The 51,368-nt window shown below is 36.7% G+C and overlaps 3 protein-coding genes across 4 annotated transcripts; all 3 read left to right on the forward strand.

Moving 5' to 3' along the window:
• Positions 1-2,028: 2,028 nt before the first annotated feature.
• Positions 2,029-28,908, forward strand: LOC127413342 (synaptic vesicle glycoprotein 2B-like). 2 transcript variants are annotated; one of them, XM_051650433.1, is made up of 13 exons: positions 2,029-2,175; positions 8,795-9,449; positions 11,443-11,623; positions 17,778-17,929; positions 18,572-18,705; positions 19,030-19,119; positions 20,879-20,992; positions 23,079-23,167; positions 23,327-23,491; positions 24,431-24,564; positions 24,659-24,862; positions 24,976-25,135; positions 27,495-28,908. In XM_051650433.1, exons 2-13 carry the CDS (start codon positions 8,999-9,001, stop codon positions 27,676-27,678), a joined length of 2,058 nt encoding a protein of 685 aa, XP_051506393.1. In that variant the 5' UTR covers positions 2,029-2,175; positions 8,795-8,998; the 3' UTR covers positions 27,679-28,908. The 2 variants fall into 2 exon arrangements, with proteins under 2 accessions (XP_051506393.1, XP_051506400.1); XM_051650440.1 differs by having other exon boundaries at positions 27,620-28,908.
• A 4,215-nt stretch (positions 28,909-33,123) lies between these two features.
• mespba (mesoderm posterior ba) lies at positions 33,124-34,338 on the forward strand. The gene is made up of 2 exons (XM_051653406.1): positions 33,124-33,837; positions 34,285-34,338. Exons 1-2 carry the CDS (start codon positions 33,124-33,126, stop codon positions 34,336-34,338), a joined length of 768 nt encoding a protein of 255 aa, XP_051509366.1.
• Positions 34,339-47,481: 13,143 nt separating this feature from the next.
• On the forward strand, positions 47,482-48,439 carry mespaa (mesoderm posterior aa). The gene is made up of 2 exons (XM_051650617.1): positions 47,482-48,102; positions 48,389-48,439. Exons 1-2 carry the CDS (start codon positions 47,482-47,484, stop codon positions 48,437-48,439), a joined length of 672 nt encoding a protein of 223 aa, XP_051506577.1.
• Positions 48,440-51,368: the final 2,929 nt, after the last annotated feature.

Here is a 51,368-nt window from a genome sequence, read left to right on the forward strand (position 1 = left end):
CACACACACACACAGTACCCTTGTACATGATGAAAGACGGCACTTAAAAGATTATTTAGGTGGATTAACAGTTTCTGTTTTCCAAGATTTGGAAGCAAAAACGACTACTACAATAAAACTGAATTTTATCATTTAATGCAGAATTTTATGCGCAGTCACATATGTGAATATATCTACTTCTCTGCAACAATAATAACCTTTAAAGATTGTTCCGGGTTCAAAAAGTTAAGTTCAATTGACAGCATTTGTAGCATAATATTGATTACCACAAACAATTATTTCGACTCATCCCTTGTTTATTTAAAATAAGAAGCAAAAATCACGGTTACAGTAAGGCACTTACAATGTACGTAAATGGGGCCAGTCCATAAATGTTAAAATACACAAAAGTAAAGCTACAAGACGTAAACATTATAAGGGTTAAAATTATTATATTGTGTTCAAATAGCTTACTGACCATATCTGTTTAAAGTTATACCCAATATTACAACGTTGTTGCCATGCAACACTGGCAAACCCTGTAAGCAATTTTATTTTACTAAAATCATGTTAACATGTGTAATTTAATTTAGTCTTGTGGTTTTACTTATGAAACTGTGTATTTTATTTATTATGAACTGGCTCCATTCAATTACATTGAAAATGCATTACTGTAACCATGATTTTTGCTCCTTTTTTAAATGAGGCATGAGTCAAAAATATTTCCTGTAGTAATCAACATTATGCTAGATGCTGTCGATTGACCTTAACTTGTATTAAACCTGGAATATACCTTTAAATAAAAAAATAAATAAACAAAATTTTATAATTAAATGTAGAATTCTGTTTATGTGAAGTAACTATTTTACTACAAAAAATCAGAATTTTGTCAGATGATCTAGTTTGATTGTTCTGTCAACATTCATCAACGCAGGTACTACTACAGGTTGCGTGCACAAAAAAAAAAAAAAAAAAAAAAAAAAAACCAGATTGATCTGAAGTTGCAATTTAGCACTGAGTTGAGACCAGTTTTGCTATCCTAATAAAATGGCTAAACCTAGGATTTGTAGAGGTGATACTGGTCTTAGATCAGGCTACAGCTTCTGCCTGTTTAGCAAGTTCAGATGAATTGGTGGGAGGGGAAAGTTAAGTGGTGGGGCAAAGAGAGAAAACACAGGGAATAAATGTTATTCTAAATATAGCCAGTGGTTCTGCTGGGGTGGAGCTAATCCTCTTTGCAGTAGAATTACTGGCCCTGGGATAAGGCAGCTTTACTCTGGGCAAGACATCTACCCTCTATAAAATTGTCTCATAGCAGACCATGCAAACTAGTTCTGAGCAGGTAGGAAATGGGTATTTAGGATTAGTAAAGTCTTTATGAGTCATTGATATTAGTTTGAGGAGGAAATTATGTTGGGATCCTTCAGTGTTCCATGAGAAAACATGCTTAATCCAAAGAGTTTTATGAAGACATTTAACTGAAATAGGCAATACAAATCTGTAATAATGTATTTTTGGTACTTCAGAAGGAAAGTACGTGGTGTGATAACATTGTGCACATATTTGACAGAAAAAATAGTACTGGAATTAAAAAGACAAATCTACAATACTGTTTTTCAGGTTTGGGCACATTTAGCCAAAAATAAATATATACAGTAAATGATACTGAAAGCAATGTGTGCAACTGGAGGAAAAAAAAAAAAAAAAAAATAATATATATATATATATATATATATATATATATATATATATATATATATATATATATTTATTTCTTTATTTATAATTTTTTTTTTTTTTGAGGAATTTTATGAATTTTTGAAGAATTTTAAATTAATTGTAGCACAACTATAATTTGTGTTATTGTGAAAATGATCACATCAAAACCTATTGAAGAGGCACCCATCATCCCCACCCCCACCCCAGACACACACTATAACATCCGGTTTGGTCCACTGTGTGTTCTTTAAACTATACGTGGACAATACCATTTGCTCTGGCAGCATCAAGCAAAGGGAGATTCAATCTGGATGATCGTGAGGTCAGCTCATAATCCCCTGCTCTGCCCAACAGCCTCCTATTAAGGTGACATGTAGGGCTTGCCTTCTGAAACTCTCTGCCAGGATATATATCTCCTTTTCTTTCTTTTTTACATTTATACTGAACACTGTCGTACACAGAGGAATATTAATTCTGGTAAGTTAATGCAATTTTAGTTTAAATGTATTTCAGAACTTCTTTCAAAGCCATCACTTTTAAAATTTGCCTGATAGAGGATTGCATTTGATGAATGCTCCACAATTATATTTATATCCCTCTAATCCAATTTTGAAATTTTCTAGAAATCATAAATCATGATAATTCAGTGTTTAATGTCCATTAATGATATTAGATTTACACTTTGAAAGTGATGTTGCATACTAGGCTCTTGCATCAGTAAATGTAGAAGATCTATAAAACTGATGGAAAAGCTAAATGTCTCCATACCCCCAGCCATGACATGTTCCATTTCAGAATGTGCAACAGATTGTTTATTGACTTTTTTTTATCTATCTGGTCCTGTCTGTCCTCAAGTAAGATTAAAGAATAAAATGACAACAGTTCTGGAATGAAAATTGCTACTGGTAAATGTAATTGTTATAATTACATTATAATATGCAATGTTTCCCTCATATTTTGCTCCACTTCCAAAAATCAAACAAAAAAATGCAATCTAATGTATCAAGTAAATAATAAATAAATAATTAAATAAATAGTTTATACAAAACCAATGCTGAAGAATGTCAACAAACAATTCAATATTGCCAAAATTATCAAATGATTATAGGCTTTCTCTTTGATACAGTAGGTCATTGGTACTGAGAAATTAGGAAAGTGTAAAAGATGTAATATGTGTAACAGATGAAAGTGTAAGTGTTTTTGAAAGGGGGATAAGGTCATAAAACCTCTGACATTTCCCACAGACAGCAGGTTTCTTGATAGTTTTACAGGTGACATGCTTAAACTAACGTGCCCTTCAAAGTTGCCCTCCACTAGGTATAGTCTCCTCACAGGCAGTGACATCACTAAAGACTCGCCCACACCATGTGCACTTTAAGCCATATATGGACATATCAACTGACAAGCAGGACATCACATTTTACGTTAATGTGAAACATCTCTATTAGCAATTAAAAATTACTTTAGCTAGGTGTAAGGCTAGTTGACACATAACATGTTCATGAATGTTTTTTTTTTGTTTGTTTTTTTTTAACATAGGTTTATAATATTTAATATTTTAGGGGCTGTACATTCCTGTGGTATGACATTATATTGGTAACACTTTATAATAAGTTTTCATATTTGTTAACATTAGTAAATGCATTAGGTATTATGGACTAACAATGAACAGCATTTATTACAGAATTTACTACTCTTGGTTAATGTTAATTTATGAAAAAAAAAAAAAATTTGTTTATTGTTAGTTCATGATAATTCATAAAGCATTATCTAATGTTAACGTATACGACCTTATTATAAAGTGTTACCATGAAATTAAGTACATGATTCTAAAAGAATGAGACATTTTAGAAATTAGGAGAAAAAAATGCATTGCAATGCATTTAAAACACTGTTATAAATGTATAAATATCATTATCCAGCCCAATAATAGTCCCTACAGACCTAACGGCATGCATTTGGCAGTTTATCTTTTGGCCTCTGTAGTACAAGTCTGAAATTACATAACAACCATCTGGGACTGTCAGATCACAGTGACCAGGTTGAGACAGAACAGTACACTCAGTGAATGTAGACGCTCAGTAATCTCTTTTTAAATGTAATGTTTAAGCAAGACAGAATTATTTGTTCAGGGATAAATGGTACATTTTAATGTGTTGAAATATGAGCAAGTGATCTTATATAGCAGTTTCTTTGCAAACAAATACAAGTTATGGATCGTTTTTCTTACTCTTATGTATAATATTCTTATCCTTCACTCTCATAAAAAAAGTTACCATTTTAGGTACAACGGCCGTCACTAGGACGGTATCCTCAAATGGATCTTTTTTATGTACCTCTAGTTAATACACTCTAAAAAGTGAACATATGTAGTTTGAAGTATTTCTACCTGATTTAAATTATAAAAACTAATTTTGTTGGTGTAACCTAATGTAGTCAGGTTTATGTAACCTATAACAAGGAATAGTTGCATTAACTTTATTGAGTTACTTTGAACCAACATAAAATTTCCAATACAGCTCAACAGAGCTTGGTATAGATGCGTTCGATGCTTGCGCACTACGGCTGTATTGTCATACTCCACCAGACCTGTAGAGGGAAGTACAGAGTAGTGTCATGTATAGGAGATCTGCTCTGAAGTACATACAAAGAAAAAATTTTGTGATGGAAGGCGTACTGGGATAACAACTTCGCGTTTTAACCATAGGAGAGAGCCAAACGCAAATAGCATGTCACAACAGCAGTGATGGCAGAAACTAAGCTTTCCGAAACTTCGAGTCAATTGAACCAATTGCTTCGTAAAATGATTAGTTGTTTCGAAGCACTCGATACACTGCATGCTGAGGAAATCTGCTGGTCACAGTCATGTAATCGCAATGAGAAGACTCAAGTCAAAAGCAGATACAATGACACAATGCATTGGTAATTATTTACTGCCTTGTGTTTGACATATATTTTACTTATATATATATGTATGTATTTTTGTATTTGTCTACAATATCCTGGAATAAACAGATCTGAATATTTGGAGAATATGTAGACCTTCATGTATAAATTGGCCTTTTTATAATTACTGTTTTATAATTATTTTAAATACTAAACTATTTATTTTATTTTATATTATAAAAACAACACTTTGTTGTATAAAGACATTTTACAAATATTTATGCTTTGACAGATTGTGCAATAAACATTTGAAAACGAAACGTTATGGCAATAAGTTACACTCAGACAGCATGGGACTCGAACTGTATCGAGTGCCTTAGACTAATTGACAAGCGTATTAACCACTACTCTGCAGCAATTTTAGAAGTGCCAAGTTTGGTTGTACTAATAAACAATAATAAAGTGAAGGCACATTATCATGTACAATAGTCAAAATTCCAGATTCACCTTTTGTAAACCAAATAAATCTCTTTAAATATCACGAAATATCTATGTCTCTCTCAAAATAATTTTTCATAAACACAACATTTAGATTTTTTTTTTTTTCCTTTGGGAACAAAACTCAAGGTGATCGACAGGGAAATTAAAATGACTAAAATTCAAATCAGCAACTATTCTGATTTTACGGATCTAATTTATTTCTGCACTGACTCAAGATCAGTTACAGCCTGCGTTTAGCACTAATTCAGGGTTTCACAGTGGGATCAGTGCCCCCTAGTGTAACCGAAATGCTTCAAAACTGTTTCAAAACAGTATGACATAACGAAGCCTCATTTGCTGAAATCATGTGACTTGGCCAGTTTGATACACACTCCAAAGCATTGGGTCGAAAAAAATTATTCAATTGTAAAGATTTCGAAGCTTCATGAAGCGTGTTTCGAAAGTGCCCATCACTACATGACAGTCAGGGCACTTACACACTAGGAAAAGGTCAGACAGAGCATTGGACGTATGGGACTGTGAAAGGTCCATTTGGAAGTCTTGCACAACAGAGAGATGGCTATTTAAAAAATATATATATTTTTGATAATGTACCAGTACACACTGAAACTTTTCTCCAGGCTCTCTCTACACAATTACTATCTTTTAAGCCTGACAGAGAAAGGAAAAAGAGGACAGGGAATGAATACACTATATGCTTGAGCTTGTCCGCCATGTTTTTCGATTTCACAGCGCAGCTCCCGCCTCTCCGAGATTCTCATTGGTCAACAGATGCTTACACCATAGTGTGTTGCAGCAAAAGTTGAAATGTTCTCAACTTTTGGTCACATGATGGAGCTTCACTATCAGAAACCCTTGCATTTTCTCTGTCCTATCAGGATCCTACCACTTCTGTTGACTTTGTTTATAGTTTTTGTGGCTGGATCCTGACACTCATATGTGTCTCCCTTGTTGTATGAGTGCATATGGCTTTGTTGGTTTTTCATTGCCATGTGCACTCGTGTCAATTCAGTCTTGAGTGAAACCTCGCCCCCTTGTTTGTCTTGTTATCAGTTACACCTGCCTTCCTTTGTTACCCTCCTTATTTGCGTCCCTCTTTATTTCCCCTGTTATGCTCTGTCCTGTGCTGGTTCATTCCTCTTGTCTTGTCGTGTTTCCTGGTTGGTCTGGTTTGTGTTAGTTGGTACTAGTTTGTTTTCTTTTCTCAGTTTTCCCTCTTAAGGGTAATTTCATTTATCTGCCGTGTTTGGCTAAGACTGGGCCTTTTGTGTTAAAGTAGATGCCCTGTTTTTGTGTTTTATTTTCTCCCTAATAAAGGATTTTTGGTTTATTTTTGGACATCAGCATCTGGGTTCATTCACATGTGACATGTCTGTCCTTCTGATGCACCATCCCCTTTGAAATCAATGCATTTGCAGTTTTCTCTGATGCAGTGTTTACTCTAGTGTGTAGGCACCCTTAGTCCCGTTTACATATACCATACAAATAAATGGGGAGAGCTATTTTTCAATCTTCCTTTTGCAGCCTACAGAAGAAAAGTGTTCAGTGGGCGCATGAACTTGCTTTAAAGTGTAAATGTGATTTGACCTGAATAAAGCAATGAACTTACATTAAAGAGAACATGTGATTAGACCTGATGAAAGAAACAAACTTGTTGTAACTATTGAAAGTACAGGTTGGTTAAATTCAGTTATATTCAGTATCTTACACACTTTCTTTCATTTCAACAAAACCAGTTAATTAAGATGGTACCACATGAAGTACATTTTCTAAGTTGAACTGACAATAATAACAATAATAATAATAATAATAATAATAATCAAAAACTTAATTTGGGTACATAATTGTACTATTTACTGTATATGTTCTGTGAAAAAAAGCACATTTTTGTCTCTTTAAGGGTACAAATATGTACCCATAACAAGGGTACCATCCTAGTGAAATCTTTTTACCCTAAATCGTACCTTATTTTCTGAGTGTTTGATTATTTAATTATTAGACATGTTTATCGCCCTCTAAATTTAATCTGGTCTTCTGGGAGTCAGTGTTATTTGGGCAGAATGAAATTGATCCAGTTTAAAGATGGATTAAATAACAGCTCTCATTTGTATATAAAAAAATTAAAATAAAAAAAAATAAAAAAAGAAGATATTATTGCCATTGCATCTACTTTTATATTTTTCATAGTGTCAGGGTCTTTATCCATTGCTTCACAGACACGTCTCCTGTCAGTCATTTTTGCATCAATTCAAATGTGTTCACATTTCCCTGTGACACTAATGATCATATAACAAATCATTTTAAAAGAGGCGCTTAAGTTATTTATGCATTTTCACTCTCACATGGCTGCGAGTGCTGTCCTTTCCCTCTGTCTCTTTCTTTCACACGCACACAGAGACCGAGGGAGAGATATACCACGTGAAGATGGTTTAAGCGTAGTTTCTTGCTTGATTTTTATGTGTCAAAATTACGGACAGCGTTTTAAATAATGACGGATTAATCTAGCGCTCACACGCAAGATTCTGAGAAAAATAACGAGTCAAATTAAAATGTGAAGAACTAACGTGTTGCGTGTGTAATATCAGAGATATGGGTTCTGGTCCTGTGGTAACAAGTAATTGAACTCACACCGAGAAAAGGGTTTTAAATCCTGTGGAAAACAAAGTAAGCGTGTTCATTTAAACAATGATGAGCGTGATTCGGGAGTTACATTTTGACATTAAATTTACATTTTTACACCACTGACATTTAGTTGTGGTTTTGGTAAGGCTGTAGGGTAAATACAATATGCATTCCTGTTGACTATTACACCATTTACTACTAAAATAAAATGCCTCGCTTTCGGCAATACCCTGTGGACATTTCATTTGGAAGCTGGTCAACAGCATCTCCAGCTTTTGCAACTGGAGGCATTGGTTCAAATTTCGGTGAGCACAGACCGATTTTAGCAGAAGAACTTTCTATCTCCTTTCACCGAATTCACAGTGGATGTTTCTCAATGCTAAGATTGCATTCTCGTTCTTGCGTTCTTGTGAAAATCAGTCTTGCCTAACTACCTTGAAAGAGTGAACTCAAAAGACACGAGGACGTAAAACACATCTATGCAAGATATGTAGATTCAACACGCTCTTAACTTTTTTTTTTTTTCTTTGGAGGCAAGTGATGATGTCAAACAAGTCCACAAGAACGTGAGAAACAGCCAGTGAGATTAGTCTCTATAACCAGCTGGTCCCAAGGTGATTTTTAGTGGATGTATGAAGTCAGTTCCACTCAAGTTCACACGGGTGTCCAGAGTAACCACAAGTGTAGTTCATCACATTAACTTAAGACATGTTCTACTAATGTCTGACAATCAGAAAGTGCCCAAATACTTTTTGTCTTCAGTTTGAGCAGTCTATGGTTTTATCATTTAAACCCTCACAAACTTCTTTTGCGAATAATTTTGCTTGAAAAGTGTGCTTGTGCTATTTGTTAGATATTACAATATACATTTATTGACAATGTCTATTGGCAGTGACATTCATACATTTTAACAGGGCCTTAGGTCTCCAGATACTTTTGAATTATGTTTTATTGTTTTAAACTTAACAATAAATTATGTGAAAGACTGCTTGAAAAGTGTTTATGTCCCTATGTGATCCTGTTGCAGTAATGGCAACGATCTGCTTCACTGTAATTTAATGCTATTGCTAATGTTCTTGTTATTCAGGTGCAGCATGTGGCCTTGTGTAGAATCAACCAAAGTGAAATAAATCATTGTCAACATAAATATTGGAGCCTTAACTTAAAGGAGGTGCACATAAATTATTGTTAGACCTTGCATCTGGGAGTTTGACCAAAGACTGAGAAATTCCTGGAGATTATGCTAATTTAGCTAATTTTGTCTGGAAGAATCTAACTGATTCAAGCCAACATGGATGACCCTTACCAAAACAATTTAAACCAGCAGGGAGAAACCTACCCTACATATACAGAAGAGACTTACCCCTTTCAGACGGACTACCCTCCTCAGGAGGAAGATGCTGCCAGTGATGCCACTGAGGGGCATGATGAAGAGGATCAGATGTACGAGGGGGAGTACCAGGGCATCCCCCATCCGGACGAGATCAAGGAAGCGCGGAGAGCAGCACGAAGGGAGGCCAGGATGAAGGCCAGGATGGCTGCTGAGGCTGAAGAGGAGACGTTACCAGAACAGTACGAGACCATCATGGAAGACTGTGGTCACGGGCGTTTCCAGTGGACCCTTTTCATTGTGCTGGGACTGGCCCTCATGGCTGATGGGGTGGAATGCTTCGTAGTGGGTTTCGCACTGCCCAGTGCTGAGAAGGACATGTGCCTGTCCAATGCTGACAAGGGCATGCTTGGTAAGTGATCAGAAAACATAAATGTTATTAGTATTATGTAAGAATGTATTATACTCATATTTAAAGTCAAAATAAAACGGCATTTGCAACAAGAAAAGTATGATCAGATAAAATACATTTTATTAGAATTTTAGAATATTTTATTTATAAAAAAGTTCTTAGTTAAAGTCTCAGAACTATGTTTAATGTTGTTCAAAGCTTTTAGAGCTACATTTTTTTTTTTTTTTTTTTTTTTGCAACAAAACGGGGAGATTTGTGAGGTTTGTGAAGTTACTAGTGAAGGAGTTGCCTACATCTGAACTTTCTTTAACTGGGACAAGCAATAGAAAATATAAATGAGATTCCTCCAGATTTAGCCCCCCATGCCTTGAACTGTGCACCCTCTTTCCAAAAATACACTCTCCACATATCACGTGTCAAAACATGCCAAATGAGTGAGAGGCAGATCTATTCTGATTGGCTACACCAGGACCAGCTCCAACATAATCACACAGGAAATTGACATGTTGCTTCCGAAAGTTCATGTACCGGGGAATCAACCCCATACTGTGGAATTACTGACAATCACCATACCCCATTAGACACTTTCACATCAATTCAATTTTGATAATCTTTCTCTTTAGTGCTACTGATATAGCGTGTTGCGCAAGCAACCTTTGAGACATGAGTTCTGGTCATTGGGAACCAGGAAGTAATAGCTTTCACACAGACAATGGTGAACATGTTTCACATGTTTAATATTAGCCCTAAAATTTAATTTTTACTCCACTGAAAGTTAGGTTTAGGGTTGGGGTTTGGGTGTTGAGCTAATAAAATTGATACAAACTTAAAATACAACTCGCTTTTGGCATTTCATCAGGAAACTGGAGCTCACACGTGCCCATACGTTCAATAACACTTCCAGCTTCGGCCACTGGGGGGCAGTGCTTAAATTTCAGGAAACAGACTGATTTCAGTAGCAGAACTTTCAGCCTACTGTCACCGAATTCACAGTGGGATCAGTCTACATCCTCAGATTGTTTATTGCTTTTTACAGTACATTGAGTTATCAAAGAGACAAGTGAAATTTCCTAGGACACCTATTACAGTGATATCTGTCAGGTAGTTGGGACATTTATTGTTGTATTTTTTATGAAATTTACTTAGACCAAATCAACATATAGGCCTAACTATTGTCAGAAATTGTGTAGGTGGTAAAACTTGTGATTACACACCTCTGACCCTGCAGGTTATAAAACGACAACATGGGGTATTTAAGAAACAGTTTGTAAAGTATTCCCTAGGTTGCATGTCATAATAAGGAAGAAGCAGGAAAAGTTTGAATCAAGTCACCTGCTGTCTTGTAAAGGAGTGATGTGTAATCCATGGGAGATTCACAATCCCTGCCACGTGCCTGGTAATCAATTATCCCATTCTCCAGTTAGTGTGTGTGTGTGTGTGTGTGTGTGTGTGGGCAGGTGGGTTTGGGTGGTTTATGAGGAAATGTTTGTAGGTTACAAACTGGTAATTACAAGGGTATTATGCTATAAATGTGGTTTATGCAGACATTTCTAGTGTCTCCATAATTCAAATAGCTTAAAAAACATACTAAACAATGTTATTTTTTAAATTGAAAAAATGCAGAAAGTTTTTTGTGAGGGTTAGGTTTAGGGTTAGGGTTATATATATATATATATATATATATATATATATATATATATATATATATATATATATATATATATATATATGAAAATATTATGCATATAAAAATGTCATCAAAAGACATAACTATTTGAACTTGAACTATGCTGTTAAGCATTTTATAATGTTTATTCATGACTAGTGAAAGTAATTATATTGAGTTACTGGATGATTTTATATCAAGGATGACAAAAAATACTATACATTTTGGAGTTTTTTGTAGCAAAAATATTGCAAAAATATTAGTTAGTTTCAATATGATTTATGGTTTATTACCAGTAGCTAACTGCATTTTTATCTCTGTGTTCAGGTTTAATAGTCTATGTGGGCATGATGATTGGTGCTGTTGTATGGGGTGGTCTGGCGGATAAACTGGGTCGACGGCAGTGTTTACTGTATGCTCTGGCCATCAACTGCATCTTCTCCTTCTTATCCTGTTTCGCTCAGAGCTACGGCTTCTTTATTTTCTTCAGACTCTGTTCAGGAATCGGGTAAGACCCTTATAGCAGAAGGAATGGTAGCAAGTTGCAGAGTGGAAAAAGAAAGTTGTAACCATGATGAACTTGTAACAATAGACACACAAAGACTCACCTGGACATCCATTGTGGTCCAAATATCTGAGACCACATAAAAAAAAAAACATTGAAACCTGCACTGGTGGCCAAAATTTGGAATAATGTACAGATTTTGCTCTTATGGAAAGAAATTGGTACTTTTAATCATCAAAGTGGCATTCAATTGATCACAATGTATAGTCAGGACATTAATAACATGAAAAATTACTATTGCAGTTTGAAAAAAAAAATGTTCAGAGCTTCTTAAACTACTTCAAAGAGTTTTCATCAAAAAATCCTCCACATGCTGCAATGACAGCTTTGCAGATCCTTGGCATTCTAGCTGTCAGTTTGTACAGATACTCAGGTGACATTTCACCCCACGCTTCCTGTAGCACATGCCATAGACATGGCCATCTTGTCGGGCACTTCTCACGCACCTTACAGTCTTAGCTGATCCCACAAATTCTCAATGGGGTTAAGATCCATAACACTCTTTTCCAATTATCTGTTGTCCCATTCTAATCTTTTCTTTTTGCTTTTCTGTTTCAAAAGTGGCTTTTTCTTTGCCATTCTTCCCATAAGGCCTGCACCCCTGAGTCTTCTCTTTACTGTTGTACATGAAACGTCTTGATTACTGATGTAACCTCTGTTCCCTGATGGAGGGAATGAGACGTTGTGTCAATGTAGTGACACCAAGGGTTCGATCTTGAGAGCTCCAATCACCTTTGCTTAAAATAGAAAAGGCGAGTGGAATTTGCATGCCACTCTCCGCCCCGGACATACGGGTATAAAAGGAGATGGTGTGCATCACTCATTCAGATTTATGCTGAGGAGCCAATAGAGAGTTCCGGCCATGTCAGTGGCTGGTTCAGCGCCGTGGCAGGAGGGACACAACTCCTGTTCCCTGTTCCCTGTTCCCTCCATCAGGGAACAGAGGTTACATCAGTAACCAAGACATTCCCTGTCTGTCACTCACTCGACGTTGTGTCGATGTAGTGACACTAGGGGTTCCTATAGGAAACGCTGCAGGCGCTGAACCGTGTCATGAGGCACGGAAGTGTGGACACGGGCAAGCTGCTGCGTGCCTCGCAGTGAGCGTTCAACCATGTTATGACCTTCCAGCGAGTTAGGTAAGGCGTCTCCCTAGTCCCATTAAGGGGGGAGAGGGCACTTACCCAAGTAGGCTACTGGTGGTGCCTTTCTAAATTTGCTGTTAAGCAATCTCCCGCTGAGCACTTTCAAGAATAGCGCTGGGAAGTGCTCTTCCCTCTCCAGGAAGGAGAGCACTACGGAGACCACATCCTGCCAGAGGGAGATTAACATGTGGAGCATACCTCACATGGACTTACCAACGGGGAAGTACACATATGGAATGATACCACAGGAGGACCCTATCTACAGAGAGGGTACACAGCACAGTGGCCGAGACAGAGAAATCTCTGACAAGGGGAGACACAAGTTTCACCTAAGGGGGAAACCAAACAGTGGAAACTCATCACATGGGATTACCAAAGGGGAATCACCATGTATGGAGCACTGAGCCCAAGCACACGGGCTCACCTGAAAAGGGGAATACCACGAGTACTGGTCCTGGTGGCGTTACCCCTCTGCCGAGTTCATCACCGGACAGTGCTGAAGAATTAAAGAGGTGTCTGGAGTTCACCGGTACGGGGAACTGTTGTGGACAAAAGGCGCGCATTATCACCTTTGAAAAAGGGGAAAGGCGCAATGCAAGCAATACACCCAACCAGCCAGCCGGTCTACCTGCTGTTACCACGTAACACTCGGGTCGAAACCGGGTCTATGCGTAGGTTATTGGCGTAGCCCAACCCGCAGCTCTGCATATGTCTGCTAGAGAGGCCCCCCTTGCCAGTGCCCAGGAGGATGCAACACCTCTAGTGGAGTGCGCCCGGACTCCCAAGGGGCACGGCAAGTCCTGTGACTGGTATGTGAGAGAAATGGCATCCACAATCTGATGGGCCAACCTCTGCTTGGAGACAGCTTTCCCCTTCTGCTGTCCTCCAAAACAGACAAAGAGCTGCTCCGAGCATCTAAAGCTCTGCGTGTGGTCCAGATAGATGTGCAGGGCGCAAACTGGACACAGCAATGACAAGGCCGGGTCTTTCTCCTCTGAAGGGAGCGCTTACAGGTTCACCACCTGGTCCCGAATAGGAGTGGTAGGAACTTTGGGCACGTAACCGGGCTACGGTCTCAAGATCATGTGAGAGTGTGCCGGCCCGAACTCCAGGAATTCTCTGGTAACAGACAGCGCCCGCAGGTCCCCCACCTTCCTGATGGAAGTGAGCGCCACCAGGAGGGCCATCTTCAGAGACATAGTGCTGAGCTCGGCCTGCTCCAGGGGCTCAAACGGGGCTCCCTGTAGGGCAGGAAGGACCACAGAGAAATCCCAAGAGGGGATCAGGCACGGTCTAGGAGGATTCAATCTCCTCGCGCCTTTGAGGAACCTGTTGATCAGGTCACGCAGTCGTGAGGGACTGCCGTCCAGTGTATCGTGGTGAGCTGCTATGGCAGCCACGTACACTTTCAGGGTAGAGGGAGACAGCCGTCTCTCCAGCCCTTCCTGAAGAAAAGACAGCACAGACCCGACAGCACATATCTGTGGGTCTTCCCCACGGGGAGAACACCAGTTAGCGAAAAGATGCCACTTCAAGGCATACAGCCGCCTCATAGAGGGGGCTCTGGCCTGAGTGATTGTGCTTACCACCGCTGATGGAAGACCCGCTAGGTCTTCCGCATCCCGTCCAGGAGCCAGCTGTGGATATTCCAGAGGTCCGGCTGAGGGTACTGGAACGTGCCTTGCCTTTGAGTGAGAAGGTCCTGCCTCAGGGGAATGCACCAGGGAGGTGCTACTGTCAGGAGCATCAGATCCAAGAACCAAGTCCGGTTGGGCCAATACGGTGCAACAAACAGGACTTGCTGCTCGTCCTTCCTGACTTTGCACAGAGTCTGTGCAATGAGGCACACAGGAGGAGACGTGTACTTGCCCAGCCCCCGAGGCCAGCTGTGCGCCAAGGCACCCATGCCGAGGGGAGCCTCGGACAGGGAGTACTAAAGGGGGGAGTGAGAGAACTTTTGGGAGGCAAACGTATCTACCTGTGCCTCCCCGAATTTCTCCCAAATCAGCTGAACTACGTGGGGGTGGAGTCCCCACTCCCCACGGGGTGTTACCTGCCGTGAGAGCACATCCGCTGCACAGTTGAGGATGCCCGGAAGGTGAATGGCTCACAGTGACTTCAACGTCTGCTGACTCCAGAGGAGGTGGCGACGGGCGAGTTGCGACATGCGACGCGAGCGTACGCCGCCTTGTCGGTTTATGTACGCTATGCCCGCTGTGTTGTGGGTCTGGACCAACACATGCTTGCCCTGAATCAACGGCTGAAGCCTCCGCAGAGCCAGCAATACCTGCCAGCAACTCTAAGCAGTTGGTGCTCTGCCAAAGGAGTCAGGGCCCCATCCAGAGCCCGACATTGCCTGCCCATTGCACATGGTGCCCCAGCCCAAGTTTGAGGTGTCTGTCGTGACCACGACACACCATAAGACCTGCTCTAGGGGAACACCTGCCTGTAGAAACGGCAGGTCCGACCAAGGGCTGAAAGTCTGATGGCACTGTGGCGTGATGGTCACACGCCAGATGCTGTGGCACCATGCCCACCTTGGGACTCGAGTCTGTAGCCAGTGCTGAAGCGGTCTCATATGCATCAACCCAAGGGGGAGAACTGCCATCGAGGATGTATATGTCCCAGGAGCCTCTGAAATTGTTTCACTGGCACCACTACCTTCTGCCTGAAGGTCTTCAGGAAGGTCAGCACTGACTGAGTGGCTGTGAGTCGTGCTCCGAGCCCAGAAACCAATCATCCAGCCACGAATGCTCAGGGCAGGGTGGAGGGTTCCACTTCAGTCCGATATCCGAGCAAGCACGGCTGCCATCTCAGGGTCCAATTTTCATTGGCCTTTTCTATTTTAAGCAAAGGTGATTTTCTAGTACTAAATTAGCAATTTAGCATGATTTCTCAAGGATAAGGTGTTGGAGAGATGGCTGCTGGAAATGGGGCCTGTCAAGATTTGATAAAAATTACTTTTTTCAAATAGTGATGGCACTGTTTTTTACATCAGTATTGTCCTGACTATACTTCGTGATCAGCTGAATACCACTTTGGTGAATTATAGTACCAATTTCCTTCCGAAACAGCAAAATCTGTATATTATTCCAAACATTTGGCCGCCAGTGTACATAAGCAGTAAGTTTTAGTGTTGTGAAAAGTTTCAAATAAACACTGACTGTGGTCTGGTTTAATTAGTTATGTGACAGGATTGTGACCACCTCTCTCTCAGGTTTTCCATGTGCTTTTGTTTTCCTCCTTCCCTTTTGTTTCCCACAGGTGCTGCTCAGCAGCGCAATCAATGTAGTCATGGCAGCGCTGATTCACACTGCTTGTGATTATTGGCAGCACCTGTGTTCAGTCTTCCCTTCCTCTTTATATTCTCTCATTTGTCTTGTCTTCCCCATCAGATAATTTTGTTTTGTTCTTGTTTCCAGTCCGGTCATGTAATTCTCCTGCCGGTTAGTTCTTACTTCTTTTTGTCTTGTTAATTTGTTTTTCCCTTGTGAGTTTTGTTCTCTGTTTTGTTCAGTTTTCTTAGTTGGTTAATTTTTTTCTATTTATGCCTTGCTTTGGTTTTGTTCTCCCTCCTGAGAGTTTTGTTTGTATTTTGTTGGTTTAGTTTCATTTTAAATAAAACACCTTTCATTGCCATCCTGCGTCTTGGGTCCTACCTCAAATATTCTGTGACACTGACATGACATAAAATGATGATTTTTTTTTTTTTTTTTAATATTCTGCACTATTTATAGGTCACTAATCAAATAAGAATATTTGAGATATTGCCCTTGATTGTACACTTCATTGTACAAAAGTTCAGATTTCCTTGCTTCCAATGAAGCACACAAGACTCTGTTTTGAACATTCTCAAATCATGCTGGTTATCATGGATCATCAAGCTTTACACAAACTTGTGAAGTCCATGTCAGTGTATTCTGTCCTTAAAACTAAAAGGGGTCATAACAAATAGGAACTAGGAAATTCTAAAATTCATGTAAATTTGGTGATATTTTAATTCAAGCTGTTATGCTGATGTAATTAAATTAAAACTTGTGCATTCATTTAAAAAAAACAACAAAAAAAAACAAATGTTTTCTAGTAAACATTTCAGAATTTTGGTCCCAAAAGTACACTCATGAATGACAGAATCATTGTAGAGAAACACTGTAATTCTCATCATAGCTACTGGCCAAATGCATGTTGATGCATTATTGGAGAGCAGTGTTACTGTAAGATGTACCTGTACATTCATTATGCTATTCCAGTGTCCGATAACCCAAGAGAATTTAAATAAATCGTAACTCAATTTAAGATTATCTGTACAGTGTGTTGTCTCTGGACTCAGAGTGTTATTTATGGAAATTTACCATGGTTTTATATAGCAACATTAACTAGTAACAATGTAGTAACTATGGACATTTTTTCAGAAATACAACAAAATGCTTTATTTTGGGAAATGATGGTAAATGAAGAACAGTTAATTAAGAAAAACACAAGCAGGATATTATTCATAACAAAACCCCCAATTCTATAGTTACATTTATAGAAACAACCTTTACATTTATCAAAACATGGTAATGAGGACCCATCAATCCTTTTAATTGTGATTACTGTAGTTTTTCAAAAAAATGTCTGAAGACATCTCTTCCACGATCACTTAACTAATATATAACCATAAATAAAGGCACTTTAATAATAATAATAACAATAATAATAATAATAATAATAATAATAATAGGTAATTTGGCACTGCTGATGTTGTTGGCTCCTTTATGATAAATGTATGTGTTTTCCTCATTTGTAGGTTGCTTTGAAGTTATTTTCTGTGAAATTAATTAATATAAATCAATACCACTTTTCAAATATGGTTTCTGTGTAGGCACTGAGGTACATTTTTATATAAAGTTTCTGTCTATTACTGTAGTACTGTAATTGATATCAGCACACAGTCTCATTATCTCCTGCAGGATTGGTGGGTCGATCCCCGTCGTGTACACGTATTACTCTGAGTTCCTACACATGGACAAGAGAGGAGAACATCTCAGCTGGTTGTGTTTGTTCTGGATGCTCGGGGGACTTTACGCCTCCTTCACTGCCTGGGGAATAATCCCACATTATGGTAATAATAATACTACCATAATAATTCTTTAAAATGATATGAATAATTAACAATAACTGCAAGCACAGTGTAAGAGCTGACTGAAAAAATGAGGGGGGAATTGTTTAACAAAGTAAAAATGACATATAGGAGCTTTTAGAAGATGCCATGTTAATGTGATGCCAATATAATTCTATAACAATATTACAAGTTTATTTAAGTAGTGTCAGACTTTTTTTTTTTATTAAGGGTCCATATTTGCTCCCTGGAAATAACTTTTAAGGGCATTTTTTACCTTCATTAGGACATTTTTCTTAACCATATTAAAAGCACATCAAGCAGCAAACTTGATAGGCCTCAAATATAATTTAATGAGGTATATAAAAGTTTAGATAACAGATTAAAAAAGGAGAAATTTACTTCAGCAGCATCTTTTAAATTATTATAATTATTTTATTTTTATTTGTTTTATTTATTTATTTTTTTGCTTCCACATTTTAAATATTTGTGGGAATTATTGCCAATTTCCAAGACATTATTGCCCCAGGCCCTGGCTAAAAATATGTTGAAATGTTTGGACATAATAGATCATTTCATGATCCGTGTTGTCAAGTTTCCTGTGGTTTTCAAGTTTCTGAGGGTTTTGTTGGCTTTGTGTTCCAGGCTGGGGCTTCAGTATGGAAACAGAGTTCCAGTTCCACAGTTGGAGGGTGTTTGTGCTGGTTTGTTTCCTTCCCTCAGTGGCTGCTCTTGCTGGGCTAGTGTTCATGCCGGAAAGCCCCCGATTCCTCCTGGAGGTAATAGATGTGTATGTGTAGTATCATGCAGTAGGTGCTGGGTTTTATCATTAAATGACTTCCTATGTTTTATGGTGTAGTTAAAAAAGTGCAACATTTCATTGCTCTAGCTTTCTGGACCTTTAATATACCAATTAATATGGTCCACAGAATGTAATTTACTGCTAAATAAATCAAATTGCACAGCAAATGTTGCTCAAAAGTCTGAATATTTCTAATCCAATATACTAGCCTCACTAACACCTCTTCCAGCAGCAACCTTAGTTTTCCACTGGAGGTCTCCCACCTCTACACAAGGCTCATATTCGCTTTTGTAATTTTCAGACCGCGAGACATGACGAAGCCTGGATGATACTAAGGCAGGTCCATGACACCAACTGGAGGGCAAAGGGAGAGCCAGAGAGAGTGTTTCAAGTATGTTAACTTTAAAATTACACAACCCCAATTCTGAAAAAGTTGGGACAGTATGAAAAATGCTAATAAAAACAAAAAGGAGTGATTTGTAAACTATGTTCACCCTTTTCTATATTGAAAGTACCAAAACTACACATAATATGTTTTACCTTGTGAATTTCATAGTTTTATTTTTTATTTTTTTTAAATGTACAGTAATTTCAAATCAGATGATTACAACACACTCCAAAAGATTTGGGACAGTCGCGTGTTTACCCCTGTGAAACATCACCATTTCTTATAATAACACTTATTAAGCATTTGGGCACTGAGGACACATGTTTGTTAAGTTTAGAAAGTGGAATTTCCCCCCATTCATCCATTATGCATATCTTCAGCTGCACAATTGTAAGGGGTCTTTGTTGCCATCTATTGCGCTTCATAATGCGCCATACATTCTCAGCTGGAGACAGGTCAGGACTGCAGGCAGGCCAGTCTAGCACCCACACTCTCTGCTTACACAGCCATGCACTTGTAATCCGGGCAGTATGAGGTTTGAAGTTGTCCTGCTGGAAAATGCAGGGACGTCCCTGGAAAAGACAGTGCTGGATGGCAGTATATGTTGCTCAAAATTTTTTAAGTATCTGTCTGCATTAATGGTGCCCTCACAGATGTGCGAGTTACCCATGCCATGGTCACTGACACACCACCTGACTCTGATTACAGCTTGGATGGTCCTTTTCCTTTTTGGCCCAGAGAACACAACAGCTGTGTTTTTCAAAAACTATTTGAAATGTGGACTCGTTGGACCAAAAAACACAGTTCCACTGTTCTACTTTCCATCTAAGATGTGACCTAGCCCAGAGAAGTCAGCAGCGCTTCTGGACAGTGTTGATGTATGGCTTCTGCAATGCTTAGCAAAGTCTTAACTTGCACCTGTGGATGCAGTGGCGAGTGGTGTTGACTGACAAAGGTTACTTAAGTAATCCCAAGCCCATGTTCATGATATTCATTACAGATGAATGATGCTTTTTAAGATAGTGACATCTGAGGGATCAGAGATCTCACGCATTCAGAAGTGGTTTTTGTCTAGCACTTTATGCACCAAGATTTAACCAGATTCCTTGAATCTTTTAACTATATTTTGCATTGAAGAGGGTGAAATACCCAAAATCCTTCCAATTTGTCTTTGGGGAACATTGTTCTCAAAGTGCTGGATTATTTGCTGAAGTATCTGTTGGCAAATTGACAAGTCTTGAATGATCCTTGCTCTTGAAGGCTAGGCTGTTTTTGGAGGCTCACTATATATTATGACACGATTGCCTCACCTGTTTAACATCACCTGTTTAACAACTGCTGTTTTACATACTTATTTCAACTCATTAAATTGTTATTAGTCTTAAATTGCCTGTCTCAACTTTTTTGCAGCGTGTTGCAATCATCTGATTTGAAATGACTGTACATTTTCAAAAAAACAATGAAATTCACCATGTAAAACATCATATAATGTGTAGTTGTAGTGCTTTCAATATAGCAAAGGGTGAACATAATTTACAAATCACTCCTTTATGTTTTTATTAGCATTTTTCATACTGCCCAACTTTTTCAAAATTGGGGTTGTAGATCACCGTACTAGCACTGGAGACCATCACAAAGAACAATAAGAATGTTTTGTGGTTTGTCTTTGATGAGTTTATTGAATAAAGGGCTGAGTTGATTGCATGTACAAATGCCGTTATGTGCATCCACTTACAATTATAAATAAATCCCTCTCTTTCAGGTTTCTCAGATCAAAACACCCTTCACTCAGGATGATGAATTTATAGAGATTCAGAGTGAAACTGGCACTGCCTTCCAGAGGTTTACGGTCAGACAGATGACCCTGGTCAAACAGGTACTGTACGCAAATATAAAATAAGCCATAGTTTTATCTGAAAGAACAATCTGTATCCACCACCAGTGCCAAGATATTAGCTAATGCCTGCCAATGTTGCACAGTGTAACAACATTTCAACAGCATCCTACTTTTATATTACTAGCACAACATTTCCATCATAAAGACCCCTTTCCTGTGTCGATATATTTCCTGTTGAAACAGGAAGTTTGGGTAGGACATATTGAAGGGCTCATCCCATAAAGAGCACCTGTTGTGGTTTATCAAATATTACCTTTCATGTAGTGTGTTATTTAGCTGTTTGTGAATGTAAAAAAGTCTGCAAAGTTTCAAAAATCAAAGCGCATGAAATATGGAGTTATTGACACCCAAAAGAAAGAACCAATTCTGAACACCTGAAAGGAGTCGTTAGTAATTCCAAACTTACTTCCTGTAGTGACCTACGTAATTTGGTAACAAAAAACCTGCCTCTGGTCTGTTTACATGTACAGCCAGTGTAGCCTGTTAGCCTCTGCTAACCGGCTAACTCACGTTATTGTCAAACTACATATAAACTTACCACAGAGAAACGTCCTGTTCTCGTCGTGCTTGCGATGGTGGTTTGGGTTGATCTTCCGATGTATCACTATCGGACTCGGGCTCAAATTGGTAAGGTAAAACAGACATTTTTTCAGACGGAGCTGAAACTCGGATATGGTAGTGGGCATTTCCTTTCCGACACGCGTTGTAAGCGGTAGACCAATCACAACAGACTGGGACATCTGACCAATCAGAGCAGAGTAGGCTCTCCGAAAGGAGGAGTTTAGAATGAATCCTTTAGAACAGATCATTGAAGGAGTCGTTTTTGACACTGGGAAAAAAAGGTAATGCTGCAATTTAAATTATGAGCAAATTAAAGTGTTTTTTTTGACCTTGGATGCATGTAAATCTATTGTATGAGACCTTTAAAACAACATTAGGCACGTTTAAAAATCATAATAGGTGCACTTTAAAGGAATATTCTGGGTTTAATACAAGTTAAGCTCAATCAACAGCATTTCTGGCACAATGTTGATTGCCAGAAAAATACATTTTGACTCATCATGTTTCTTTAATTAAAGCATAAAATCTGGGTTACATGGAGGCACTTACAATGGAAGTGAATGGGGCCAGTCCATAAATGTTAAAATACTCACTGTTACAAAAGTTTAGCCATAAGACGTAAACAATATGCATGTTAACATGATTTTAGTGTGATAAAATTGCTAACTAACCTTTTCTGTGTAAAGTTATATCCAATTTTACAACTTCGTTCCCATGGCGACTAAACGGCGTAAACCCTAAAACAGCTGTAAAACCTTTGATTTAAACAACTTATCTTAAATAATACTCAACTTGTAACAGAAGAATTATTGTACGTGCTTTTATAAAATCATAAGCTTCACATTTCTGCCTTAAAACCCTCCAAAAATTTGCTCCATTCACTTTCATGTGCCTCACTGTAACCTACATTTTTGTTTAATTTAAAGAAATGGAGAGACTAGTCAAAATTATTTTTTGTGGTAATCAACATTATGCCACAAATGCTGCTGACTGAGCTTAAATTGTATTAAACCCAGAATATTCCTTTAAGGGATCAGCCCTTCAATAAGGTTAATTTGTCAACTTTTAGGAGAAAACAAAGATACAGATTGCTTGAAAGTTAATAAACAAAAACATAAAAAAGCCACTAAACACTAGACTTAAAGTGTCATTATTTTTAAAATTCTGCAGCTGTAGCTTTAAAGACTCCATTAAATCGGTTTTCTTTCCTTTGTTGAATATATTTTCTACTGAAACATTTGGGAATAGACATTCTCATTCTAGAGAGCATTTAACTTGACAAAAATATGTGTAATGAAAAATGAGTCAACAATATTTAAGTCTGTTTTCCAAATAAAGAAAGACTGTACATTTTAAATGTGTATATCTGCTAAAAAAAAAACTAAATTAAAAAAATTGTTTTATGTGGTTAAAAAACAGAAAACTCCAAAACTGATTTCATGGGGTCTTTAAGATTATTGAATTGCTAAAGCATGAAGTGATTGTTTCCATTTTGCTCAAAAAGGTCATGAAGAACATTATGTCTCTGGCTGCACCTGAACTCAGACTCCATGGTTTGTTCATTGCCATAGTGTGGTTTACTATGGCCTTCAGGTGAGCTACTCTTTATGCATTACTTTTAAAATGAACTCAGGCTTAGAAACTGCATGGAATTCGGAGTCAGACGTGTAAATACTGTAGACAGTAGTGGATTCATTTAAAGAATGACTTCATTAACAGTAAATGTCCTATTAATCAAACCATCTTTTGCAGCTATTATGGCCTGGGAGTGTGGTTTCCAGACCAGATCAAGTACCTGCAGTATGAAGATTATGAGTCTAATATTAAGCTTTTCCATCGTGAGAAAGTGGAACGCTTTCATTTCAATTTCACTCTGCAAAATCAGGTTCACAAAGAGGGGGAGTATATCCATGACAGGTGCAATATCAGATCATCACAGTAACTGTCTTTATTTAAAGCTGAAGTGTGTAATTTCAGAGCCATGCAAAAATAATGACTTCCAGAATTTCATTAGTCAAGCCCCAAACTCACACCACTGGTTGAACCAATACTGTGCTTCAGCCTGGACAGGTTGCTCAGACAATTACATTTTGATAGTGCCACAGTGTTACTCATTTTGGTGAAATAACCTATGAATAGCTTACATATAGTTGACTCAACATATTAAACTGGGATATAATAAAGAATTTTAACATCGAAAAAATTATTCCACCACCTTTTCTCTTTATGATATATGACAATATACACTCACGAGGACTTTATTAGGAACCCTATGGTCCTAATAAAGTACCTGACATGGTCTTCTGCTGTTGTAGCCCATCCACCTCAAGGTTCAACATCTTGTGCATTCTGAGATGCTATTCTTCTCACTACAATTATACAAAGTGGTAATCTGAGTTACCGTAGACTTTCTGTCATCTCGAACCAGTCTGGATATTCTCCGTTGACCTCTCTCGTTAACAAGGCATTTCCGTCCACAGAACTGCCGCTCACTGGATGTTCTATGTTTTTGTCATTCTGAGATAACTCTAGAGACTGTTGTGCGTGAAAATCCCAGGAGATCAGCAGTTACAGAAATACTCAAACCAACCAGGCACAAACAATCATGTCACGGTCGAAATCACTGAGATCACATTTTTTCCCCATTCCGATGGTTGATATGAACATTAACTGAAGCTCCTGACCCGTATCTGCATGATGTTATGCATTGCACTGCTGATTAGATAATCATATGAATAAGTAGGTGTACAGGTGTACCTAATAAAGTGCTCCGTGAGTGTATTATTTTTTCAAATGAAGTATGCATGCAGATCTATGCATTGGTTGACCAGACAGTTCTGTGTTCTCTACCTGAAGGTTTATCAATATAGAAATCAGAAATGTGAAGTTTGAGGACTCGCTGTTTGAGAACTGTTATTTTGAGGACATCAAGTCAACAGAGACCTTCTTTGAGAACTGCACCCTTAAAAACACAGTCTTCTACAATACAGGTATTCAAATCATACAAATTATTCACCTCTATCTGATTAGATTTATGAATAATTGTTTTAGCAGGTAAATCTTAAATTACTGTGTTTCTTACAGACCTGTGGGAAGATTCAAAGTTCATTGACTGTAGGCTGGAAAATACAACATTTTTGCACCCCAAAAAAGGCTGCCATCTAAACTTCCAAGAGGAAAATGATATCCTAATCTATTTAGTCAGCTTTCTCGGCAGTTTGTCTGTGATACCGGGCAATATTATAGCAGGTCTATTAATGGATAAAATTGGGAGAATTAAAATTATAGGTGAGTGGTTACACACAGGAGCTTATATTAACAGTTGTGGCTCATTTCAAGAATTGAAGAGACATTTCTTCCAACTTAAAACTTGGTGTGTGGGTTTATGTGCATGTTCGCAGGGGGTTCTATGCTGGCATCAGCTGGCTGTACCTTTTTCCTGTTCTTGTGCTTCAGTCAAGGGGCGGTCATTACCTTCCAGTGCCTCTTCTTTGCAGCTGGTGCGGCAGCTTGGAACGGCATTGAGGTCATTACAGTGGAGCTCTATCCAGCCTCTAAAAGGTAAAAAAAAAAAAAAAAAAGATCCATTTCCATCACCGAAGACATCTCAGACATTTCAAAGCAATGAATGTCATGGAATGTGTCAGGAATGAGGACCCAAATGCAGGAATGAGTGAAAATAAAGATTGAATTAAACAGAAAACAAACAGGCAACATAAAACTCTCACGGGGGAAAGAAAACAAAACAAAACAAAAACTAGAATAAGGATAATATCTAGGACCAACTGGGAAGAAGAACAAGAACAGAAACAGACTGACTACTAACAAAACTCACAAGACGATCTGACAAATACATGAGGGAAGAGGGCACAATATATAGAGTCAAAGCACATGAGGAACAGGTGAAGGCAATTAACATGACATGGACTAAACGATGGAGAGTGATGAGGGTAACGAGGAGGCGGGGTCAAGGAAGCACATGGCTATGACAAACACAGACACAGCCAATTACTCATACACATGACAAACACACACGAACAGAAAACAGACAGTAACAGAACGGCAGACAGAGAAGGATCATGACAGTACCCAATTTTCCTGGTTTCGGATGCAGCCTATGTGTCCATGTTAACGCACAATTGCCATTTTTGGCTGGGTTCCAAATGGGATAAATCAGCCTGTGATGGGCACTTCAAAGGGAGAAAAATCATCATAGGTATGCTGTAAGATACCTTTAAACTGAATAAAACTTTACTTTCAATAAAAATGGCTTAAAAAGTCAGTTCCAAATGACTGTTATTTTGGAGCTCTCACAGTGGATGGTAAAGACTTTGAAGGGAATAGGGCATAGGGAAGATCACTTCTGAATGGAACACGCCCATTTGAAGAGTGTGCATGTGCGTATGTGCTCAAATGCGTCGGGGGAACCTGGAGTCTGATGAAGAGGGAAACCCCACTATTGCAGTGCATTTCATTTGTCTCATTACCCAGTGCATGCCAATTTCGTGTCTTCTGCAGCTTTTTCGCATAAAACATCTGTCGTAAGTACGTGTAAATGAGCTATTATAATTTAATTCTCCCAGAAGTTATTACTACACCCCCTGTGTAACGTAATTAACGACAGCTCTGTATTGTTGAAACAACGTGGTTCGAACGATGGATGTGTGACTTAGTTACTATGGTTTTGGGAAACAGTCGGACTGGCTAGTTAATTTCTCCAACCATGAATCGTACTATGACGGTTAAGCAGTGAGAAGGTCGTTGTACGGGAAACGCACCACAGAACGAATTGCTGTGTAAATTACGTAAGAATTGATTTACAGACATTTTACACAGAAATTTGTTCTGCCCGTGTTTCATGAATGGAGCCCGCAGAATGGACTGAAGCCTTATTTTCATTCAAGTCTGACCAAAGTCTATGAAAGAAAAATTTACTTTTTAGTCTAGGTTACAAAAATGCTTTTGAACTTTTTTGGTGTTATTGCCCAGGAAAAATATACAGTTCATCTAACACACAAACCAATTCATGAAACAGCAAAAATATCAAACCACTGTTTTTGTCAACAAATATTGGTCTTAATAAATTGGGACCCACTTTATATTAGGTTCTTTAACTACTATGTACTAACATTAAAATACATACAATGCAATGTACTTATTGTGTAACAACATAGTTCTGCAAAATTCTCAAAAGATTCACATTTGCTGCTACTGAGGTTGTAGGAGTAGAGTCAGGGTTAGGGTTTAAGGTAAGGGTTGGGGCAGGATTAGGTTCAGGATTAGGGGTAAGGTTAACAGTAAAACTACAGATGAAATTAAATGCAGGTACTTTAAATATAAGTACAATTCAACAACACGTATGTGTGTAATAATTACATTGTGTCAAATGTTTAAGTACATAGTTAAAGACACCTAATATAAAGTAGGTCCATAAATTGTATACAGTATGTTTATAACAATTGTAACTCATGTGACAACAATAAACATGTGTTGTCTCAGTAAAATGCCCTTGCCCTGAAATCACAGTTCATATATTTATGTTAAATTTTGTTTTATAATATTGTTGACCTGAATATAATACTGAGTCTGAATGCATGACAGTGTGATTTTACTGATATTAGAATTTTAGTTTGAAGGATAGAATTCACAAGAAATATTCTAATCTAAAAGGGGTTTGAAATATGTGTTTCGAACCACCATAATAAGCACTGCTAGAGAAACCACATTTATGTAATTGTACTTTTGACTCAACCATATAGTTACTGAGATACAGCCCTTGTGACAACTTTCTTGTATGACAGCTGGACAACTAGCCATGTGACAACTCTTCACTATACTAACATGTATGAGTACAGTTTTGGTATACTAAGTAAAATAAAAATACTACCTTAGTAAATGTTCTTAACACTTATGTTCCCAGAGCCACAGCTTTTGGTGTGTTGAATGGAATCTGCAAACTGGCAGCTATCATTAGCTGTTTCATCTTTGGCAAGTTTATCGGCATTACCAAGATCATTCCCATCATCCTGTCTTTCTCTGCGCTAGTGTGTGGAGGACTGCTGGCGTTTAAACTACCTGAGACACGGGAGGTCATTCTTAAATGAAAAGCCAAACTCCTCAAGCATCAAGGCCTTGTACCAGCGTTTGGTCCAGCTGGGATCTGGATTTCCTTGTTCGGACCCCTGAACACTGACAGCAAAAGGGCTGAATCGTGTAAAGCTGATATGGTGTCATGTTACATCAATTTTACCTTAGTATTACTTTCTCTTTTTTTCTTATATTTTCCAGAATATTTTAAGTATGGAATCAAACTTTTTACATTTTTGGAAATCTTTACTACAATGGTACAGAACTTATAAGAGGTTTGAGTGAGTCAGCTGTACAGAAACTTTGACTTTCAGCAATAAACAAGTTAATAACAACATGCTGGTCAGATTTCTGCAAATGTAACTGACTTTTTTTTTTTTTTTTTTTTGCAAGATTTTGGGCAGAAATATTTATGAATTTACTACCTTCGTCTGATCACATGCTTTTGGTACTAGTTTTGGTCATCTTGTAGCTTTTGTTGTGTTGTATTTGTATATTACTGTGCTATATATATATTTCTTAATAGATTATTTTATTTTCACTGTGTTTTAACTCTAATGCTGTTGGATTCCCATCTTGTCAACTATTATTTGCCATGCCTTTTCAATAGAACATGATCATACTAAACAAGAATGGCATTGTTTGTATGAAGACAGACATTTTTTACATTTTACTTGAGAAAAATGTGTATAATGTTCATTTCCTGTGAGAAAATGTTTCGAATATGTGATTATTTATCTGTTTATTAAATTGTGTCAATAGTAAATATCAACAAGGGGCTCATCAATATTAATTTATAGTTATTATTATACATTTTTCACTTTTGACTACAGAGAAAGCTATGTATGTCTTTTTTAAGATGATATCTCTAAGAGGTAAACACTGACAAAAGAGGGTTTAAATTCCATAACTAGTATTAATGGCTTTATAAAAGGGAATAACAAAGTATTTTTATATTTCATATTCAAAACTTAATGGATTAAAGGACCAATTTACTTTGTTTCTTTTGTTTTGTTTGTTCTGGTTTGTGATGGTATAAATAAAATAAAAATAAAACATAACTTTCAATGTTTGAGGAGTTCCCGTGCTTTTCTGTGAGTGAAAGTATGGCAAGGCACTTGTAAAAACAAAGCCATGGCACACGTGTGAATAAGTCACACCTCTAGTTATGGTAATTTATTTATGCAAAAGGTGTGAAACAAATAAATTACCATATTTTTGTTCTTTCACCATATTCACTTTTATAAATCGGCAAAGCCTTGCTTTTATATAATGTGAAATGTTACTTCTCAAAAACTGATTTAAAATGTATTTAACCATACAGATTTTGTCTCCATGTTATGGTTTCATAATGTTTTATCTCTCAATTAGAGTACAGTTCAATTTGATTATCTAAATCAGCTTTATGTAAAGTGTTATCAACATGTAATAAATATAGAGACTTTGCATTTGCAATAAGAGTTTCATTCATAGCACATAGACATTCTTGTTTTATAACTACTCTGTGATTAAGTTGCCGGGAACACTTCACAATAAGGTTCCATTCGTTAACATTAGGTATCATGAACTAACAATGAACAATATATTTATTACATAATTTAGTAATCTTTGTTAAAGTTAGTTAATAAAAATAGAATTGTTCATTGTTAGTTCATGTTAGTTCATAGTGCATTAACTAATGTTAACTAATACAACTTTTAATTTTAAAACTGAATTAGTATATGTTGGAGTCAATGTGAACAAGATTAATAAATGCTTATTAAGTATTGTTCACTGTTAGTTTGTGTTAACTAATGTTGTTAACTAATGTTAACAAATGGAACCTTATTGTAAAGTGTTACCAAGTTGCCTGTTATGTGTTGCACCAAGGGTGTGAAAACCCTCACTTTGCTGGGTTGTGCTAGGGCACAATAAAGGTAAGGTTGTTGAACTGTAAGCAACTCGATTGAACTGAAGTCACAGAAACAGCAATGAACATTCCTACTGATTTCTTTAATATCACACATGCTGCTTTATTTAAAATGGACACAAGCAATATATATTTTTAATTGAGCCTGTGTTGAGTTTCTGTGGGAGTTTTGTAGAAGAGTGGAAAGATGCACACAGGTGCCAGCTTCAGTCATAACTCTGCAGTACGGAGGTGCCAAATCTAGCATGATGCTGACTCAATCTCTCACTTTCTCACACTAACAGATACAGAGAGAGCACCAGCTAGAGGTCACAGTGCTTCAGTCACAAATTTTACCAGGAAATCTAATTTTCAAGAGATGGATACAGACTGAGTAAAAATGTAATGGTTAACTGGTTACATGATTACTGGTAACTGTGAGTGCAAATTAGCCAAAGCTCATATTTTCTAAATTTATATTCAACTTGTAGCCTACTGCTAAACTGATACTGAGACACATTTGATTTCATTCAAGGAACACAAGCGTAAATCATTTGTAAAACTATTCTTACATAAAATGCAACAATTTATGCATGAATGGTTTTAGGAATGATTTGCACAGCAATTTCTTCTGCTCCTGTTTCATTAATGAGGCCCAGTTAACTTAAAGGTATATTCCGGGTTCAATACAAGATAAGCTCAATCGACAGAATTTGTGGCATAATATTGATTACCATAAAACAAATTTTGACTTGCCCTTCCGTGCACCCAAAAATCTGGGTTCCAGTGAGGCATTTACAATGGAATTGAATGGGGCCAATCCAGTGTGATCTGCATTCGTGCTGCTGTTTACCAGCAAAAGAGGGACTGAAGCGGTTGCCATAATGAACCAGCTGCTCAAATAGTCTCAACATCACAACGTCTTTATTTTTATTTGATACAAACATTCAGAAAGTCACAAAATAATAGTTTAAAGCTGTTACCGTTGGAGTGCACTGTTTTGATACAGATGCGGCCATGTTTTCTGACGTCAAACAAAGAACATACAAACTAGTCACTCCACTCGAGCCTTCTCCAATTCTGTCTGTCACTCATTCTAACCACTTCTGGTGCTGGGAAAGTGGAAGGGCTAGGTTTTTAGCCAAACTATCGTGAACTCAGAATCCCATGTTACATTCCATGTAAACAATATGGCAGCACAGGAGGCCTGGGTAGCTCAGCAAGTAAAGACACTGACTTCCAAACCTGGAGTCGCAAGTTCAAATCCAGGGCATGCTGAGTGACTCCAGTCAGGCTTCCTAAGCAACCAACGCGCTAGGTCTCCGCAGTAACGCGCTCAACAAGCCACGTGATAAGATGCGCGGATTGATGGTTTCAGACGTGGAGGCAACTGAGATTCGTCCTCCACCACCCGGATTGAGGCGTGCCACAATGCCACCACAAGGACTTAGAATGCATTGGGAATTGGGCATTCCAAATTGGGGAGAGAAGGGGAGAAAACAAAAGATTTAGCAATATGGCGGCACACATAGACAGCAAGTGCATTCGTGATCAATCGCATCATAATCAGTCATTATAAACATCTAAAAACCACATTATATCTTTGATAATATATAATCTGACCTTCAGTGCATCTGCTGTGAAGTGTAAGGTAAGATTTTTTTTTTTTTTTTTATTACAGCACTTATTAAAAAACTCAGGCTGGGGGGGTTTGTCAGTACAGGAGAAACTCACATGCGAAAAGGTTAATCTCGTTAGTAGTCATGATTTTATACATATGTTTAAAAATTAAAATTCATTTCTTTAGGAACAGAACTTGTTTTAATGAGGAAAAAATTACTGAGTGCACCTTTAAGTTATTCACTATAGACCTCTGTTCACCACACGAAATGGAACCATGATTAAGTAATACAAAAAAAGCAAAATATAATTTGAAACATGATTTTGTTTTTTACATTATTTTGAGCATTACTTTTAAAGGTATATTCCGGGTTCAATACAAGTTAAGCTCAATCAACAGCTTTTGTGGCATAAGGTTTATTACCACAAAAATTATTTTCGACTTGTCCCCATTTTCTTTAAAAATAAGCAAATATCGAGGTTACAGCAAGGCACTTACAATGGAAGTGAATGGGGACAATTTTTGGAGGGTTTATAGGCAAAAATGTGAAGTTTATAATTTTATAAAAAGGACTTACATTAATTCTTCTTTTAAAACTTGTGTATTATTTGAGTTGTAAATTTGTTTAAGTTGTAGTTTTTATGGTTGTTTTAGGGTTTTAGAGTTTATGATGTTACGTCATCCTGGCAACAAAGTTGTCAAGAAAGGGTTAGTAAGATATTTTTTTACAATACAATTATGTTAACACACATATTGTTTATGTCTTGTGGCTATACTTTTAAAACAATGAATATTTTAATGTTAACGGATTGGCCCCATTCACTTCCATTATAAGTGCCTCACTGTAACCTTATTTTTGCTTTTTTAAAGAAAAGGAGGGACAAACCGAAATAAAATTTTATGGTAATCAGCATTATGCCACAAATGCTGTTAATTGAGCTTAACTTGTATTGACCATGGAATATTCTTTTGATGCACTATTTAATACATTATTTATCATACTAATACACAATAGTATCAAAACTATACACTTTTGTGCTTGTGTTGCATAGACAAATCAGTCAGTCAATCAATCAATAAATCTAACAATTAGTTTTTTTCTCATAATGAACTCATCTCTTTCTTCCTGTGAATGAGACTGGTCTCTGATAATCCACTTCACTGAGCGAATGACTGCCTACACCACAAAGCTGCAGAGCTACTCACCAGTTTGTGTGAATATCACACCTCAAGTGTAATCTGCTAATGGACTTTATTAAGTATCATTAAACATAATTAAGGTCAATTATGCTGCTTAGCTCTTTAAAATACAACCCTAGACAGACAACTGGCAGTTTTGAATTATTGGGATGATTGATAAGTCTGTCTCCTTATGCATAATTTGCTGTACCTCAATTAATAGGGGGATCAAGAAATGATTGAGCTCAACTGTCCCACACCTTGGTATACCCAAGATTTGAGAAATATTATGTTAAAATAATTGTATACTGTATTATAACACTATTATAATACATAAACAATGTTATAATACTATTCTGCATTCTAACTTTAGATTTTTGTATAAATGTAACATATTTTGTCTCAACCGAATTTGCATATTTAGGATACATCTCATGCTTTTTTCTTCTATCAAAATGATCTTTTATGGAAACTTCTAAATATGTGGATAAAACATAAAGCACATATTGTTTAGCCAGTTGCTCATGGGACAGCTACCAGAAAAAAATGGCTGAAATGGTTTGTTGTTTTGAGGAGGAGTCAAAATTCACACCTCTGCTCCTGTGGCCTCTCCAAGCCTTTCCCAGAAAGAGCCAGGCCAAGTCCTGGGGTCTGAGAGACAGCGATAGCTGCCATAAGCCTGCAGAGGTGTCACCTCGCACCTCTGAGTCCAGCATATAAACCTTCAGCCCTCTGTTCAGCCTTCATTCAACCTCAGAGTCAGGCACATTTGATATGGAAATCTCAAGTCACAACCAGCAGAACCAGTGGAGCTGTCCGAGCTCGGACTCTGAGTTCTACAGCGTTTCCTCTCCAGACACAGTCTCACCAGCTGCATCCATGGACCAGGGCTTCTCCCCATCCCAACAGGCCAAGCCGACGTCCTCCAAGTCCATCCAACCACCTGCTTGTGCCATTAAGAGGAAACGTAGGTTGCGGTTGAAGAACCCGAGTGAGCAACGACAGAACGCCAGTGAGAAGGAGAAGTTGAGAATGAGAGATCTGACAAAAGCTCTCCACCATCTCAGGACCTACCTGCCTCCATCTGTGGCTCCCGTCGGCCAAACCCTGACCAAGATTGAGACACTACGGCTCACAATACATTACATCTCATTTCTGTCCGCTCAGCTGGGTCTCAGTAAGGAAGAGCTGGACCAAAGGAAACAAATGAATCCCAGCAACAGCTGTCCATATTCTCCAGAGGTTGTTGGCTATTTTCAGTGCAGGTCTACGGCTGGACAATGGGCCAAGGAGGGACAGGGTTATGGTCACTATGATGGACAGTATCAGGATAGGGACAGCTCGAGCAATACAGGGCAATTTATTGAGATGAATGTGGACCAGAACAATGGTAATCCACAGCAACATTCAATGGAACAGTTCTACTCTCCAGATGTAGACAAGTATCTGCAGTCACAACAGCATGCTCAGACAGCACAGTCATACCAAGTATGTTTTTAATCATATACAGTTTATGGGTTATTTGATATATTTTTTTGTAATAATGTCCAGGATGATGTCCATGATGCCCATGAACATTTTCCCTCTTTTCCAACATTACAATTAAGTCAAAATTTGTATAGTCTATATGTATAGGTGCTATGGCTGGACGCCATTACTTTTAAGTTATTCACCATTTTGAATCACCTTTAAGGTTTTTACTTTTATTTAAATAGTCATGCAATGTGACAAATGAACTTTTAAAAGTATACATTTTCCATGTAGTCACTCAATTAGTATATTTCATGCCAACTAACATGCTAAGTAATTCAGAAATAATTTTTAAATTTCATTTCAAAAGATAAGTTAATCTAAAATATTATATATATATATATAAATGGAAAATTATGGAATTATTAAGATATTGTCTTAACCATTCTATATCCTCCATTTCAGGTTTATGGCAGAAAGTCTGGCTATCAACTTGTTCCTCAAGCGTACTGGAGTTGACAACACAAGCAACTTCTCCATCAAACACAAAGAAAGACTGTCACTGTATTGTGTACAGAAATGGGATATAGGCTTTTGGTTTTCATTCTTGTGAAAGCAAAAAAATGTGAACCAAGGTTAATTCTAAGATTTTAAAAATTAAAGTTTTAATTTTTTTCATGTCTGTCCTTTGTAAATACAAAATTATATTTTATGTGTATTTATAATAAAGCATGTATTATTAAATAAAGAGTTTCTCTTTGCTTACCATTAGTGATATTTTAAATGGAGTGACTATTTGTACTAGTTTTATATAGCACTTGCCACACAGGGCAGATATTTGTATTACAATAGTCTGGTGGAAATACAAAAACTGAAGACAAAATGCGCCTCTAGTGCCGCTGCAGTGGCATGGGATGGTGTGGATGTGCTTTATCTTGCGGATAAAGGCCAGGTTCGATTCAGCCTTTTCTACCACATTTTCCCATCCTGTTTCCAGTCTCAACTCTTAAAATTTCATAATTAATAAAAAATTAATATAAAGGTTGATTTTCTCACATTGATTTTGTCACGGTGAAGGTCGTGGAGTTGAGAGAAGAGTTCGATCCGGTTAAAATTAACTATGGATTTACTATAGTAATATATGTTTAAACCATGTTTTTGGCGGAAGCCTTAATGCAAACATGGTGTTACTACTGTAATATGATGTTAATATAGTAACCATGTTAATTTTGTGATTACTATGATTTTACCATGGTGGTTCTACGGTTACTGTAGTGAAACCTTGGTTAACTGTTTGTAAGGTAATGTTATAGGGTTAGGTTTAGAGGTAGAGGTTGGTGTAGGTTGTCTGTGGGACTCTAAATAAATACAATAAACACGGCACAGTGATGCCCCTATAGGCCCTGTCCCACATGGCACATTTAATATGGATTTGCGGTCTCGTGGCCTTCATTTGCACATTCCCGCGAAGTCCACGAGACCGTAGGCTGTCCCATTTTCGCTCGCTAGTGCCCCCTTTGCACCCTCAATGCGCCCTTCGGCTGAGCCCGAATCAGTGCGGGCTCCACAGTGGACTATTTCCCAACAGTCACCGCTACTGATCCTCCAGTCCAATCACAGCAGATTGGAGTTTCCAAGCCCAGGAAAAAACATGGCGGACAAGGCAATATCAATCGTGGATTAAAAATGTATTTTAATAATTGTTTTTTTATTGATTTTCAAAACTTTTTTTTATTTTTATTTTGAAGATATATGGAATTGCTCCTGTCCAGTTTATTGAATAGTTTTTCTTGGGGAAGTTTTACGTTAATAAAAGAGGTAACCTAACATTAAACATTGCTATAGAATTTTGTTTTAGAATTTAGAATTATTGAGAGTCTCTAAAATATCAAGAGAGGAGAGAATAATTTATTGCACATGGCTGTAGCTTGTAACATTTCTTATATTTATTGATATAGCAACATTTGGTCTAACAGTGATTATTTATACCTGCAGAAGTGTGGCAGTGTGTATTTTATAACTGTTTGTGAATATATTGTGGTATGTTCTTTCTATAAATTTAACTGTGTTCTAAGCACCTGCTTGTAACCATCCATGTGTCTGAATTATGTTTATTGTTTATTTAAAACGATGGGGTTTTGTTGCTGTAGTTATTATATGTGCGCTTTGTTTTTAGAGGATCTTGATTAAATTATCTAATGTTTTATTGTCAGTGTATTGCTTGAAATTATTTAATAAAAACAAATATTCAATAGTGAGTTCAAAGTGTGTTCCTTTACCCTATCTATCAATGCCATGACTTTTTCAAATAATAATTTGTAAAACTGCATGTCTATAAAAATATAATGTAAAAAAATGCATCATCTGATTGAAGTCTCGAAGTCTCTCCCAAATGCACACTTTTACTACTCATGCACCCTCATGGACTTAATGACTAGCGCGCCATCGGTCTGCACTCGCTTATGGCATCAAAGTCTGCACTCAGAGGAAGACCGCAAGGGCGGAGGGTGCCATTTGGGACAGGGCCATAGTGTATATAAGTATTTAATAAGTGGTGCAATTTGCAAATAGTATCTGCCACTATTTACATTTAGTCATTTAGCAGATGCTTTTATCCAAAGTGACTTACAAATTAGGAACATAGCAATAGCATCTAACACTATTTGCTCTTAGTGCAAAAAAATATGCTTTTTGTTGCTATTGACACTTAGTGTAAATAGCATCTATCTCTATTTGCACTTAGTGCAATATAGCGTCTGCCATATTTAAAATCGAACTTGTTTTTTTAGACAAATTGATCTTAATTTATTAATAGCAATATTCCAGGCCCGGTTCTACGGGGGAGTTTGAGGGGTGATAAGCAAGTCGTTAAAGCACCCAATTTAATAAAGTTGGTGTTTAATCGCGTCTTAATTTTAACTATTTGAGCACCCCCATTAAATTCAGAAGTACTCAGAGATTTTGATATGGAACCAGGCCTGCAATATTCTTTCAGTATAAAAAATATTTAAAATGGTCTTGTGTTTTTTTTACATTCTTTCAAAAAAACATGTGACCTCTATTGGTCTTCTGACAACAATCACTGAAAGTAATAACCATGATGAACGCTGCCTGGTGTGTGGAATTATTCACGTTTGATGAGTTCTGGTTCCTACAATGCTTTGGCACTCTTGGAGTTTCATAAAAAGGCACACAGTTTAATGTAAAATTAAAATGCACATGATGTAGTGCAAAAGTTAATCAGATATAATCACATATAACTTCAATAATAGAACTGTAAACTCATTTGGGCCCAGTAAATAAGTGGTTTGCAACTCCCCTGATACAGCCTATTAACTACCATTGAGATGAATGTGAATGCTAATGTATCTCTTCAGGTATTACAGACATCCATGGTTTACACAGTATATTATTTATACATAGTTTGACAAATACACAGTAAAACATGTCCTGTAGGCTATGGGATGTCTGGCAACCCTGCTTGTGATACTAAAAAGACAAAACAGCAAGTACATGCCATTATACTGGGTCATGAAATATGACATATCCTAAAATCTTCCATTATGATTCAAGAATAAAGAAGTCATCTTGGACATATCCTGACAGCTAGCGGTGTGGATTGCAGCATTATGCAAATATGTTTTGTTACCGATGCTATTGAAATGCACTATCCACTGCCAGACATGATTCATTTATTTCAAGTCTCCATTAATATATGGTTACAGAGATAAAGCTAGTAGTATTTGGCTGGTCATGTGATTTTAACATGGCGGTCACCATGAGGCAGCACAGCTGAGTGCACCTTTAACTACCTCCTTTTTCAGGGTGAATTAAAATTAGTTAAACTTCCACTAGATGTCAGTGACAGCTGAGAGGGTAGAAGAACCTAGTAGTGGGTGAAGCTGTCTGATCACAACAGCTGCACATTAAGATCATAAGTTCTCACAGTCATCAATGATTTCCAAAAATTGTGGTTGTACAGTGCTCCTTACAAACGCTTAAGACTAACCAAAAACTAAAATACAAAACAGCTTAAATCACACTAACTCTAATAGGTTTGCTCTGGCAGCTAAACCAAAGACAGACTGCTTGAAATAGGTGTTAAGAGTTAAGATAAACTAAAGTGTTTGGTTAGCACACACATTTTTTTTTATTTATGTTTTTTTTTTTTTTTAACAAAATAATGTTAAAATTTCAGGGGGCACTCTTTGCATTTTAATTATATTTCAGATTTATACATCACTTTTCTTTCTTGGAGCTTGCAGCAGGCCTGGTTACAGATTAGAATCTCTGACAGAGTGCTTATTAATTTAATGGGGGTGCTCTAGTAAAAGATTAGATGCAATTAAGGACCATCGTCCTCAAGCACCCTCGTAGAACCGAGCCTAGCTTGCAGAATTAGCATTTCATTGCCCGTAATAACTGCTGCATGCTGATGCATGCTTGAATTATCAGCCATATATTTCGTTTCATAACTGTGCATATGCATCTTTACCGCTTGCTGTATGATATTTCACCCCCATTAACTGTTTTCAGATTCACTGGTTTAAAATCTATTGTCACAACAGAATGTCTCTTAAGTTCTGAAACCATTTTAGTTTTTGTCAGCAGGGTTGGGGAGTAACGGAATACATATAAGTAACTGTATTCCACTACAGTTACAATTTAAATCATTGGTAATTAGAATACAGTTACATTAAAAAAGTATTTTGATTACTGAAGAGATTACTTTGCATTTTATTGTCATTCATTTCATTTAATATTTAGTCCTTTCAGATGGAAAACATTTATACATATAAATGATGCGATCCAAAGTGCATTTGAACAGCGGTGAAACACTTTCCTGTGATGTGTTACATTCATACGAGCAGACAGAGAAGTAATTTTGAAGTAAGTTTGGAGTAGAAGAAACAGAAATAAACCTTGTGTAAATTGTTAGCTTTACGCTAAGCTAAAATGCTATTTCTAGCCATTTTACATGCACATGTTACCAGGCATGATAATATTTTTTTTATCAAGAACATTCACATTGGATCATAATTTCTTTTTTTCTATGTAAAAATATCTAAAAATCCTTAAAACAAGATCAATTTGATTTATCTTGTTTTAGAAACAACACTGCATAAGATATTTAGGTTTTTTAGAGAATGTATTTTTATCATGTGTATTTTGTCTTACTGTACTGGTAGAGTTTTTATAGTCAAAAAAAGTGAAAAAATCTACCAGTGCTGAAGAAGTAATCCAAAGTATTTATAATACGTTACTGACCTTGAGTAATCTAATGGAATACATTTCAAAAGTAACTCTCCCAACCCTGTTTGTCAGTTATATGTCAGTTGTGGTACTACATGTGTATAGTAGATACTACCTTAGCTTCAATGTAAGGATTTACAGTACTTAAAATAAGCTGAGAGTTAGATAACTTATACATTTTATTACTTTGAATGGAATTGAATATACTAGGAATGTTTAGAAATATTAAAAATATTATTGTACAACAAATACATTGTCAGCATTGTCAAATCAACATTTTGCAGTTGAACAGCTACAAATAATTGAGTGTGCATGTGTGCGTGCATGTGCACTACACAGTTTTGGCAGTATATGTAGGTGTGTGGATAATATCTGCAAATGTTAACCCTATAAAGCTGTACATATCATATTTCATACATGAATATTCTAAAACACTACATCAACATTATAAAAATGTTGCTTTAACTCTGTTGTATGCAATGTATTAGATGTCTATTGTCTCCTGGTGAAAGTTTCTGTACTTCTGGAGGTAGATGACTTTGTAATATAATTTAAAAAAAATGGCCACCTTCATATTTTTATGCATAAGTCTTTTGAGGTGAAATCTTTGATGAATTTGAAAAAGTAAAAGTAACAGTAGGCTAATGTTTTGCAGTAACAATAATGTTTATTATCTCTTGAAGAGAGAGATAGAGAGATTGTGTGACATTCTTCACTCAAGTGGAGCTTCACAGCTGCATAAATTATTTATTTATTTATTTATTTTTTTAAAAACAGCATCATTTACCCCCGGCTCAGATTTGACCTGAACATAAAAGGTGGAGACAAAAAGTTTAACATTCCATAAATATTATAAATATAAAAAAAAAATAAAAACTTTTTTTAACATATTCATTTTGTCAATGTTGAGGATAACCCAAAAGGCATTTTAACCAGATTTAAGATTAAGATGAGTTTTTCACAGTTTTTAACACTTAACCCCTTAAACTTTGGGGTGCCACCCGCAATTTTTCACACTCAAATTTAAAAGCTCACCATTTACACATACTGTGGACTAATTGCAAAGAATAATTTTTCAGAGAACCACCCAAATAAAATAAAAAAGACTCAAATTATTCATAAATTTTATTGTATGTGTTCATAATCTTATGATTATTTCATTTTATATTTTAGCCTCTGAGTGGACTAGAAGCTCATTAAGTCATTTGAAAGCTGAAATCCTCCCCTTTGCGATGATATAAAACGTTTTATCATAAATAGTCAAAAATATATTTTCTGATGATTTGTTTAGCATGCTTTTCCTTCTGGATGGCATATTTTGTTCAGGACAACTAAGATATAACATTAGATTATTCAGCCAAGCTCAGTTGTAAACAATAGCAATTTTTTTTGAGAACTTCCTAAGGTATAAAGTTTTTAGGTATTTGGGGCTTACAGCAGCAGTTATCGGAGCATAAAAGAGACATTTGTATTTGATGACTTACAGAAATCATATTTCACTTTGTGATTCTTTTGAAAATCTTTCGAAATGTGGTATTAGGGCAACACAATTTACTGTAAAGTCACATTCCTGAGAGTGAGAGCTTTCATTTGTATATGACTTGTCCATTTATGTGCTATGTGAAGGACTTTTATTTTTATATAAATATTTCTACCCCATTACCTCTGGGGGGCGCAAATTTTCAACGCAAATGTTTTGAGGCCTTATTTTGTTATTTTAAGTAACATAAATGCAGAAGTGATGGTAATCTCTGAAAAGTTCAGATTCTAAGCTTTCCAATAATACCTCATATGTCTGACTTATGTATACAGAGACTTTAAAATGTTGAGTGTAAACTTTTTTTGTGATACAGCGCCCCCCTTTGGACCCGCAAGTGGGTCCGCTGAGCGAGTGAGGCGTGATTTTTTTTCCCAAACCATTTGAGCGCAAGCCATGCTCCGCAGTCATAACTAAACATGGAGGTCATCTCAATCGCGCAGTCACCTGTGAATAGTTCAGACTCCAGAAAGATTGTGAATGGATCTAATGCCGACCAACGGTAAGATAAGCCTGCCGGTAGTTTTCAATAAGGGCGTGGCTTGTACTCAAGTGATTTTGGGGGGAAAAATCATCCTTTTGGCGAGATGAATCTCGTACGGAAGGTCTATTCACACCAAGTCTGTAAAAAAATGTAACTGAAAAATATTTCACTCCTGTACAGTAGGTGGCACTATTGCAGTGCTGTTGTTATAACAGCTGTTGACTGGTACAACTGTTGTTGTTAAAGAATTTATTTTCCTAATTTGGCATAACTGTTTCATTATGTTCTTTCCATGATGTTGATACATTTTGAGGAGTATATAATCTGTTTTTTGTGTGAGTGAGATGATTAAAGAGCACTGTTTCATACTTATTTGCAACAAGTAGGTTTATATTCCAGACTCCTGAACTAAATTTCTCTCTTTATAATGCCTGTATTAATGCCTGGATAATATAACACAAGGTACAGTGATATAAATCCACATGGAATAATTTACATTGAGAATAACAGTATAGTGTAAAATATGATGCATATTAAAAATAATATAAAAGAAAACACTGCATATACACTTTGTTATGTTGTCCTGCAATAAAAATGGCAGTGTGGTTCTGCAATTTGTTTGTCTAAAACATTGCATGTAACGAATCTTTTTATGGGATATTTTACTACAAGCTTAGTGCAAATAAATTGCCGAACCACACTGCTATTTAATGCCATGAGAATATACAGGGACATTGATATACATATTAAATAATGTACATTAAGACAAAAACCATAAGCAAACTTTCAAAAACAGACCGGGTTTATGTTTGCAGTACAAAGGGTTCATGAATTGCAACTATTTCTTTTGAAGTATATAATTTTCGGGGTGTGTATCAGCTGCATGTCCAATGCTGATGTTTGCCATTTGATTGGCGCCACCAACGCGCTGGACTGAGCAGATGCAGCGACTCTGGAAAAATGACAAAAAGCTCTTATTTCTCCCAGAGCGTACTGAGTGACTCCAGCCAGGTCTCCTAAGCAACCAAATTGGCCTGGTTGCTAGGGAGGGTAGAGTCACATGGGGTAACCTCCTTGTGGTCGCTATAATGTGGTTCGCTCTCGGTGGGGCTTGAGGTGAGTTGTGCGTGGATGCTGCAGTGGATGCCATGATGCCTCCACACGCGCTATGTCTCCGCAGTAATGCGCTCAACAAGCCATGTGATAAGATGAGCGGGTTGACGGTCTCAGACGCGGAGGCAGCTGAGATTCGTCCTCCGCCACCCGGAATGAGGCGAGTCACTATGCCACCACGAGGACTTAAAGTGCATTGGGAATTGGGCATTCCAAATTGGGGAGAAAAAGGGGAGAAAAAAAAAAGATAAACTTTTCTTAACTATTCTTTTCCCCTTGCTAATAACTGTTAACAGTTATTTTTTGTGTTGCTGGGAATCTCATCTAAGTGGCCAGATCCTTTAGATGTAATGTGTATTCATCTGGGTGTCAAGTGAGGCTTATTGTTGCTAATGAAGTTCAACTGAATGTGAAAAGCCTGTTCACACCGCTAAGTCTAGCCACAAAAACAGCTTTGAGATCCCACTACAATACTCATGCCCTAATGTGAGAGAGCTGCATTTTAAATGCATAGAACAGTTGCATGTGAATTACAGTATGTTGTGGAATGAAGCCCCAAAGTTTGTTTAGCCAACTAGTAAAGGAACATTTGATGTGCTAATCTCAATTTCAAATACACACACTTAACCCTTTCATCATGTAAGCAAATACACAATTTAAATGTGTGAATGTGTAACAATCATGTGTTAATTAACTCATAATCACATGAGTGTTAAACAAAGTTAGAGGAAATCCCCCAATTAAGTTAGATAAGGTAAAACACCCACGTATTCTGTTAACTTGTCACCTTAAAGCCGTTATTCTGGTTATTTTTTATAAATGTATCACATTAATTTCTAAACATTTGCTAATTGGAATCTACAGTCACGTGTTATTTTACAGTCAAAGAGTTTCTGCCGAGAATCGTGTCATTCTGGTGAAGTCCATGAGAACTTTCTGAACTAGCATCCATAGGCATTCTGAGGTGTGACTTCACACCTATGACTGAGAGAGAAACTATACAACCATCATAGTTTAAATCACATCTAAAATTAGGCTAATACATCATTTGTGGTCATGTCCATGGAGTACATTGCTTATGCTTTACAAATAACATTAAAAGTGCATTATAATCGTGTGTATGTTGAAGTACTTTACAGTGGGGTCCAAAAGTCTGAGACCATATTAGAAATCTGTGATTCAAAATTACATTTAAACTTTAAAGTGAACTTACATTTGTTGGATTTGGAAACATTTTAAAGAAAGACACATTATACTGTAAAATGAAGAAGATGTGTTTAGAATTTTGCATACTTTCTAGGTTTCTAATCAAATATGATTGTGTCATTGACAATGTTAACTCCTTTGTACAAAAGTTCAGATTTTCAATTCCACTTTAACTCACTTTCCACTTTAACTCAGTTCCACTTTAACGGGTATTATAATTAGTGACATTTTCCATGTATTAAATTTGAAAAATATAAAATACAAGCATTTTCACTAATGGTTTCTTAGGCTATTGAACCCCTGTATGTATGTGTTGATGCAGGAGTAAAATATAACACTTCTGTTTGTGGGAACTGCAGTCACTGACCTAGTCCACCACAACATCTGCATCAGCTCTACAGGAGCCCTGAAAAGGCGTCATATTTAGACCCCTGAGGTCAAAACTTCAGGCCTAGCTAAAAGTGTAATTGAGATGGTGTTAATCATGTTAATTAAGCCTAGTGCACACTGCACGACTCAAGCTTGTCTACTTTGATGTTATGAGTCGGCAACTGGTCTGTGACGAGAAGTCTCAGATCTCAAGACCAACATGTCGTGAAGTGTGCGCACTCCTACGACAAGCCCCAACAAGTCGCAGGTGCTACGACATATTTCAAACCAGCTTGATATTTAGATGTCTTGTCAGGTGTGTGCACTGTCCCAAAGAGCGAGAGACCGATAATGAGCCACAGTCAATTAAATATAGAGAGAGCACAAGAGGAAAGCAAAGCACTGGGAAGCAGGAGACATAACATTATTAGAAAATAAAATAAAAAATAACCCACATCTCCGCTTACTATTTTTAGCTGTTTTTCTTATTTTTGTTTACCTTTGCGAATAAGTGCAAATATGCGCAAATACACGTGCAAGCCATTCTTTCATATTTGTTGACATGTTATCACGAATAAACTGTGCAAGTTTGTGAATGAATTTCGTTATCGTGATTTTAAGATGCGTTTTGGGCTGTGAAAGAAATTATAATAGCTAGGTATATTACAACATTATTATTTATGTATAACATACTATAAGCTAGAAAATGCAATATGAGAGCAACCCTATGAGTTGAAATGGATGACCAGTCTGTTTTTTCGATCGTGTGACAACTTGTTTGCTCAAGGGTATACAATACATCCCTAACAAACATTTTGCTGAGTTCATATCACATGAGAAATCTGTTGAGGTCAAATCACATATAACTTGTTAACAGCCTATATAAGCCTGTCATGTATGTGTGTTTGGGAGAAGCCACAGGAACTTCTCCCCCCTGGCCGGGTGGTACAAATAAAGCGCTGAGGATAGGACTGCACTGTGTCCTGTAATGTGTTTGGAACACTCTCACTCGTGTGAATTCCAGGTGGAGAATTTCCATGACGGTGATCCGTTTGAAATGGGACGACACTAAAGAAAGCCAAATGAGGTCCAAACAGCTTTGAGATTTGGCCACTTCAAGCACATTCAGACATTTGGCTTGTAGTGCCACAGCAGTAGAGCACCAAACAAGAGTTTAAACTTTGCAGGTTACATGCAGATTTCAAGGTAAATAACCATACAATCTGAAAATTTGAAAAAGCAAATGCATGAACATGCAAAAACTTAATGAAATTTTTTAGTCTGTCTGATATGAACATGCAGGGATACATATACTGTATGAGAAGCACACACATTAAAAGCTCAGTTACAGGTACTGCACTAAAATAACTCAGAATTCTGCTCTAATAGTCATGTTTGCTAATAATTAAGAGAAACTGTGTGGTGGCACACCAGCACAACGGACAACAAGACTTTGAGTCGCAGGGCACCGACTGCAATTTGTGTAGTGTACGCTTGGCTTTAATGAGTGTGAATAAATGAGTGTGCCGTGATATTTCCTCAGGGTCTCCACATACTTAGAAACAATATTTACAGAGAAACTAGCCCTTATCTGTTGGTAGAGCTACTGTATCATTATTCAGGAGAGGATTTAGATTTGTAGTTGGCGATTCAAACAGCTCTGCACTGAATTAGGCATGTCATCACTAGTAAATTAGTATTGACCTTGAAAGTCAATGTCCAAGACATTCTGGAATTTTCACAAGGAAAATGCACATAAGCACGGATAGAAATTCTTCATTATGGCTGGTTTCAGACAGAATGCAAGCCACACTAACACTGGTGCCCCTTTCAGAAATTGTCCATAGATGGTGCTATAATAGGTTAATATTATGTTATTATATTGTTATAATTAAAATGCTATTATGTTTTTAGTTCTCTATTTTTTTCTACTGTTCCACAGTTAGCGCTTAAACTCTAGCTTTGGATGGGTAATTGACAAATTAATATGGAAATTAACATTTTTCTTAGCAAAATCAAGATTTTACTTTAAAGTTTATGTATAAAGGAAGTGTATATATAAGTGTTGTGACTGGTCATCGTTTTTGCAGTTCACTTAGTCCTGCAGTGTTAAAAAAATAAATTATTAAATGTAAAAATCTTCAATGTAGTCTCTCAATTAATATGAGGTCATAAAACTGCATGCATAATACACATAAGATTAGAAACATTTTTGTTTAAAATATTTTTAGATGAAATATAGCATGCCAGACTGCAGGTGCTGCTCTAAATGTTTTACATTTCATGTTAACTACCCACTATTTGGTTTACCCTTGAAATTTGGTATTACAGCACTCCTAATATTGATGGCTCATTACGATCAATTGATTGTATTTTTCCTCATTTGTAAGTTGTTTTAAATAAAAGTGTCTGATAACTGAATAAATCTAATCAGTCCGGCTAATCAATGTGGCTTTAGGAATGTGTTAATTCTGTCACCTAAACACTTCAAAGCCAAGAAGTCCAATTTATGTTTTCATTTTTTCTTATATTTTGGTTATGGATATAATATAGTAATTTCTTCCCACTGCGAAGTATACATTGATGCAGACCTACATATAGCCCTTAATATCATAATTATATAAACACTACCAGTCAAAACTTTTGAAACACTTGACTGAAATGTTTCTCATGATCTTAAAAATCTTTTGATCTGAAGGTGTATGCTTAAATGTTTGAAATTAGTTTTGTAGACATAAATATAATTGTGCCACCATATTAATTTATTTCATTATAAAACTAAAATTTAATAAAAATAAAGTTTTTGAAATTGATGACTTGGACCAAATAATAAAGAAAAGCAGCCAACAAGTGCACAACATAGATGGGAACTCCTTCAATACTGTTTAAAAAGCATCCCAGGGTGAAACCTCAAGAAGTTGGTTGAGAAAATGTCAAGAGTACATGTCTGCAAATTCTAGGCAAAGGGTGACTACTTTGAGGATGCTAAAATGTAACACAGTTTTGATTTATTTTGGATTTATTTTAGTCACAACATAATTCCCATAGTTCCATTTATGTTATTCCATAGTTTTGATAACTTGACTATTATTCCAAAATGTGAAAAAATAAATAATAATAATAATAATAATAATAATAATAATAATAATAAATAAATAAAAATAAAGAATGAGTAAGTGTTTAAAAATTTTGACCGGTAGTGTGTATGCTTATATATCTCTAAAATGTGGAAATACACTGTAAAAAGTGATAACCTGCAATTGTTACCTTAAGGGGCTATTTCTACCTGATCTAGTCCTTACAATGTGTTTTGTTGGTGTAACCTAATCTATTCTGGCAGATGTTAAATAATATTTTGACTTGAATAAAACCAGTTATTTTAGATGTTATCACAAGAAGTATATTTTAGGTTAACATTTTGTTTTCTGTGGTAATAATAGACCTTTTTATGTTTTAAACTATATTGAAGCTTGCAAGAGTTGTGTGATCAGGCAGTTTCTGAACCTCACACCTCTCACCTGAGCCTGGAAAAGCTGCTCTTTCCCACAGACCCCCTACTTCTGGTGTCACTTCTCCTCTCAAGTCCTGACTAGAATCCATGGAGGTGCCAACTCACACCTCACAGGGGATATATACTGGAGGACCATGGTCCACCAGCAACCGCAAACTTTTCAGCAGAGACCTTCTCAACCCAGCAGCCATGGACATCACCAGCTCTTCTCTTCAGTTCCAAGACTGCAGTAACTTCCTGATTGACTGCGAGAACCTTCAGGATCAAAGCTACACCATATCAGATCCTGGCTACTACAGTGCCGGCAGCAGCCTCTCTCCAACCTCTTCTATAGATTCTTGTGGCTTCTCCCCACTAGCTTACTCTTATGGAGTAGGACAGGACATACCACAGATCTTGCCACACAACAACAGCTCCACCCAGGTGAAGAGAAAGGACCAGCCACCCAAGAGAACCGGGCGGCCAAGGTCAAAATTCCCTGGGGTGAAACGGGAAACTGCAAGTGAACGGGAGAAGCTGAGGATGAGGGATCTGACCAAAGCCCTTCATCACCTCAGGACATATCTTCCTCCATCAGTGGCACCAGCCGGAAAGACTTTGACCAAGATTGAGACACTGAGGCTCACTATCCAGTACATCTCTTGTCTGTCTGCGCAGCTTGAGCTCAGTCAAGATGAGGCAAATCATGGAATTCCTTCAAATCAGATCCAGATTGCGACGTCATCAACCATGTTTGACAACTTCAATGAAGTTCCTACACTTACACAAAGTTTACCTGCTCAGCAGTTCCAACCTATGACTTGTTATCAGGTATGTACATGTTACTTTAACTCTATTTTTACTATATGTATAATTTACTATTACAAAGCCATTTGCAGATGACCAATTTTAATAAGTATTTGTGTTAAATTTAGCAAGAGTTATAGGCAATATTGTACTTTATGTCATTGGTGTAATGTTTTGTGGTGGTACTGTCTATTATTTTAAGTTCACAATTATAATTGTAATACTAATACATTTTATAGTAATTCAACCACTTAAATATGTAAAATAAGTTCTTTGTTTAATTTAATCTGTATTCTTTTTCATTTAACAGAATCCTGTTGAAGGCGATTTCCTTTCATTCTCAGCTCAGGATCTTTGGTAGCGCCAGCAACATAACTTATCCTATGACAGTGCTGATCAAAACGGACTGAAATATCATAGTTTGATACACATATCTGTGCAATGTCCACTTTATTATTATTATTTTTTGTAAATATGTTTGTACAGCTATTTATGTTTTGTATGTTTAAAAAGAGATTAATATTTATGAATTGAATTGCTAATAAAGCCTTAAAAACCTTCATATCAATTATGTGCTTTTTTTTAAATAACTGTTATAATCTAATGTCTTTTTAAAAATAAAGGTTATTTATAAACATGTATGACTCCATGACAAACCTTTTACATCCATGGAACCTTCCCACTGCACAAACGGTTCTTTAGAACCAAAAATGGTTCTTCTATGGCATCGTTGTGGATATAAACCCCAATTCGGAACCTTTAATTTCTAAGAGTGCTTAAACAACCATACACCATAAAGAAGTTTTTTTGTTGCATGCCCAGTTTAGCAACATCCTAATGACAGACAGCTGGGTGATGGTCCTACTATGTTGTAATTTACACTTTTAAGGGGAAAACCCCAGCAGAGCAAGCATTAATGTGGGCAGGATAGTAAACTAACACTCAAAGCTGAGACCCTTTAACACCACTGAGACTGTAAACGAAGTGAAATTGTAAATTTTGCAGGGCTCTTCCTCTAAAATGCAAAATTTAGTTTTGATTACAGTAACTTCAAACATAAAAGATGAACTCTAGCTTGATAATATGGAGATCAAACAACAACACAAAAATTACAGACACTTCATAGTTCTGCATTTGGGCATTATCAATATATGAAATGACAAATGTTATACAGTTTCAAGCTAATGGTAATGCAAAATTGGTATGATATTTATATATAAAAAAGTTTTTTTTTTCTAAAGATTTTCAGGTTGCACCATTGGAGATGTCAGTGGTAGCTGTGCTTCTATGTCCATTTACATGTGGGGGAAAGTGGAGAGTTGAGAAAAGGAACTCGTAAAGGTGACAAGTATGCAGCTGCTTACAGACCCTATAATAATGAATCACTTCCTCACTCTTCCTTCCTCCCAGGTGTGCAGTTTTTTTTACTTCCTCTGTTGAGACCCTGTTGACACACAAGAAGTAGCCACTGTCTAATTCCACTTGACACTCTAGTTACAAAATCACAACGCACTTTAAATGCTTTAATGTTATGTCTTGGTCTGTGTTTTTGATATTAATAAGTGTTAAAAATATCCGTAATAAAAAATAAATAAATAAAAAAAATAAAAGTACAAATGCTAACTGTTTAACTGGTCTTTATACAGTGAAAAATTATAATATTTACCAAGGCAATACCTGAAATTTTACTGTATAAATGTTGCAAAAAGTCTGTTTTTTAGAAGTGAATCTAAAGTATGATTTCACATGATATTTAACTGTAACCATTTATATAATCCTAGAAGTCTCTGCGTGACCCAACACATTTAATTATATTTTATAGAAATAGTAATTTTTCCTGGTGAACTGTAAAATATGCAGGCACTAAAATGCTGCAATGCCTAAAACACTGTCAAAGTATTTTTAACACTAAATTTTACTGTAAATTTAACCATTTTTAAATTACTTTTTACAGTGATATGGAGATGTGATGTACACGATCGATAAAATGATACAAATGTATTTGAGCTAGTCACCTAATTTAATTAAAAAAAGGATTTGAACAACAGATAATCATACTTGATTAGAAAGTGCCCATGCACTGTACAAAAAAAATTCTGTTAAATGTACTGTAAAATACAAGCAGCTTTGGTTGCCAGAAATGTATGTTTCAGGCTTTCAGAGGATGTAATTTTGATGCCAGTATATTTTACGTTTCACTACCGTTTATATTATCAAATGATATAAACTTAATATAATTACCTTCTTGAACTATAAAAATCTGCTTTTCACTTTAAAATGTATTGTTAATAACCTTAGTAACTGCAAAAGGCCACATGATGACTTAAAATTCATCAAGAGTGGCCATTCCAGGAGCAACAATTAAAACCCAAACCCAAAACACTATCAGAATAACATATGTAGCACTAAAATAGTGCAATAAACAATAACTAAACTACATACAAAATAACGCAAAACACCCCAATGTACATAACAGATATTAAAAAAAAAATCCCCATAAAATATAATGAAATGTGATGGGTCACATATACTTTTTACATCTACATCAAAATGTTTTTTTTGTTGTTGTTTTTTTTACAATATTTTACTATAAAATTACATATACTGTTTTGCATTGTGATTATCATTTTTAATGTGTATGTTAAGCTAACTACCCGTTCACCAATTAAAGTTTTTTACTGTAGCATTTTTCATTCTTTTACTGTTCTTTTGCATTCTTTTAATCCAATTTCATCATCAAAATAGTGTCAAATCAAATTAATTCATAAAAATTTAAACATATTACTTTTCAACATACCATTTTTTTTTTAGCAAATAACGATCCTCACAGCATAATTTAAAACACAACATTTGTCTTATTTTTTTGTCAAATAAAGTGCTCCACAACTGCACAGTCAAGTTCATGACATTAAAGGAAATTAAATTTGTACTTTTTAAAATTTATTTCACCCCACATTTTTAAAATGCTTAAATGTGATTAAACTAGTTGTAAACTAAATATATTAAATAAAACATACAATTTGACGTGTGTGTGTGTTTGTGTGTGTGTGTGTACAGGTTTAACCTCCATAGTAAAACCTGAGATCACCTACATTGTGGGGACCAGCCAGCGGTCCCCACGAGGGAAATGGCTTAGTAAGTGTACTAAACGATGTTTTTTTTTAATGTAAAAATGCAAAAAGGTTTCTGGGAGGGTTAGGTTTAGGGGTAGGGTTAGGGGATTGAAATTATCGTTAGATCCGTATAAAAGCCATAGAAGTCTATGGAAAGTTCCCATGATTATATAAAAC

The sequence above is a fragment of the Myxocyprinus asiaticus genome, chromosome 2 (assembly GCF_019703515.2).
Source record: "Myxocyprinus asiaticus isolate MX2 ecotype Aquarium Trade chromosome 2, UBuf_Myxa_2, whole genome shotgun sequence".
Lineage (NCBI taxonomy): Eukaryota > Metazoa > Chordata > Actinopteri > Cypriniformes > Catostomidae > Myxocyprinus > Myxocyprinus asiaticus.

Coding starts and splice junctions, on each gene's coding strand:
- mespaa (XM_051650617.1), top strand. CDS start 47,482: ATGGACATCACCAGCTCTTCTCTTCAGTTCCAAGACTGCAGTAACTTC. Junction 48,103..48,388: donor AACCTATGACTTGTTATCAG/GTATGTACATGT, acceptor TTCATTTAACAG/AATCCTGTTGAAGGCGATTT.
- LOC127413342 (XM_051650433.1), top strand. CDS start 8,999: ATGGATGACCCTTACCAAAACAATTTAAACCAGCAGGGAGAAACCTAC. Junction 23,168..23,326: donor TGGTTTACTATGGCCTTCAG/GTGAGCTACTCT, acceptor CATCTTTTGCAG/CTATTATGGCCTGGGAGTGT. Junction 25,136..27,494: donor CTCTATCCAGCCTCTAAAAG/GTAAAAAAAAAA, acceptor TTATGTTCCCAG/AGCCACAGCTTTTGGTGTGT.
- mespba (XM_051653406.1), top strand. CDS start 33,124: ATGGAAATCTCAAGTCACAACCAGCAGAACCAGTGGAGCTGTCCGAGC. Junction 33,838..34,284: donor AGACAGCACAGTCATACCAA/GTATGTTTTTAA, acceptor CCTCCATTTCAG/GTTTATGGCAGAAAGTCTGG.